Raw genomic sequence first — 72,089 nt, 5'->3', positions numbered from 1 at the left:
GCCTAGTGTCACCTAGTCACCTGCCTTCATAGTGTGAATAGAAATAATACAATAATTGTTTTCTGTAATACTCTCTAGTTATGATTTCTTGAATAAAACCTGCCTGTTGTCAAGCACAGGGTGCATTAGAAGACTCAAAATAAAAGGCTGCTATGCATCCTTGGAAAGGAGGAGGTTAAGGAGGGAATGGGCATATTAGCAGGCCCAAAATAGCTGACTGTTGTGCACCTTTGAAGAGGTAAGTAGATCATGGAAGCCAATAATCCAATCCAGGCTCTCTCTGCCCATTTTCCATTTGAAGGATGATTTGGGGAATAACGGTCAGTTACCTGTCCTTCCCTCTGGCCGCATAATTTCCCACCTTATCGTTATGCAGCCTGCCCTTACCCCTGTGCTGTGGAAGAGTAGTCAGCCTTTTTTGTTTTTGCTACTCTCCTCCTCCTCAGTGCCAGAACCACAACCCTCCTGCTCACTGCCAGCACCCTCCTCCTATGGCAGGATTAGGAGAAGTGCAAGAGAAAAGGACGAGAAAAGGACACATTATCAGTCCTTGTAAAAAATGACTCCTATGTGCCCTTGAGGAGGAGGAAAAAGAGGGTGCAGTAGCATCATTCTAAAATAAAGTGGCTACCGAGCAGTCTTCAGGAGAAGGAGGAGAACAATGTTTCATTAGCAGCACTCTAAAATATATTTGTTGCTATGTGCCCTTGAGGAATGAGGAGGAGGAAATTGGTGCATTAATAGCACTAGAAATTGGCTACTATGTGCCCCTAAGGAACAAGGAGGAGGAAAACAATACATTGGCAGTTTTCTAAAATAAAGTGGCTGCTATGCAGCCTTCAGGAGATGGAGGAGACTCTAAAAGTGGCTGTCATGTGCCTTTGAGGAATGAGAAGGGTGAGTATTTTGCTGCTGATTTATCTCAATGAGGTGCTGCTTCCACCAAGCTCTGTGGTGCAGAGTCATGTGTTTCCTCATGTATTTATCCAAATAGCTGGTACTTTTACACCCACTGATTTGCTGAAGGTATAGGCAGAGGATGCAGACCACAATGGTGCTGTTAGCAGCAGATACGTTAAAAAAGACTCACACTTCAGAGCTCTTTCTATTTGGATTTATTTTCAAGTGCATGCGTACTGTCCTCACACTTTTCAATTCATCCCAAACGTATAACTGAAGTGTATTGAAGTATTTAAAAAAATAATTGGGGATACAGGGATGGAGGTTGTGGTTTTGAAGTGTCTTAGTGGACTTTGTTTTGACATTTTATTAAACTTTTAAGACAATGCAGTGAGGTACTGGGATAAAGAAGCTCACAAACTACGCTATGAAATTGTTTTGCCACTGGCCGTTTGTATGAAGTGAAGATATTTAACTTTATTATTTTTTGGGGAAGAGCAAACTTTCCTACAGTTTTTAGATATGTTGTGGCTGCTTCTTTCACCAGTCAATTCAGGCCTATCATCATAAAAAATTAGGTGTTGCAGCCAAAGTTACCTAAATTTTTATTTTTTTAAGTTGAATTAGATTGGGATGCTGTTGTATTTAATTCAGTTAAAAAATAAATTACACATGCAAAATGTGTGATGTCAGAATATGGTGTCCCTGATGCTGTCTTAAAGAATCATATTATTGTATAACACAACATACAGCCTAAAGGTATCTCCCAAGCATGGAAGGAATGGTATTTTACCTATGCGGCCCACTGAACAGTAATTTAAATGTTCTTTTTTGCACTGAAATATGTCTACCGTGGTGGTGACCAGCTACCTACGCCCTCTATTTCTCAATCCCTTGTTCTATTGACTTCACAGATGGACAGAATTGATTTTCAAAATTGTCCCCCCTTCCCCGTCCCCAACTGAGTAAGCAGATAGGTAAGAATAACAAAGGCTACTGTCTGCAGGGGCATAACAAAACTGCACAATAGGTACCAAAGGGTCACATGCGGTCCCTGGGCTTCAGGTTGGGCACCAGGGATGTAGACAGTCAATGATGTTTTAATTTCAAAGCTTAAGTCAAGGGTAACAATGGCTAGAAGCTAAATTGGCTGCATTTATTTCAATACCTTTTGAATAGATATATTGATTGTGGACCAAATAACTACAGGCAAGGCAAACTATAGTGGAAATTCTACTACTAGGTCAAATAAAGCACGAACGGTACATCTAGCCTGGTGGATGTGCTCACACTGGGTCAGTAAATTTCCCTGACCTCCCCTGAAGGCTTTTATTGATTTGCTTGTAAATTATCCGAAACCATTCACTCAATACGTCTTCATCTCAGTGAAAAGAAAAATGCATTTGGGATGCATCAGCATTTTTACACGGAAAGCAATGAGACAGTTTTTCTATCGAGAACAGAAAGCTACTGTGTACTTTGTAAAAATCAAGGTTATGTACTTAAAGAAATATGCCATCTGATCTCCACATGACATGCCAGGTAGGAATGGTAGCGCAAATAATGAGTTTGGAATTGGTCAGTTCTGTTATTACTAGAAGTGACTTTTTAGACTGGAATTCAGTTAATGTGATCAAAAATGTAAAGTATCAGTTAAAGAAGATAAGTCATTCTACAGTCACATTTGCAGCTGCAGACGTGTTCATTATTATCATATATGGTAAGGATCCAATTGTATGCCCTCTGGGCCATGCAGCCAGACCAATTTCAAGCTGACCATACAGCAAAGGATACAAAAAGCTGGCTTATTCTGAAGCAGATAATTTAGATGCATTAACTCACAGAAACAATAAGATCTGATTGGTTAAGCTATGGGTTACTGCACTGTGCAGTTTTCTTATTTCAGTTGTAAAAATTATACCAGATAACGTCACATACATTGTAATTCAAAGTATGGATCCGCTCGACTGGAAAATAAAGCTTTTTTTTTAATTTTGCTTTGGTATGAGTGAGGAGAAGTTGGAACTTTCCTCACGTGTTCGCTGCTATCTATAACACAATTTGGGAGTGATCTCACAACTTCCTGTCTTTTTGATAAACATCATACAGGGTAGGAAATAAATCTCTTTTAAGAGGGCAGAGACAGCATGTAAAATGAGACAGAAATATCTCTTTATTGTGAACATAGACAGATATTAACGTGATTCTGGGCATTTCCCATTCAAGACAAAGCTAAAAGTTCACTTTATTCTCACCCTTTCATCCTCATAGTCCCACCTATATTTCCTATGCTTCCCTGTGGCTCCATCCAGGTGCCATGATCGAAAAATGACAGTCTTGAGTAAGCTCTGAGTTGTAAAGTCAGAGCTTACTCAGAGCTGAGGACTCTACCCACCTTCATATGGTTGTTATGGGTCAATCACCAAGCGCCAAACCTGTCTACCTGCTCCTTCATACCTGGAAAAATTGGGCAGCTGCAAGCAGCTGTGGGGGAGCAAAGAAAAACTGTATGCTACAGGATTAGGGAGACATTATTATTATTATACAGGACTTATATAGCGCTGACAGTTTGCTCAGCGCTTTACATTAAAACTAATATGTTGCTTCTGTGCATAACTGGACCTGAAGTTGCAAACCCCACCCACTTTTGTCCTGAACTACACAAAATACAAATGTCTGGAGTTGGCCTTTGAATTCCCATTAATACTCTGAAAATCAGTTAGTATGATGGTATATTGAAACATCAAAGGGTATGCTATTTGTAGTTATAAGCCTAAAAATGTAAAAACCCAACATTTCATATTCCTGATATGCGTCTCTTTTTATAGCTTCCTTTGTGTGAAATCGCTGCTGTTCCCTCCAGTGCCTCTGCTTTCCTATTAAAATTGACCACACTAGGCATGTGAGCACAGCATGGTCAGTTTTCTTGCTGTGCTGAGAGCTAGTGTAATGATCAAGCTTGTGCTTACATGCCCCCCCCCCCCCTGCATAGCTGTTCACTGGGAAGATCAGTGTATTGCTATTTCTCCTCCCTGAGCCCTTATGCAACTTAGAACAGAGGGTATGTGATCACTTACAAAACAGAGAAAAAGGCATTTACAATTTTTTTTATATGTATACACAATTGTTTTGCCTTTTATTTCTGTTTTAAACTGAATGGATTATTTTACAAGGTGAGGGTTTACATATCCTTTAATGTACCTGTATACAGTATGTGAATGTGCTGCAAATAAAGGGCATTTTAATAAAGGAAATATTATTTGTGCCCTATAACTGCCCTTATTTATGTAAGAATTTAATGTTTATTAACTTTTACTGCTATTTTAATTTGGTGGTCATTTGACTGCACAGCCTTCCATAAGGTTTCATCACCATAGCAGGAGACTTTCATTGTAGTAAGTTGATGGCCTGCTTGTGACCTAACACAGAGGAGAATTACTTTTCCCTGCAATCCATAAGCATGCCCCTTCTATCGTCCATGCTTCTAATGGCTCCTACTAGTTGTGATTGGGGAGGGGTGTGTTGGAAAAGCAGTCTGTGACTTGCAGGGGTGTATTGGAATGGCAAGATGTGATTGGCAGTGCCATATTGGTAAAGGTAGACTGTGGTTGGTGAAGGGTATGGGAGGAAAGCAGACTACAGAGATGGGTTGGGGTGGCATCCTGTAAATATATGCACACTGATATACAAACTGACAACACCAGCAGGGATCTGCTCCCATGCTTGGTGATGTCAGGTTGCAAACACAAAGAAAAGAGACTAGCAGGGTCACCAGGTATTTCTAAATATATAACAGTTCCCAGGGGCAGACTGACAACTCATGGGGCCCCCGGGCAATAGGGGATCATGGGGCACCTGTGTCCTTGCCCAAACTCAAAAAAGCCTATGAAAAAGTTACCAGGGGCATCTCATGGGGCCCCTTACTGACCCCGGGCCCTCGGGCAGTGCCCGAGTTTCCAAATGGTCAGTCCACCCCTGATAGTTCCACACACCTACATAGAAAGAAAGTACATATCTGCAATAAATTTGGAGGTCATTTTTATCATAAAACTTTTTTTTTTGCTTGTAGAATCCAATCAAAATTCTTGTATTACTTTATTGCTCCAAAAACTGAATAATGATAATACTGGTTTTCCTGTTACTTTTACACGTACAGTCTGTTTTTCTGAGTTTCCCTGTTGCCTAAAAATTGACACCATTACCATCATACAATATTCTGATGGCTCAACATTTTTTGACCTTTTCTAAAAAGTATTTTATTGTTTAGTAGGGTTGTGATGACAGAAATAAAAGTAGATACTAGAATGAACCATATCATAATTAATGACAATGAAACCACAACCTGTTTAGCATTTAATGCTGGAACACAGCATGAAAATAGGGTAATGGACTGATATTTCCTTCTGTTCCACAATTTATCTCAACAAACTCATTTTAACCTTTCTAGGGAGTTTTCCAAGCTTAAAGTATAAGAGGAAATGGATTCACATTTCATTCATGGAGCCAATGAAATGTGAAATAGTTTCCCTGTTTTACAAGAATCATTCTAATTACTCATGAAAGGTTTACTCTGCATCTGTCTCCATGACCCACAACAGCTGTAATACTTTTAATAATACATACTTACAAACTGTCAAGTGACTACTTGCTAGAAAAATGGGGGTAATTTGATTCAGTAAAGTCATTTGCAGAGTTTGGGGTTATTCTCATCTGTTGCCTATGACAAGAATATGTCTGTTGACATATATTGCCTCTGATAAAGTTACATCCTCTGCTTTTTAAGCTTTGGACGATGTTAGACAGTATTGTTCAACAATAGAGAATCTGGCATACATTTATTAAAGAGCATTACCGAGCTCGCTTTATCTCATGGGTTAGATGTAAGGAATTGTAAATAAGCCAGTGTGATGATTTAACAAGCTTTGATCAGGTCCACAAAATACCCTCCAACCCAAAGTAGAAAAGATTAAACAATTAAAATGCTTCCAATTCTCAAATTAATCTGGTGATTTACTAATTTTTGAAGGCTCAGTTATGATTGAAGATACCTGTTTTAACATGCTCATAGGCTTGCTGTAGGGATTGGAAGATCTGACCACCAAATAATCAATGCATAAACTTATATCAACCAATTTTCATTTATATTTTCTAGAGTGTATTAACTTTCTGCATTGTTTAGCCCTGGTATTTTTTTTAGCGCAGAACTTGCAGTTCTGCAAGTGATGATGTACCCTGTGTCCCCTCATTCCAACCCTCCCTGAAACACTAATACTAACCACTTGCAATTTAAATGTAACCCCTTGTTTACATACACATTTGTGCTGCACCTGGACCTCTGGACTAAACACCAACTCTTCCTGCAGCAAAAGATATTCTGGTATCAATGTTTGATATATGCCATGCAGACACTACTGATGCTGGCCTAAGAAAAGAATTGTGGGCTACAAGGTGGCATCAGTGCAAAGCTGATAAAGGTGAGGGTTCTCAGCAGTGGAGGCCATTTTCCCTTGGGATGCTGGTGCATGGCTATACGGATAGGCCACTTGGAGCAAAAAAATGGTGCTGTTAGGAAGCTGAGTGGGTGGTGTTCTGGGGGAGAGGGGAGGAAGTGTGGACCTAAAGATGGACAATGAATGGAGGGCAGAAAAAGGTTGGTACTCAATTGGAAGGGCTGGAAAACACGAGAGAATAAATGGGTGGGTCTAAAAAACAGGAGCAGCAGGGACAATATATAATTCAGAACTGAGGAAGAGGCTTTCCTAATCACACACTTTTTTTTTTGTTCCTTCACAGTTTGGTTCATTGTGATGTTGAAGCTTGTTGGCAGATCAGGGCACTTTGCAAGGTACATTTGGTACCCTTTCATGACTGCAAGCTGGAATGAGATCTGACTATGCAAGGTTCTAGTACTTCAGATAAGACAGCTTCCATATATGTGTTAAAATTGTAATCTAATTTTTTACCTGGAGCTCAGTTTTAAAAGCCCAACTCCATGAAAAAAAATCCACTCTTGCTGTGGAACCCCCCTGCATTGCAGTAATTAATTGCTTGTTTAGTCTTGTGGCAGAGGATTAAGGAGAAAATACCTTATTCCTTGCTCCAGCAGAGTCCCTCCAGCACTGTGACTGGTCCTCTGAAGCTGCTCTGTAAGGTAAGAACAGCTCCAGTCAGGGTTAATGCCCCTGTGCTGTATGAAGTGACACCAAGGCTCCACCCACAGACCAGTGCTTTGGGCAGAGAAGGAGAGCATTGGAGCCAGCAGGAGCGGAGTATAAGTTAAGAGATACAGACACTGTAAGGGTAGACTTTTTTTCATAGAGTTGGACTTTAAGAAGTAGCTTCTATTTTCCAGTGTTGGTGGCCTCAAATTCTTGGGATGTATAATAGAGACATCGCTCACAGTGAATTTATTTCTTTTGTTTTATTTGATAAAGCTCCTTCTTTCTCCTTTGTGCCCTGCTTCTCTATACTTCTGGTCCCAATGAAGGGAGCTGAGATTTCCTAAAATACATTTTGTAAAGTCATCATGTTTCCCAGTTATAAGATTACAGCTGTTTGTTTAAACAGTTAATTACACATAATCTATTGGGTGACTGGCAAAGCTTTGTGTTCAACCTGGTTATCATACTGGCACATTACAAACATTGGCTGTTTAATTTACCTTGCTATTAAAATTGGACACAATAAGATGGTTATCCATATTACTTATTTTTTTGGAATATACACTGCTCAAAAAATTAAAGGAACACTTTTTAATCCAAGTATCGCATCAAGCCAATGAAACTCCTGGGATATTGATCTGGTCAGTTACATAGCTGAGGGGGTTGGTAATCAGTTTCAGCTGCTTTGGTGTTAATGAAATTAATAACAGGTGCACTAGATGGGCAACAATGAGATGACTCCCAAACAGGGGCGGACTGACAACTCATGGGGCCCCCGGGCAATAGGGGATCATGGGGCCCCTGTGTCCTTGTCCAAACTCAAAAAAGCCTATGAAAAATGTACCAGGGGCATCTCATGGAGCCCCCTACTGACCCCGGGCCCTCGGACAGTGCCCGAGTTTCCAAATGGTCAGTGCGCCCCTGCCCCCAAAACAGGAATGGTTTTACAGGTGGACGCCACTGACATTTTTTTCCCTACTCATCTTTTCTGACCGTTTTTCACTAGTTTTGCATTTGGCTAGGGTCAGAGTCACTACTGGTAGATTGAGGCAATACCTGGACCCCACAGAGGTTGCACAGGCAGTCCAACTCCTCCAGGATGGCACATCGATATGTGCCATTGCTGTGTCTCCCAGTACAGTCTAAAGAGCATGGAGGAGATTCCAGCAGACTGGCAGTTACTTTAGGAGAGCTGAACAGGGCCGTAGAAGGTCTTTAACCCATCAGCAAGACTGGTATCTTCTCCTTTGTGCAAGGAGGAACAGGATGTGCACTGACTGTGCCCTACAAAATGACCTCCAGCAGGCCACTGGTGTGAATGTCTCTGACCAAACAGTCAGAAACAGATTTCATGAGGGTGGCCTGAGGGCCCAAGGTCCTCTAGTGTGCCTTGTGCTCACTGCCTGGCACCATAGAGTTCAATTGGCATTTGGTGCCCTATGCTTTCCACAGATGAGAGCAGGTTTACCCTGAGCACATGTGACAGACATGAAAGGCTCTAGAGAAGCCATTCAGAACATTATGCTGCCTGTAACATCATTCAGCATGACCATTTTGGTGGTGAGTCAGTGATGGTCTGGGGAAGCATATCCATGGAGGGACACACAGACCTCTACAGGCTAGACAATGGCACCCTGACTGCCATTAGGTATTGGGATGACATCCTTGGACCCATTGTCAGACCCTACGATGGCGCAGTGCTTCCTGGGTTCCTCCTGGGCCAATGCCCAGCCTCATGTTGCATGCCACCATTGAATGGCCCCCATGCTCACCTGACTTAAATTTAATAGAGCACCTATGGGATATCATATTTCGGTCAATCCGATGCCATCATGTTGCACCTCAGACTGTCCAGGAGCTCAGTGATGCCCTTGTCCAGATTTGGGAGGAAATACCCCAGGACACCATGTGTTGTCTCATTAGGAGCATGCCCGACATTGTCAGGCATGCACACAAGCACGTGGGGGCCATACAAACTACTGAGTACCATTTTGAGTTGCTGCAATGAAATTTCAGTAAAATGGACTAGCCTGCTGCATAATTTTTTCACTTTGGTTTTCAGGGTGTCTTTGAATTCAGTCGTTTGTCAGTTGATAATTTTCATTTCCATCAAACGATGGGCCATCCTTACATTCCTAACACAATACCCAGTCCATATCAGTATGGATATCCAGCATTATATTTTCCCCATTGAGATTTGATGTGTTTTCAAAGTGTTCCTTTAATTTTTTTGAGCAGTGTACATACATTCATGGCTACTTTACTAGGTATGTTTGTTTGTTAGAACACATGGCCAAATTCTAAGTCACATGATGGCAACCCAGTAAAAAAAAAAAAACATGTGGATATGGAGTAGGGATGAGCTTGTATTCAGTTTGAACCCCGGAAGTTTGTTGTCATTGCTGGGTGAGTGAGCTGCAGATGGGAGATTCCCTGTTCTGCAGCTGCATGTATACAAAAAGGCGAGGATGCTAGTGAAATCATTGGCCTAGTACGGCCACACAGACTGAACTCAAACATGTTGATTGGTCTCGTGAATCACAATTTATGTGGCCAAATGCAGATAAAATGATCAGAATTAGACATGGATCCATGTTGTCTTGTGTCCCTGACTTAGGTTGGCATTGGTGGCTTTGGTGTAATATTGTGTTGACAATTTAGTTGCTACACATTAGGCTGTTTAACACCAAATTAGCATCATTTAAACACCACTGTGTACCTGAGGTTTGTTGTCTACAATTTTTATCTCTTATACAGACAGTGTGGGTAGTAAAAACATGCACTTATTTAAGTGGCTAAAAAATATATACTGTATACAGGCATACCTCGGTTTATGAATTTAATTCGTTCTGCGGAACTTTTCGTATTGTGAAAAATTTGTAAACTGAAATGCTGTTTCCCATAGGAATGCACTGAAAACCAATTAATCTGTTCCGGAGGTCAGAAAATAAGTTAAAAAAAAGTCTTTTATCTGTTCAAAACTCTTTATAGAGTGCACTTTAAAGGCATAAAGACTGTACAGGGACATGATTAAAAATTAATTTGTAAACGCATTGAAAACCAATTAATCCGTTCCTCAGGTCAGAAAAAAGTAAAAAAAAAGTTTTATTTGTTCAAAGCTCTTTATAAAGTGCACTTTAAAGGCATAAAGGTACATGATTAAAAAACAATTCGTAAATGCATTGAAAACCAATTAATCCATTCCAGAGGTCAGAAAAAAAGTAAAAAAAGTCTTATCTGTTCAAAACTCTTTATAAAGTGCACTTTAAAGGCATAGTACTGTACAGGGACATGATTAAAAAAAATGTGTAAATGCATTGAAAACCAATTAACCTCCTTGGCGGTATGATTCTTTCCGATTTTTTGTGCTGAAAGCGGTACCATTTTTTTGCATGGAAATATGTAGTTTTTTATTGTAGGCTGTAATTTTTAGGAATAACTCACTGAAATCTGTCCTAACAAGAGTCTAGTAAACATTCCGGATATGATAAAATTTGAAACACGAAATCATAAATTATAATTTAATAAATAATCATAAAAAATAATAATATAATAATAATAAATTTAATTCAATGATATAATCAAACCAAAAACACTGAAATTTGAAATACAGAGGCAAATTTGCACAACGCTGAGCAAAATCGTTTTCAGTGTCTGATGACGAATTTCCCCACGAATCATTATCACTCAATTCTGCAAGCGGTTCTGATTTACTATCGCTGTTCTAAAACCACTTTTGACGTAAAGGGACGCTTTTTGGACTCCATGGACTTTTCTAAGTTTCCAGGCAGAAAGAACAGTAAAAATGCAGGCAGGGCACAGGACAAAGCAGTAGGGACAAAATGTATGTGAAATGCATTGAAATAGCAATGACAGCAAAAATGACATTTTTTAAAAAATTCAAATCTCCCGCCTGTTCCGGCGCCCGTACGTCCCGACGTCACAGGGACCGGAACACAGGAGTCGGATGCCGGCATCGGCCGGAGGAGATGGCTGGGGATGCTGGAGGGGACACGTCGCGGGAGCGAAGGACAAGGTAAGTGCTGCAGGGACCCCCAGAACAGCGCCGCATGGTAAGCCCAAGTGTAGCTCGGGGTTACCGCTTTTGGTATAGAAATTTTACCCCGAGCTACACTCGGGAACACCGCTAAGGAGGTTAATCTGTTCGTATTGCAAAAAAATTTGTAAACTGAGCCATTATTTTCAATGGATTTTCATTCGTAAACCAAAAATTACATTAACTGAGGCATTCGTAAACCGAGTTACGCCTGTACTAAAAAGGAAACCTATAATCTGTATATATATATATTTATTTATTTATGTATTACACTGTGTATCACAGAAGGTAAAATTTTGCACAGCAAGTGCATGAACATGTGAAAGCTACATCAAGCTGTAATTTAATTTAAACATTGCAATAGTATCTGAAACTATGTGCTTATGAAAAAAAAAGGTTCCCTATAAATACCATTTTATCAGAGCGCTTTAAAAGATAGATACAAAATTGGTTTCCTTACAAATAAAGGACTTGCTTGTTGGTTGTATCTTCTTGGTTTTATTTTAAGCTTACCAAATCTTACCTTATGCATCAGTAATGAATACAGTACGAAGGATTCTCACAGGTATCATTATGTGCAGAGTCATGTCTGCCAGATACTGGTAAATCTATACCACGGATCTGAGATGGTTGGCAATGCTATGACCTACCAAGCGAAAAGGAACCTGTGCTAATGTGAATTTCAGAATTTCATTGACCTGAATCTGGTAAACTGAACCTAGAATGATCACAGGGAAAGCCTAATTAATTTTCTCCTCTAATCTTTTTTTTACATGTATTTTCCATGTGGCTACGGGTTTGATTGACACTTGACTGTTGGTACAAAGAGTATAATAAGTCTAAAAATAAATGGTTAAAACACATAAAGGGGCAATAAACAAGAAAATGAAACAATTGTTGCATTCTGGCTCAAGGTTCTATTGGAATAACAGCTGGCTTTGCTTCAGTGTGTACACTTTCACATAGCTGTGTTCCAAAAGCTTTTCCTGCTGCTCTTGCGAGCCGCTATTCAGTAACATGAAAGCAGAGGTTGTATTGATTTCAGGCAACTTAAAGAAGCAGATGCTGCAATTACTTTCTAAAGAAAACTGGCTAGATGTAACACCCTGGATGGTGACCGGTTTTATCATTGCTGTCTATCCACTGAGTACTTTTATTGCTTGCAATCAGCGTTAGATCTTTATTGGCAGTTGATCATTTTTACATCAGGGCTTTGTAAGCACATATGGCTTCACCTGTCAGACAGAAAATTACAAGTTGTATTGGCAGCCATGCAGTTTCCTGGTAATGTTCATTTTGACATTATAGACTCTCACAGGAATACCATCAAACTGGAAATAATTAAATTGCAAATGCTGCCGTAGGAGGAATGTGTTCTGCTTTACAAAAAGGTCCAGTCTTCTAGCATTATGGGTGCAGCAAGGCAATTTCCGTACAAGAACAGTTTTATAGAGAGGAAGCTTGTTTTATGAAACACTCACATATTTAATTCAGATTCATGTTATAAACACAACTTATCTAACTCCAACACATTGGATTCTACATGTAGTACATCACAGGCAGTCATTATCCTAACTGCTCCTACTAAAGTACAACTTGCCCCACGTAACAGAATTAGTGTTAATACTGACACACACTAACACACAAACACATTCAGCGGCCACCAGACCTTAGCTAAGCAGGAAATATTGAGAGTGATTTATTATAGGGTTTAATTTTACAGTGGTAAACTGTGCTAAGTACTTCTGAAGCGAATGCGATAGAGATGCAAGGGCTGCCATTAGCATTATTAAAGTAACATTAAACCCCTAGACATTATAGGTGCTAGCAGCACAATACAATAAACATTCCCCAATAAACTATATGTTAAAATTCTTTTGCTCTCTCAGTGCTGCTTCCTTGAACTTCTGGTCTTCACAACAAAGTGTTAACAGTGAACGGTGCAGTTTGAAAAAGAAAGGGGGAGGAGAAGGGAGTAGCAGATGGGGCTGTCTGTTTCTATTGATGCACACAATATAGGGAGACACAACTCTAGCACTTGCAAGCAAGGGTGGCTCTATAGGATGCTGCAAGAGAAAGGAGTCACCCTGAAACATGAAACCTGGGGCAGTGGTCATGGCACCTACTTAAATTGGAAAATAAACAAAAATTTAAATAGGGGGAAGCTGCATGATCAGTAAGTTATTAGTGATTGTATGACTGTAAATCCATTTTTTTAATAACACACTTGTCAACTTTAGCTGTTCTGTGGTTTTGCACAAAGTAGCAAAGCAGCCCTGGTCCTCCTCTTCTGGAGTCCCCCACTTGTGACCCTGGCTTCAACTCTTCAGCGAGTGCCCCCATAGGAAGCAGCTTGCTATGGTGGCACTTGTGCAGGTTTGGTTCAGAGCCACGCTGCCTGAATCTATAGACACAGACAGTGTGGCTCAATCCTACTCCCGGCTCCCTCGGCAAAGGATTTGATCGACAGAAACAGGAGTCAATTGCTACTGTTGGTAGCAATCTGCTCTGTGAGGAGGGAAAGAGCAGAGAAAGCTGCTGTCAGGCACAGTGATGGATAAAGGGGAGCTGGCAGGGATCCTATGGCATGTAACATGTATAACAAATATGTTATACTTACATATAACCAATCCTGCTTTGCTGGTGCCCCCCACCTTTGCTCCTGGCTCCTCTACTGAGTGCCCCCATAGCAAACCACTTGTTATGAGGAAATTTGTGCATGCTCAAACTCGAGCCCAGCTCTGTGTGTCCATAGACACCCAGGGGTTTATTTACTAAAGCTGGAGAGTCCAAAATCAGACTCCCTTCTGCATAGAAACCAATCAGCTTCCAGGTTTCATTGCCAAAGCTTCATTGAACAAGCTGAGGTTAGAAGCTGATTGGTTTCTATGCAGAAGGGAGTCTGATTTTGGACTCTCCAGCTTTAGTAAATAAACCCCACAGAGTACGGCTCCCACTTCTGTATCTGAGCCAATAAAGAGGGAGAGAGCCAGGAGAGCATCTGTTCTCCTGCACATCACTGGATCAAGATCAGGCTCAGGTTAGTATTGGGGGGCTTGGGGGGGACAGAAGGTTTTTTACCTTCATAAATAGGGTAAAAAACATTAAGCCTTTAGAACCCCTTGAAAGCTAGGAGTGCTTGAAAAAATCAGAGTTTATTATCACTTCAAGATTTTCTCTGTCCTAACATTATTACCAATTTTCAGCTGTTGAAAACTGCAGTGAGACATGTTTGACTTTTTGTAGAAAAAAACATGACCCCATTGCTACTATCTTCAGGCTTTTATAGTAAGATCCTGCAGTGATTATCTACCTCATTATATCAGATTTCACCTTTCATACATTCATGAAAGATGTTTAATGCCAATTTTTTAATTACTAAAAGATGTGTCTTTGTGACTAATGTCGCTAATACAAGAATGCTTAGACATGCTTGAATTTACAAATAGTGATTGAGCAAACAAGGTAACTTGTCTCTACTGAGACTGTCAGAGCCTATATTAATATTAAAATATTATACCAAATTTGTGCTGGGAGCAGCTATGTTTAATAATTACCTGCATTGTTGAAAGCTCCTGGCTCTTCAAGTACTGCTCAGCTTTTTTTCTTACAAAAGCTCCAAAGCTTATTTTCTGCTGATGACTGCTCAGCAATAGTAGGATGGAGGAAAGTGATTTTAGCCTGTCTCAGCCAGCTCTACACTACTGTATTGTGTTATTGCCTTACATGTAACAAATACACTTTACATATGCCAGTAAGTCTTTGTCCTCAGTCAATGAAACAGTTATTATTTATTACAAAACAGTCTTTTAATTTAGCTTTAATTATCCCGTAAGGCCTTTGGCAGTTAACCAGAAAATCATCATAATGCTGTTGTCAATTCACACATTCAGTAGGATCTGAAACATAATAAACAGATAACAAGCACCCTAACAGTGTACAAGGTGGGAATTTAATTGAAAGAAACAGCATGTATTGCAGGCACATGTAAAGGAAAAGTTAAAAACCTGTAGATAAGGGAGAATCAACAGGAACTAGCAGAAGCAGTCTTCCATGACCTGTGGTGGAGAGTCCTGACACCAGGCAAATGATCTATAATTTCCAGTATAATGGCTGTATAGCCACACAGTCGGTGGTGCCACTAGCATCCTCAGCATTTCCTTCCAGGTCCAGGTACCTGTTGAACTGTTGAACTGTGTAAGCAGTTTATAATTTCTCTTTAACACATTCACTGGAAACTATTATGTTTATATTTATTTATTTATTACAGGTATTTACAGCGGATATAGAAAGTCTACACACCCCTGTTAAAATGACAGGTTTCTGTAATGTAAAAAAATGAGACAAAGATAAATAATGTCAGAACTTTTTCCACTTTTAATGTGACCTATAAACTGAAAAACAAACTGAAATCTTTTAGGGGGGAAAGTAAACATATAGAACTAAAATAACGTGGTTGCATAAGTGTACACACCCTCTTATAACTGGGGATGTAGCTGTGTTCAGAATTAAGCAATCACATTCAAAATCATGTTAAATAGGAGTCAGTACACACCTGCCATCATTTAAAGTGCCCCTGATTAACCCCAAATAAAGTTAAACTGTTCTAGTAGGTCTTTCCTGACATTTTCTTAGTCGCATCCTACAGCAAAAGCCATGGTCCGCAGAGAGCTTCCAAAGCATCAGAGGGATCTCATTGTTAATAGGTATCAGTCAAGAGAAGGATACAAAAGAATTGCCAAGATATTAGATATACCATAGAACACAGTGAAGTCAGTCATCATCAAGTGGAGAAAATATGGTGCCATTAACAGTGGAGAAAATATGGTGCAATAACAGTGACATTATCAAGAACTGGACGTTCCTCCAAAATTGGTGAAAAGACAAGAAGAAAACTGGTCTGGGAGGCTGCCAAGAGGCCTACAGCAACATTAAAGGAGCTGCAGGAATATCTGACAAGTACTGGCTGTGTGGTACATGTGACAACACTCTCCCGTATTCTTCATATGTCTGGGTAAAGTGGCAAGACGGAAGACTTTTCTTATGAAGAAAAGCATCCAAGCCCAGCTAAATTTTGCAAAAACACATCTGAAGTCTCCCAAAAGCATATGGAAAATGTGGTATGGTCTGATGAAACCAAGGTTGAACTTTTTGTCCATAATTCCAAAAGATATGTTTGGTGAAAAAACAACACTGCACATCACCAAAAGAACACCAGACCCACAGTGAAGCATGGTGGTGGCAGCATTATGCTTTGGGGCTGTTTTTCTTCAGCTGGAACTGGGGCCTTAGTCAAAATAGAGGGAATTATGAACAGTTCCAAATACCAGTCGATATTGGCACAAAACCTTCAGGCTTCTGCTAGAAAGCTGAACATGAAGAGGAACTTTATCTTTCAGCAATGTATAAAAGCATACATTTATTAATATTATTATTATAGGTACTTATATAGCGCCATCAATTTATGCAGAGCTTTACATATATATATTTTACATTAACCCTCAAGGAGCATACAATCTAAAGCAGGGTTATTGAGTTCAAATTCAAGGAGGTCCTGTCACTAAAATTTTCTTTTGGCCGAGGTCCGAATAGGGTGTGCCCGTCAGTGTGTCGCCATCAGAGTGCAACTTTACATTATGTACTCCCATCACATCAGGTGTGCCAATCAGAGTGCTCCTTTACATCAGTTTTCCCCATCAGAGTGCCCCTTTACATCAGATATCCCCATCGCATTACCACCTTGCATCAGGTATTCCCATCAGAGTGCCCCCTTACACTCAAAGTACCCCATTCTATCATATTTCCCCATCAGAGTGCCCCTTTACATCATATTCCCCATCAGAGTGCCCTTTTCATTGTGCCCATCAGAGTGCCACTTTCCACAGTATGTGCCCATTTGTGCCCCCTTAACATAAAATGGGCCCGTCAGAGTTCCCCTTAACATATGCTCATCAGAGTGCCCATTAGCATAAAATGTGCCCATCAGTGTGCCCCTTAACATAAAATAAGGGGCATGCTGATAGACACATTTTATGTTAAGGGGCACTTTGATGGGCCATTTATATTAAGGAGCACTCTGATAGATACATTTTATGTTAAGGGGCACTCTGATAGATACATTTCATGTTAAGGGGCAATCTGATGTGCACATTCTATGTTGTGCCCAACAGAGTGCCCCTTAACATAAAATGTGCCCATCAGAGTACCCCTTAACATAAAACAAGGGGCATGCTGATGGGCACATTTATGTCAAGGGGCACTCTGATGGGCACGTTATGTTAAGGGGCACTCTGATGGGCACATTCTGTGCTCATCAGAGTGCCCCTTAACATTCAATGTGCCCATCAGAGTGCCTCTGTAAGACCACACCCTACCTTGAGGGCAGACAGGAGGTGTGCCGAGATCCTTTCTGGATGCTTGTGTACAGGCAGGGAGCAGGAGCCGGAGAGACAGTGAGCTGAAAGGGGTGGGGCACACATGTGATGTCATGTTGCCATGACGACCACCCTGCTCAGCGGCAGATCTGTCATTGCTGGCTGGCGGTTTGGGTGGTAGCGCTACTGGGGCAGTTCGCTGACCATGGTCCGCCTTTTAGTGACCTCTGATCTAAAGCATACATCCAAATCAACAAAGGAATGGCTTCACCAGAAGAAGATTAAAGTTTTGGAATGGCCCAGCCAGAGCCCAGACCTGAATCTGATCAAAAATCTGTGGGGTGATCTGAAGAGACCTGTGCACATTTATGCAACCATATTATTTTAGTTTTTTATTTTTACTTCCCTCCACCTAAAAAATTTCAGTTTGTTGTTCAACGGAGCTGTACAGTTTATAGGTTACATTAAAGGTGGAAAAAGTTCTGAAATGATTTATCTTTGTCATATTTTTTTTACATCACAGAAACCTGACATTTTAACAGGGGTGTGTAGACTTTTTATATCCACTGTATATAGCACTGACAATTTATGCAGTGTTTTACATATAGAGGTTGATTTACTAAAACTGGAGAGTGAAAATCTGGTGCAGCTCTGCATAGAAACCAATCAGCATCCAGTTTTTTTTTGTCAAAGCTTAACTGAACAAACTGAAGTTAGAAGATTTTTCACACTCCAGTTTTAGTAAATCAACCCCACTATGTACATTCACATTAGTCCCTGCCATCAAGGAGCTTACAATCTAAGGTCCCCAACACACATTGAGGCTAGTTTCACATATGTGCGGGTAGTGCCGCTGCGGATCCGCACAAAAATCCATGCAGCCGCACCACCCGCACAGAAGAATGCGGACTTGCAGGCGGGTGCCATTAATTCTAATGGCATGCCGCCCGCACTGGAAATCGGTTCCCGTGTGGGCTGAGTTTTCAGAAGAAGTGCAGGGACTTCTTCCCTGCGTGTCCCGGGGCACAGGAGTCCATTCAAATGAATGAGCTCTCGTGCCCGTGCAAAACACAGACCGCAGGAACGCACATATGTGAACCAGGGCTTATACATAAATTCATACTAGGGCCAATTTAGTCAGGAGCCAATTAACCTACAAGCCTGTCTTTGGAGAGTGGGAAGAAACCAGCTTACAATGAAAATTAACCAATCAGAGCATGGGAACTGGGCTGCTGTATTGTAATTGAATCTCATGACCCAGTTAGGTTTTGAGTCTCTACAATGTGTTTTTATAGAGGACATGCATGAAAATAAATTTTTTGAATAATTTGGTAGACTTACTAAAACTGGAGCGTGCAAAACCTGGTGCAGCTCTGAACAGAAACCATTCATCTTCCAGATTTTATTGTCAGAGTTTAATTGAACAAGCTGAAATTAGAAGCTTATTGGCTACCATGATATACCAGATTCCGAGTGCACCAGTTTTAGAAATTTCCTCCAGTATGTCTTTGTGTTTTCTTGTAAGATTTTCTTTTAGTAAATTTCCCTTTAGTATTTCACCAGGAAAAGTGACTACATCCATAAGTGAAGGGGAGTTGAACGTAATCCTTTGTCTTGAATGTGATGGTGTTTTGAGTGTTGTCAATGTTTATGGCCCATTTCTTAATATACTAGCCTGTTTACAGGGTTTACAGGCTTATATAATACCATGGCAGTTGCTTGGTCCTCCATATTTGGGGATACAAGCTAATATGCCTCATGTATCAAGCTATTATCACATTACAGTGACCACGTTATAGTAAAAAAAGAAAATGAGAAAAGTGAGGTCACTGACCTGGTTATGGTATTTGGTAGGGGCATCACTATACTGGCTGAACACTTTCAAATCTCTTGGCAGATCAAACAGTTCATGTTTATGTACTTCATCTGTATATGTGTTTAAGTAAAATATTGTCCCAAGTGCCATGATAAATCTGTCTCGGATGTTTACAAAACCATCCCAGTTAAGGGTAGCAGGCGCAGGGGTTGAAAACTATAACTGTTGCAAAGTAAAAACCTGAGCTGTACTAGATAGGAGCCTGTTTATGTTGGTAACTTGATTGATAAACCACTCTCATAGTTCAAAAATGAGAAAATGAGCAGGCGTTTGTTTGAAGGTAAACAGCCCTTAAGACTGTCCTGCTGCTTACAGGTCTTCACCATGCCACATAATAGTTGCTTCACTGACACCCTGCAGAGCTTTGTAAACCTCCTGTTATTAGCATCACTTTCTCTTCCTGTACCATGTGGACAAAGATAAAAGAGCATCATAACTTCAGTAGGTTTATTTCTTCTTGTTTTCTCCTTCAGTTTAAGGCTGCATGCACACTGAGTTAAAAAAAAAGCCAGTTCTTGGCTTGTTCTTGGCAGAAAAAAAAAACTCATTTTGAAAGTTTAGTGTTTTGGTAGCTTTTTACCATTTTTTTCTGCCAGAAATATGCTCTCAAAAATACAAAACAGAAGGGTTCTTTTTCTGTCTCTAAATGCTGAGCTTAAAGAAATACCCCTAGACTACCTAATGTGCATATGTAACATTAGTTGCTTCTACAGGCAAAACTCTAAACTCCTCTAGGAGCAGCGTTTTTTTTTAAACCAGTGTGCATGGAGTAGTGTGACTTATTTTATATTGTGTTTCTTTTTTTATGAATTACCTTTTACATACAAAATAGGGCAAAATCAGCAATATAACATCCAGGTGGTAATACTGTATTTAATGATCTTTGAGATAAAACCTTTTGTAACCTGAAAATAACAGCCCTAAATACTGTATGCTTTATCCTTGTTCTTGATATCATGACAAGCATGATAACTTCCATGTCTAGTTGTGGCAGAATGGAATTAATAAGTAGCTTTGTTTTATTTTATTTTCCAGATATAAAAACCCACAATGTTTTTTGTTCTTGCTGTTACCTGGGAGCCCTGTGTGTGCGGTGGGATTGCACGTTTTTGTTGAACTCATGTTGATCTTATTTCTGACATATTAGCGTACAGGTAGTATGGTTTAAGTCATTCTCTAAGGTTTTGTTTCGCACCATCTTGTATAAGCATAGGACAAGTGTACTGAGATTGTAGCTCAAGGGGCACAGTTCAAAGATCAGTATAGGGTGAGTCTCTGAAGATCTGACACAGCTTGGAACATCCCTAAGTAGCAGAGACAGGAGCTCAGAGATCTGCTTGTTGTAACTGTCAGACCCACCACAACATTTTCACTGAACTCTGGTGACTCTGAACTCCACTGGTGCAGCAGAAGGATCCTTCCACTCTCTATGAAGAAAATAAAGAACATTCCTTCTCAAAGATTTTACAGGATATTGGACAGAAACAATTGAGTACTGTCCGTGATACTTTTTTTATTTGCACAAACATACAATTTTGAAGACAAGCTTTCGAGGTATGTCCCCTTCTTCAAAGTCCAAGTTGGACTTTGAAGGGGACATACCCCAAAAGCTTGTCCTCAAAATTGTATGTTAGTGCAATAAAAAAAAGTATCACGGACAGTACTCAATTGTTTCTGTCGCAAATGCACTAATACGGCTACAATCACCTCAAGCAAACAGGATATTGGAAAAACTGTGGGCAATAGATATATGCAGACAAAAAAAGCATTTTGGAAATAATGCTTAAAGAGCCCTCGAAAAAAAATCAGCAGGTACAAATACTGTAGCTGCTGACTTTTTATAAAAAGAAAATTACCTATCCAGGAATCAAGTGCTGTCCTCACCTGGGCCTGTTCTTCACTGGTCTTCAGGTCCCCTGTGCCACCATGTTTACTGTGGGAAGCCAGCTGTAAATCCCTGTGGCTTTACAGCCAGGTCCCCACTGCGCATACATGAGCCTCTCTGCGCTTTGAACGGTCCCGCAGCCTCCTGAGGCCTGTGACTTGTCCCTGGAGGTTGAGGATGGGGACCTTCCACTGGGATCACCTTTGGAGGCTTTTTCTCTCATTTTGACTATAGAACAGAAAGTGCCATATAAACATCCCCATTCCTGTGCGATTTGAGAGCCGTGCATTTTCAGCCCATTCATTTGAATGGGCTGAAATCTCATTGCTGTGCACCAAAAGTAGTGCGTGCACTACAACCAGATTGCATGGTACTTCTGTACTGATGCAGGCAAAAGCACTGCATTTGCGATCTGCATTTGAAGTGCCACCCGCATCGCAATAACACCCATTGCAGATCACAAGTGCAGTGCGCTTGAACGCGTTACAGGAAATGTGTATGGAACGTGGGTTTCCTGCACTGTGTTCTGGTGTGAAGGGGCTCTCTCCAAAATGAAAAAACAAAGTTTTGTATTTAGTTCTTTAAATAAACAGAACTTCACTCATAATGCCAATGGATTTTTAGTCATTCCCCAGTGTTTTCCAGTTTCATTTAGAGATAAGTATTGCCCATCTCATTTCTCAGATGGAAATACCTAGTACATAATGAAACTCAATTCAATTGCTAAAAAAGAGACACTTTTTTTTACAGGTTAGTGCGCAAACAATGTTGGATAGATCTGCAAATCTAACTCTCAGCAAGCATCCCTGGCCCAAGTGCATCTAGCATAATAACCATCAGCAGGAAAATCGAGTCAAGCCAACTACAAGATTGATTGGAGGACATGTTTGCCATGGTGTGGCAGAAATCATCAGGAGCTGGAGACAGTCATTCAATATCGACTAAGGACTGTAAAAGTGGACCTATAGACACATTTCAACACAACTTGAAAGCTTGCTCTATGACAATGAATATGACAGTGTTAAAAACGGTTGTATTAACAGGACATCTAATCAATGTCAAGTGATCAGATAGAGGAGGATAGAAAGGAAGGGTGGGCAAGGGGTGAAATTTATCTCAAAGAGCATTTAAAGATAGGCCCACTTTAAAGGACAGTGTGATCAAAATTGCAATGTGGCAAGGAAGAGGACAGCAGTATTATGTCCTTTAAGCCAGATTCACATGTCTGCATTGCAGAAGTATTAGGGCAACACACAGTACTATACATAACGTGTTACTGCATTGTGGTTCCACTCATTTTAAATGTGGCAGAACAAAACGCTTATGGAAATGCTACTGTGTTGTCGCTTGCCACAATGCACTGCTACACATGGTAGTGGGTTGAGGTGGCTTGCATTAAAAAGAAGGATCTTGTTTGATTTTAAGTACAATATGGTGTGTTAGTAGCCCATTAATTTTGATTTATTTGACCCATTAATGTGTGATTTAATGGGGTTGATTTCTTTCATCCAATCATGTGCAAGCAACAATGCTGTTTTTTTTAATTATCTTTGCATGCTCATTTTGTAAATTGTTGGCGCTTTATAAATCCTGTATAATAATATAACAATAATGTTCCCCTCAAATCTTGAGCAACTGCACTTTCAGTGCACTTACAATTGTGCTTGGAGTGCACCTGGAGTGCACAGCCTATTTATCTTCAGTAAATCAACCCCAATGTGTTAATTCAGCACAAAGATGAAAATGGATCTCAATGATGTGCTGTGTCTAATGTTACTGCCTAGAAACAGATATTTAAAGTTCTTTTAATAGTATGCTGATGAAAATGAACAGTCAAAAATAGTCTAGTTTCTGGTGTTGTTTTCTCTGCTTCTTACACTTTGTTTAATGTTCCACCTTCTTACTTGCAATTTAATAAAGGTTCCTTGCTGCATTTCTCTGCTTCAGAAAGCTGCTTTCAGCTTTTGACTTGCATAAACATACATAATAACTCTTAAACTCATGTAAATGCAATTTGAATGCATTAGGCAAAACACGACCACAAACATCTAGAAAAAAAGGAAAACATTTTGTAACAATTGCCAGTGTCTGCTTTGCTGGATTATTACAATATATTAACTCCTTGCAACATTAACCAAAAGTGTTTTGAAAACCCAAACTTTTTGTTTTGGATAGGGTGCAAAAAGGTTGGAACACCTGTCAGGTCTTTATCGATGTCATTGTTCCTACTAGGACAGTGGTCTAAACTGTGGCCTGGGGGCCAAATGTGGCCCTTTGCTTGCCTCTATCCAGCCCTTGGGGCACTATTCCACCTACTGGCACCAATAATCGGGCAAATATTACTGCATTGACACCAACAATGAGGCAATATTCCTTCCACTGATACCAATGATGGGGGACTACCTTCCACTGATGCCAGCGATGGGGCAGTATTCCTCCCACTGATACCAATGATTGGGCATTATTCCTCCCACTAACACCAGCAATGGGGCATTATTCTTTCCACTAACACCAACGATGGACTACTATTCTTCCAACTGACACCAAAGATGGGTTACTATTCCTCCCACTGACACCAAAAATAGGGCACATTTTCTTCCACTGATACCAATCATGGTGTACTATTCCTTCCACTGACACCAGTGATAAGGCACTAATAATTCCCCTAATACCATAGATGGGACGATGTTTATGCTCACTGATGCCAGGATAATTCCTACTCCCACTGGCCATGATCCGGTCCCTCTAAAGTCTGAAGAACAGTAAACTGGTCCTTTGTATAGAACGTTTGGAGACCCCTGTGCTAGGAGATTCATTGTATTTATTTATTCACTGACCATTATCAGTGGAGCTGAAAATGAGGGAAAGTTCAAAATATGAGCTGTTACCAGGACAAAAATAGAGGAGAAATCTTCCAACAGGGACACTTGTCTTAGAAGGGACTTTCTATATTTTGAAGAAATTTCTCTCACTCAGTGTTGCATTTCCATTGTAGGAAGAGAAGGGAAAATTCCCCAACGGGATAAAGGGATCCAAAAAAAAACCCCAAAAAACATACAAAAAAACATATTCCCTAGTGTATTCAAAATGCAAAAAAAGAGTTTGGGCTTTAGATATTCTTTGAAAATTGTCTGCAAAATTGTAGTAATTACAGATAGAATATTCACAGTTTTTTTCAAGACTGCCTTTCCACAATCAATTTTTTTAATGGTTTTATTATTTTAACGCTTTATGTACGCGGTAGGAAGATCTCTAAGCTGTATGTAAAAAAGTACTTCCTTGCATACTATTTTTGTGCTATATCCCAATTTACAAACTAAATGCAGAACTTTTTGTTCTTTCTACCTTGTTGGGAAAGTATTATTAGAGTTCCTACTTATGGCAATAAAAGTAAGTAATGTGCATGACATGTATTTTGCTATGCCAAAATGTTTTGCTTCACAGCTGTTTAAAATTAAATATCGTACATGTTTAATACATCTTATTTCTACCTTAATGGTAACACATGGCCCTGCTCCAGTTTATGTATGGATAAATAAATGAAAATCCTATCTATAACACAGGCTAGGGGTGGATTACAAAATAAACTGGAGCTTAATTGGGATAGTTGCCCACTCAAACCAATCAGACGTCATCTTTCAAATGCTGCATCTTTCATTTCTTCGTTCAGTTTACTGGTTGTTATGAGTATGAAATAGTCCCAGAGGGCGAGGTTAACAAGAAGGCACCAACTTTAAGCCAGAACATAGCATCGATTGTAATGGTGTGGTGTAACAATCATATCTTTTAGTTTCATGCCCTTAATATCCACCTGTGAGGATAGAAATAATGGACCCGCCATCACTGACTTGTTTTTAAAGTTGCAGGCCCTAGGGCTGTCATATTGAATTGAACAAGCAAGCAATACAGGCATTCAGACTTTTCTGACTTTGCTGGTTGCATACTATTTCCAAGTCTGTAACTCACAAGAGGTAATAAGGTAGTAACATAGGAGCTGCCCCTCCATAAAGATCAGAGCATACTCTACCCCTAAACCCCCATATAAATATAAATATATATATATATATATATATATATATATTTTAATTCTGTATTTATATTTGGGATGCAACATTGCCATGTCTCCAAGAGGTTACAGAATCAGAAATATTTGCATACAGCAGTATTCAACTGTGCAAGAGGCCGAAAGATGAGAACATATTCGCAAGGCTGGTTTGGTCTACTGTATTAACTAGTAGTCTATTCTACAGTTATTTCTAACCCATCGACAGTCGTATAGGCTGCCTCAAGAGACTCCCTTCTTCTCACTACTAGTACTTACAGATTTTCTTGAAGAATTCTTGGAGCAAAGTTGATAATGACATCTATTTATGCTTACATCTAGGTAAGGGCACTCCACAGATCCTTGCAAGCCATGATGGAGATGGGCTAATAACAGCTAATACAGTGGATGGATTTGGGTAATATATACGGTAAATGAAAGTGTTACTAAACCCCGGGCCCTGCATTCTCTTTGTCTGGTCTCCCACAGTACAAAAAACATGGAATATTTTTGTAAATATAAACTGCTAAATACCTTTTCTCATCAGCCGTTGGAGCAGTCTTGTGACTTCTATCAGTGTTCAGCAGAGCACTGGTTAAAGCTTGTAGGAGGAGTTTTCATTTTGCTCTAGGATAATGCAGAACCCCTGACTTCTGTCTGGACAGGGCTAATTGGCCCTGTGCTGATCACATGCACTCACCTAAGAAAAAAAAACCTCCCTAGCAATACACATCAAACTGAGCATGTGCAGAGTGTCTCCACACTATATGTCTTATCAGGAGATAAGTGGGGGACACTGGAAGAAGAGGAGGATCAGAGAAGTCAGGATAAAACAGCGTTGTTACACAATGAAGAGGATTAACCCCTTAGGCTCCACAGTGAGTATAACAAGCATGCTTTATTTCATATACAGACTGATTTTACTGTTGTGGGTTTAGTAACACTTTAAGCCTTTAAAAAATGTAATCCTCATGTATCTACAGTCAGGTCCATAAATATTGGGACATCGACACAATTCTAACATTTTTGGCTCTATACACCACCACAATGGATTTGAAATGAAACAAACAAGATGTACTTTAACTGCAGACTGTCAGCTTTAATTTGAGGGTATTTACATCCAAATCAGGTGAACGGTGTAGGAATTACAACAGTTTGCATATGTGACTCCCACTTGTTAAGGGACCAAAAGTAATGGGACAGAATAATAATCATAAATCAAACTTTCACTTTTTAATACTTGGTTGCAAATCCTTTGCAGTCAATTACAGCCTGAAGTCTGGAACGCATAGACATCACCAGACGCTGGGTTTGATCCCTGGTGATGCTCTGCCAGGCCTCTACAGCAACTGTCTTCAGTTCCTGCTTGTTCTTGGGGCATTTTCCCTTCAGTTTTGTCTTCAGCAAGTGAAATGCATGCTCAATCGGATTCAGGTCAGGTGATTGACTTGGCCATTGCATAACATTCCACTTCTTTCCCTTAAAAAAACTCTTTGGTTGCTTTTGCAGTATGCTTTGGGTCATTGTCCATCTGCACTGTGAAGCGGCGTCCAATGAGTTCTGAAGCATTTGGCTGAATATGAGCAGATAATATTGCCCGAAACACTTCAGAATTCATCCTGCTGCTTTTGTCAGCAGTCACATCATCAATAAATACAAGAGAACCAGTTCCATTAGCAGCCATACATGCCCACGCCATTACACTGCCACCACCATGCTTCACTGATGAGGTGGTATGCTTAGGATCATGAGCAGTTCCTTTTCTTCTCCATACTCTTCTCTTCCCATCACTCTGGTACAAGTTGATCTTGGTCTCATCTGTCCATAGGATGTTGTTCCAGAACTGTGAAGGCTTTTTTAGATGTCGTTTGGCAAACTCTAATCTGGCCTTCCTGTTTTTGAGGCTCACCAATGGTTTACATCTTGTGGTGAACCCTCTGTATTCACTCTGGTGAAGTCTTCTCTTGATTGTTGACTTTGACACACATACACCTACCTTCTGGAGAGTGTTCTTGATCTGGCCAACTGTTGTGAAGGGTGTTTTCTTCACCAGGGAAAGAATTCTTCGGTCATCCACCACAGTTGTTTTCCGTGGTCTTCTGAGTCTTTTGGTGTTGCTGAGCTCACTGGTGCGTTCCTTCTTTTTAAGAATGTTCCAAACAGTTGTTTTGGCCACGCCTAATGTTTTTGCTATCTCTCTGATGGGTTTGTTTTGGTTTTTCAACCTAATGATGGCTTGCTTCACTGATAGTGACAGCTCTTTGGATCTCATCTTGAGAGTTGACAGCAACAGATTCCAAATGAAAATAGCACACTTGAAATGAACTCTGGACCTTTTATCTGCTCATTGTAATTGGGATAATGAGGCAATAACACACACCTGGCCATGGAACAGCTGAGAAGCCAATTGTCCCATTATTTTTGGTCCCTTAACAAGTGGGAGGCACATATGCAAACTGTTGTAATTCCTTCACCGTTCACCTGATTTGGATGTAAATACCATCAAATTAAAGCTGACAGTCTGCAGTTAAAGCACATCTTGTTCGTTTCATTTCAAATCCATTGTGGTGGTGTATAGAGCCAAAAATGTTAGAATTGTGTCGATGTCCCAATATTTATGGACCTGACTGTAGTTCCATTAGTTGACTGAGACTTGATAAATGATAACTTATTAACTGAATATTGTATGGATATTCAGTTACTGGGATGGAAAATATATGGTGACCATCATATAACCACTTCTGTTGTGTTGATTTTCTAGAAACCTTTAAGTCTGACATGAATACAATGATTTTAAAGTGTATATAAACCCCCCAAAATATAATATATTGCAGCTTAGCAGTCCAGATGTTGTGACTATCAGATTTCTTTTTTCAGGCCTGGTGATCTTGACAGTAACACACTTCCTATTTAAGGGTGACAATGCTGACTCATTATACTGTATCTGTGGAGGAGCAGCATTGTTGCTGTGGCACAGGAAATGTATTAGGAATTCAAACCCCCCCCCATGTTATGGAGAGGGGGAGGTGTTCTGTAGTCCACATAAATAGCTGGCAACAAAACTAACTGACAACAGGCAGTTTAGCATAGGAAATTATCAAGTCACTACATTTATGTCAGGATCAACAGGTATTTTGTTGCATTGATCAAACGGATATAAAAAATGCTTTCAATGGCCGTATATTTAATAGACCAAAAGGTACCAAATAACATACTTTACTGGTAGTTTATACATATAAAAGTGTGTATGTAAGTTATAGTATCCTGGTTCTTTTAATATATGAATAAGATGTCAAAAAGATTGGCTAATTACACATGAGTGTTTCTGGCCATGAATGCAGTTTGGATAAAGTCATCCAGGAAATCATCTATATATAGCATCAAAATGCACAGCCATGTCTGATAAACATTTACCTATTCAATGTGAAACGTGCCAATGGATGTATCAAACCTACTGATTGTTCTTAGATCAGGATATAACACATAGGAATTTGTGCCTATAGATCCTCAAACTGCTGTAGGGATCCCTTGTCTACTTCCCAGCCTAGAAGAATCATCTGGCCAAAGCAAATTTTCCCAGCCATCCTTCCCATTCCATTCAGGTTCGAAACAGACGGAAACAAGAATGGTTGATAAATAGATGTGTGTATGTATATGCCACTGTTGTTCACTGATTGGATCTTTTGTTCTCATATCTGTGTGTACTGTAAAGGTTGAACAGATGGGCCTGATGTTTGGTCAAGTTCACTTTTTAAACTGTACTGATTGGTGCCTTGATAACCCTTTCAGGTAAGTTCTCATTTGTTAAATGTAACACCCTTTAGAAAATTCTACCACTCTTAAGATATTGTTTGTACAAATTTTTTTGTAGAAAAACTGAATAATAATTATCGTAAATGTAGTTTAAGATCATAAATTCAGTGTGCTCCTTACTACACACCTATATTATTATTATTATACAGGATTTATATAGCGCCAACAGTTTGCTCAGCGCTTTACAATATAACGGGAGACAATACAGCAACAATACAGTTCAATACAAGAGGGTTAGGAGTGCCCTGTTCCTTGGAGCTTACAATCTATATGCTCTTTTACATGCTGTTACTTGCTTTTAGCTTCTTTCTATCTCTTTATTAATGTTAATTCAAAAGCCAAAGCCTAATAGAAATATCACCCTGGAGCACATTTTAATGTGATTAATTTAAAAAGGGCTCTATTTTCCCATTTATGTAACTGATCTCAGCTAGCTTGTATTGTTGGAATGAATAGATACTTATATTAAAATTCTTTCAGCTGATAGTCTTGCTTTTCTTGTGGTGATATGCCAATTAGCTCAAAGGTCAACTTATGAGATCATTTTCAGCTACTGAGAAAATGCCTGTTCTTGTGTCCTTGTGTTTTTTTTTCTGTGGGAAAAGTGTGCTGGTTGCTTTCTTACAGAGGCTAATAGCAGGTGGCCCAGCACTTTTAAGTTTGTGACTCCAACAGCAGGTCACCACAGGACTTAAATGCCACAACTTGGTTTTAAGTTTTCTTGAAAGGAGCAACAGCTGAACACCATGACCATATAACACATGTGGGCATCACGGGGAGCATGAATGTCCTTCAGTGCCTTGGTTTACGAAATGTCAAACTGAAACAATTATTGACCAAAATATTTCAAGACACACTTCCTGCCTTGTACTTACTTCATCATTTACCTTTGATTATATACTTCAACTAGGAATTCATGTTCACTCCTCCTTAGCTCGTGTGCAGTCTGGAAAAACATAGTTTGTTATGATTTCATTTCAGCAGATAGAGTCATCGGCAATGCCTTCTAAAATGTTTTACACATTGAGATCCTGAAAAATTCTGCAACAAATTAAAAGAACAAAATTCCTCATCAGCATTGAAGCGACTACAACAGTAAAGTGTTCACAGAGATGTAATAAAGGCACATTACCAGCTTCTGTCTGAAATTATATATAAGGGTGTTACATATCAAAAAGAAACTCTTGTGAAGAAAATGAATGATAATAGCTTTTTCAAGATAAGAAATGTTAAAGGCTTATTATTTGTCCAAATATATTAAATATTGCTTTATTGATGTACAAAAGCTATTGGATATTTATTGGTGATATATAAGTCAATACTGCAATGTTTAACTTAACGTAATTTTATAATGGTGTTGGGTTTTTGTCATTGTTGTTTTGTAGACTGGCCACTAGAGGGAGCTCTCAGTAGTTCAGAGCAATTACTCTGTTTCTCCCTTAACAACTGTCATATCAGTTATGTGAAGAGTACAATGTATTTAACCACTTGCCTTCCTGAGGATTTTCCCCCCTTAATGACCAGGCCTCTTTTTGCTACTCGGCGCTGCACTAATTCAACTGATAATTGCGCGGTCATGCAAATTTACGTCCTTTTTTTCACACAAATAGAGCTTTCTTTTGGTGGTATTTGATCACCTGTGCACTTTTTATTTTTCACGCTATAAACAAAAAAAGACCAAAAATTTTGAAGAAAAACAATATTTTTTAATTTCAGCTATAAAATATATATAGTAAACTCAAAGTTAGTTATAAATTTAGGCCAAAATGTATTCTGCTACATGTTTTTGGTAAAACAAATCCCAATAAGTGTATATTGATTGCTTTGTGTGAAAGTTATAGCGTCTACAAACTATGGTATGGATACTGCAATTTACGCCATTTTTTTGCTATACAGTGCTGCGCTAGTTTAACAGACAATTGCGCGGTCATGAAATACGGTACATAAATGAAATTTACATCCTTTTTTTCCCACAAATTGAGCTTTCTTTTGGTGGTATTTGATCGCCTGTGCGTTTTTTATTTTTTGCGCTATAAAAAAAAAGGCTGACAATTTTGAGGAAAAAAAACAATATTTTGGACTTTTTGCTATAAAACATGTCCAGTAAAAAAAAAATGTAAAAATCAAATTAGTCATAAATTTCTGCCAAAATGCATTCTGCGACATGTCTTTGCTAAAAAAAAACCCCAATGCGTGTAAATTAATTGTTTTACGTGAAACTTATAGCGTTTACAAATGGCGGGAAAGATACTGGGATTTTTATTTATACTAATAATGGCGGCGATCAGCGACGTATGGCGGCGATCAGTGACTTATGGCGACGATCAGCGACTTATGGCGGCGATCAGCGACTTATGGCAGGACTGCGGGACTGCGGCGGACATTCTGACACTGGGGAGGAACTGACTTGGGGTCACTGACATCCCCAGTGACACCCATACAGTGATCAGTGCAAAAAAAAAACACTGACACTGTACTAATGGCACTGGGGAGGAAGGGGTTAACTTTATTATTCAGTAAAAGGGTTAACTGTGTGAGGGGAGTGTTTTACAAGGGGGCGGGGGTGTGTACTGCAGGGAACACCGCTGATCTGGAGAGATAAACTCTTCTCTCCTAATCAGCCTGTCAGGAGCTGTCAGGGAACTGACAGAGAGCACAGCTACTGCAGCCCTGCTCTCTGTCAGTGATTGCCGCTAATCGCCGGGACACAGCCGGTAACGATCGGCTGTGATCCGGTGACTGACATCCGCGGCCGCAATCGGCGGGACAGGTAGGGCGGTGGCGCGCCTCGCGTGCGCCCCTACCTGTTTTGAAAAGACAAGTTTTAAAACGTGGTTTTGCCCAGCCGTGCCGCCCTGCCAATGTGTTTCTACAGTGGCTGGGCGGCATGTGGTTAAGAGTCGACTCTATAAAAGACTTGCATTGTTAGAAGCAGTAAAGCACAAGCATTATGTTGCACTGAAAAAAGAGGAAGCAGAGGCTAAATAAAATATCAGCAAATGACACTGCCTCAAGTACATGTATTAATAATTATATAGGGAAATTAGGCAGCACACGCTGTTAGCCTTATTTGCATCAAGCTGGTCTCTTTTATATGTTTATCTAAATATATATTCAATAAGCTAATGCAATGAATATGCTATATTTAACATTCCTCTTACTATTTACGACTGACACAGCAGAATACTCTAAAACAAAAGACCATAATTTCCCTTTAATTTCAACTGTGTACAGTTGTCAGTGTATCAAAAACATGGAGCAATCTGTGAACTGAAAGACTCTTCGGGTGGTGTATGTGCATATACTGGACACTGGAATTAGTTTTATACTTGAGCAGACAGAAAGAATCCGGTTGGATTCAATGTGGGTGTTTTCTGGCACACCTAGACCTAAGAGTGTTTTTTTCTGGATACCTTATCTGATTTTATGATATTTCAGGTATTCTTTGAAAATATATTCCAATTCAAATATTTTTTGTCAATATATATGACCAGTGGACAATCACTTTCTCGCAAACCAGAAGATCATCTCAGGAGCTGAACTACCAAATGTGTCAGGTTTGGTTAAATGTATTAGACAAATTTACCCAGATATATTTGGATGTGTCATCTGAAAGAGTGTTCACCTACCACCTCCTCATTACATTGAATGCCATATTGCTTGCTCACTGAGGATACCTAGTACAATATTAATTCTGATGGGTTGTTGGTCTGGTCACTACATGTAAGGACAAATATACTGTATCACCAATATGTATTTCATTTTGAAATTATGTTGAGGGTGTTGTATAATTGCTGAAGCAATTCAGACCCTACAGAATTGCTCAATTTCCCCATAAATACAGTCAGTGTTCTTGGGGGAGTCCCTCCCACAGCGTTATCGTGTGCTGCCTTCCCAGACGGCAGAACACGATTACTGAAATTAAATTCAACAGGCCGGTTGTACTCAAGTCATTCAACGGGTCAACTTGGGTACAACCAGCCTGCCCATAGATGGATCGAATCTCGGTCCCTACCGAACTATCTGAGATTCGATACATCTATAGCTGGATTATAGCAAGCATGCTGCAGTATCTGTATTGTTCACTGTCCAGATCTTCCCCCAACAAGACCTATGAAAAACTTGGGTGACGAGGCATACTCTCTCACCATCCCACAATTAAATTTTCAGTGCTTGGCAGGGCTAGAGCCTGAGCATTGTCGCATGAGGGACGCCTAAGCTATATGCACTTTTTAGAAAGGTTGTAATGAGTGGTGGGTAAGAGCCCTAAAGATACTGTGTACTAACAGAGGATGTCTCCTATACAGATGCAAGAGACCTTTGGAACTCCATGAGATGCTTACTTTAGTCCTCATGCACACTGGATGTTTTTACAGTGGCTGTTTTTGGCTTTTGACGTTTTTTTCTACAGCAAGTAAACTCCCCAGCATGTTATCCTATGTGTCCATGCACACAGAGACTGTAATTAGCGTTTTTTGGTAGTGGCGTTCTTTGGCTGAAAAAACCCCCCAAACTAGTGAGTTTCTAGAGGAGTTTTTTTAGCTGTAAAGACTCTCTAACGCTGAAAAACATGCCAAAATGCGGTAAAACACAGTAAATCGCGGCAAACTTGCGTTTTTAGACTTTTTTTAGCCAGACATTTTTTTTTGTAAAAAACCCCGCTAAAAAACGCAAACGTGAAAAAACGCAAAAATTTAGCGTTTCGGCGTATATTTATTTTAATGGCAAGTACTCTGGCCAATGAAATGAATAAATGTTCAAGTGCTACACATGTCTAAATGCGGTACCTTGTTTACATGTGTTTTTGCCGCATTTAGCATTTTTCTGCTGTCAGTAGAGTTAACGTCTTACCAGGGGCACACTGACAACTCATGGGACCCCCAGGCAATAGGGGATCATGGGGCCCCTATGTCCTTGCCCAAACTCAAAAAGCCTATGAAAAAGGTACCAGGGGCATCTCATGGGGCCCCCTACTGACCCCGGGCCCTCGGGCAGTGCCCGAGTTTCCAAATGGTTAGTCCGCCCCTGTGTCTTACATGTGTAGCCTTACATTTACTGATAGGCACATGTTGGGATCTCCCCTAATATGGGCGCTTGTTACAGTTTTTTTCCTATGCTGTTATTTGGGGTTGGTAAAACTGGAAAGTGCAAAATCTGATGTAGCTCTGCATAGCAATCAATCAGCTTCCGGGGTTTTTTTGTCAGAGCTTTTTGTCAAAGCTTAATTGAACAAGTTGAAGTTAGAAGCTGATTGGCTACCATGCAGAGCTGCACCAGATTTTGCACTCTCCAGTTTTAGCTTTAGTAAACCAAACACTTTGTACTGCTGTTGAGAACAATTTAAGCCTTTAGTTCCCACTTAATTTATTGTTTTCCTGAAAGCTGATTAAAGTTATGGTCATTTAGCCAGTGTTCCTATCTGGTCTATAGCAGAATGATGGTTGAGCTGGACTCTCGTCGATCCGGGTGGGCATCATATAACATCCTCCTGGATTGCTGTCTTGCACTTGCCTGCGGAGCTATGCTGCAATGAGATTTGTCACCGATCTGTATACCGGCCCGTTGTTGGTACCATGTGACCACTGCAACCAATCACAGCAGGTCACATAACAGTTGTAAACAATGGATGGATTTCTTTCATGCCAATCATTGTAGATAATTGAGTTGTTAGCTGTGATTGTATGTACAGACTAGGCCAATAACAGCCCATCTGTGTCATGTGATTAGCTGTGGCCAATCACAGCTAATAACAATAAAAACTCTGAATGAATCAATTTCATTCAGTTAAATGCTTGCCTATAGCAGTGAAAACCACTGCTATAAGCAATTATAATGTGTAAAAAAAAATACTGATCACTTCCCCAAAGTAGTACAATGTTACTATAGTGACATTATATTACTCTAGTCACATTGTTTTATTTAAAAAAAATCATTGAAAAAAGAAACAAAAAATTTTTTTTTTTGGAAGGTCACCAGTGTCCCCAATCATTGCCACACCAGTTATATGACAACGCTGTACTGCATGGTGACAGTATGTGAACAAAAAATTGTGAATTTTGTTTTTTAATTTCTTCATTTCCCAAATAAATAACAAAACATTTTGTTACAACTTCAAAAAACTCGCCATGCCACTTATAACATACTGCAGACTGTCTAATTTTAAAAAAGGGGTAATTTGGGGGATATTTATACTGTCCTCACATTTTTGGGCCTCAAGAAATGAGATCAGTGCCATTAGTACATCAGGATTGATCGATTTTCAGATATATACCATAGTTTATGGACTCTAACTTTCCTACAGACTAAATAATATACACTAATTTGGGTTATTTTCACCAAAGAAATGTAGCAGAATTCATTTTGGTCTAAATTTATGAAGAAAATTTTATTCTCAAAATTTTATAACAGAAACAAAGAAACACTTGTTTTTTTTATTGTAAATTTATGGTCTTTTTCATTTATTTAGCAAAAAATAAAAATAAACCAGTGGTGTGTAAATGCCACCAAAAGAAATCTCCGTGTGAAAATTATAAAAATTTAGTTTGGGTACAGTGTTGCATGACCACGCAATTGTAATTCAAACTGTGAGAGCGCTGAAAGCTGAAAATTGGCCTGGGCAGGAAGGGGATAAAAATGTCCTTCATTGAAGTGGTTAAGATACAAAGAGTACTTAGCAAATTTTTTTAAATTCAATTAAATCAACATAGTGTGAATCAAAAAACGAATGCACTACTGTTTCAAGAAAAAGAAAACAATACCTAATACCTCAGATCACTTGCAGGCACCTAATTACTAAATAAAGAACAAACTGATTTTCCCATCATTTGGTTGTCATATGAAAGACTTTTTAGACATTGCTGCCTTTCCAATCACCAGCAATTTGAGTGACAAAACCTTTCTAAGAAGAGAAAGTACATTTCAGAGTCAGACTACTGACAAATTTCTCTTCTGCTGGCTGGACGTTTGTTGCTTCAGGTGTTGCAGGAAAAACAAATCTTTCATCTGTTCTGATTCCTAATAGCAGCAATATTTGGACCCATAAGCACAGCTGATACTGGCTTTATACACACCAAGGAAAAAAAAAACTCCATTCATTTATTGATGCACTCTCTGCAAAAGGATTATGTTTCACTGTGTTTGAAGGACCTGAGAGCCCTTATTATTTTTGTTTGTAGAAACACTGTGGTGCAGATGAAAGCAGTCCGGGCTCTGGTCTGTAGGAACTGATCACTGATTGCCTTTTTGTTAAGTTGAAAAAGCTTCCTGCTTGATTGATTTGTGATCTGAATCACTATTTTCCCCTTTCTAGTCTGTGTTTACTGAATATCTGTTACCATAATGTCCAAGTGCCATTCATGGTATAGATAAACTCAGCACTGAGATGAAGGAAGGGAAAGTATCAGTTTAGCAGGAGTTTTGATAACAGAAGAGCTATGCTACAAATGAAGTATTCTTTGCAAAGTACCTAAAATAGCTGCCACAAGTTTATCCAGAGATGTTTGTTCATAATTAACAAAAGTGAAGACGCCCACACATTAGTTCAATTTGTTGAGGCTCAGTTCACCTATGGAGATGGAAACATTTGGTTATAGAATTGTTTATAAAACCAACAATGGACTTCTTTAGTTGTTCACATTTGGTTTGTTGAATATGCATATAAAAAGGTTTTATTATATCTGTTCATTGCGTGTAAAAAAAAACCCTGTTGATCCTACCCGAAATCTTGCAAGCTGATAATTTCCTGTGCTGTTTGCTTGTGCTGACTGTTATCAGTTAACATTGTTCCTAGCTACAAAACTCTTGCCCCTCTGTTATGGAAAGTGTTTTGTAGTCCTGTTTTAGTGTGGCAGCACTGCTCCTCCATGGATACAGTACAGTAAGTAAATATTGTCACCCAAGATCAGATAATGTGTTACTGGCAGGATCACCAGGTTTAAGATAAGGAAAAAAAGCCTAGAAAAAGGAAAGCTAATGTTGCCATGACATCTAAGAACTGGTAGTTATTAAATTAAATTAATGCTACATTGTTGTTCTTGGTTTTAATATGCTTTAATCTTGAACAACTGAATTATATGATAATAGAACCAACCATACACTGGACCTGAGTTTTCAACACCAACAATTAAAGTGAAGCTAACCACTCCCCAAGCATGTACAGTGGTATCTTCACATACCTGTACCGACTAAACCAGTCAGGAAGGGCCACCTCCACACTCCCCGGTCTCTAGGAGAATTCTGATTGATGTCTACAATATGATAAGTATCCTCAATCCTGATTTGACCAGGCTCTGATGCTTGAATTTCACTAATTTTGGAGAAACCTCTTTACAATTATGTATTAAAGGCCACTCTTTATGGACTTGCCATGGGTTGCTATCTGGACCAAATTTCATGCATTTAGTGTATGAGGGAGGCTTCTACTTTCTATACATATCCTCCCCTAGATGGTATTTAAATTACTGGGCGTCAGAAGGAGGTGAAGATATGATATATATATATATACAGCTTTTACAATCTGTTCTCTCCTCTGGACTACATTTGGTCTGGTGTTCTGTCTGGGACTCTTGTATGGTTGCCCCCGATCGATGTATCCAAACTACAATCCAGTGTAAGAGGGAGGTCTATGCAAATTACAGCATCTACAGGATATCCTCCTCTGGACTACACATTTTTATCTCCATATGGGGCCTCCACTATGTTTCCACCTATTGCACCCTTTTTTGAGTGGCAAAAACTTATGATGCAAGGAGCATCCCTTTGAAGAGGACTCACAGTCACTTAATTTGGAACTTTAAATGCTGAGCATTTTTGAGAAAGATATTTGATGTTATTATATGCTTATCTAATTGATATCACTGGTACCCCTGTAGGGTATATAATGCAAGACCTGTGGAGTGTGGTGTTTTTTTGTTGTTTTTAGATATGTCTTTGTCTAATAAAGGAGTCATTTATGTGCATTTGACCACCAGCCCCATTATCTAATATAGGTATAACACAAAAACCCACTAATCCTGGTTGAGTCCATAACTGATCATTTCTAGTTCAGTTTACCTTCACAATCTACTCCATCTGCTGATTCAAATGCATGCCTTCATTCCCCATAAAAAAAAACAGTACTGGTTTTTGCAAGTTTTGACTTTGTTTCAAAAGTCATCCACAAAGCCCTCACCTCCATCCCTAACCATTCCCCCTTGAAACTAATGTATGCTTACTGCTCAGCAGAAATCTGTGACATATAAATGTCACAGAAAAAGCAGCCTTTGATGCGCTTGTTGTAATTGACAACTTAACTTTACATTCTTTTTTACTGTACAAGAAGCAAAATGTTAATGCCCAGGGATTAGCTGAACTTCCTTGGGTACGAGCATTGTTTGAAGAACTTTGAAGAAGTTTGGATGCTGAACCTGAAAACCCCACTGAAATCAATGGGAGCTGAATCTGTCAAGAAAAGCCCATCTTCTATTAGGCAGGGGGGTGGCAATAATAGCATAGGGGTGAGGTGGGCACTGCATTGGGGACCATATACCAATGCAAAAAATTGTGTAAAATTTAAATTTAGCCAGGAACAGTGATTTTTACACACTTAAAGTGAAATATTAAAAATGTCCATTACTTTAAATAACATGCCTGGGGCTGCTCTAATCCTGCTTGTGAAGGGGCACATAAACTCTATGATGTACAGGATGTAACGGTAAGTATTGCAACAGTAGTAGTAGACAATAACAAAGAAAAAAAAGTGTTTAAAATTGCTGGAAAATTACATTTTAATGGCAGTTTTTTTTTCAAATAAAATAGCACACAGACCCCTTCAAAATTTATTTTGGAAGACCTTCAAAGCTGATAAAGAAAGGTAATTTGCTGACAATTTAAACTGTATCATATTTTTTGTAAAAAAATTTGTCCCCAAAATACATACAGTACATCATAAAAAAAAACTGACGTCCCCCTAATAATCCATGCCCCTTAGTATGAACATGCAGCCTAGCTGGTGGCTGGGAAAGGGGGGTGTGCCCCCCTCCTAATCTATAACCTGGGGGGTTGGGGGGGTAATTTATCCCCATGTTGATAAGAACAAAAGCCTCTTACCCACAACCTTGACTGGTGGTTGTGGTGGCCTGCAGATGGAGGGCTCATCAGAATCTGGAAGCCCCCTTTAATAATAAAGTGTCCTTCAAATGCATGACCCCCTACATAAAAGAGTATGGGATACATATCACCACAATAAAACAAAACAAAGACACAAATGCTTGGCAAGTCCTTTATTTGAAAAAAATCTCCAGAATATGTCCCTCTTTGTAAATCCAGACACACAACCAATTCCAACAGTACCACTAGTCAATGAAAAGCTCTCCAAGCTGTCATCAGCTATATAGGGGAAGGGGCAGGGTTAGTGGTGACATCTTTGCCCAAATATGGCCAGTTGTTTACTAATTTTGCACATTTGATTAGCTGAATGGTTCATATTTGTCATTAACTATGGAAAAAACCCCCCCGCGCTCAATATGTACCTAAATACCACACGAAGTAGCTGACACCTAATCCTATACCTATAGGTAGATATCCCAAAAATGCACACACATTTAGTTGAGTCGACAACGTGGTGACGTACATGCGGCGGAACGCCATCTTGGTACACCTTTTCATGCAATACACCCAATACATGTGGTGTTAAGGCCTGTTTGTTTCCAACTAAATGTGAGTGCATTTTTGGCATATCTATTATATAGAATAAAGTGGTTTTACACTATGGAGAATGTCTTTCTCTTGTTTCATGGGCTTATGAGAGGTAATTGGTGTTTGTGAGGGTGCCTACCTACCTACCTACCTACCTATCCAGAGGAAGTAATACCAGTGGTGCTGCATGATATCAGTGTGGTTAAAACTCCCAGGAGATCGGGCAGTAAAGAGTGCACATACAGGAAGGATCCAGGGGTGATCCAAAAGGCTCTGTGGCCCCTTGTTGCAATTTTCACTCATTTTATATAATAAGTTTTTGTATTAGTGTGTTTGTACACTTTTTGCACAGAGTGTATATATATCCCTCAATAGGGACTCACAATATACATGTGTTATTATATATTATTTAGGTTTTGTGTCCCAATATTGGGAATCATTGGTCACATTTTTGTGGTTGTATCCCAGAATAGGGACCGGGTCTGTATTTTTTTGTATTTTATCACTTTTTTATAGGTCACTGTTTTGGTCCAAATATAGGACCTACTGTATTGTTTTTCACTTTTATTCACTATTATATGATGTATATGTAGTTTGTATTTAGTTATGTAGCGCTACACCATCTCTTTTTGTTTAATACATAGTTGTCATTCGTTTCTATGAATATTAGGAAAGGAAAGTGTTAAGTGTAAACAGGATGCCCCAATAACTGACATGTATAATAACTATTAGCAAGGCAACCATTACTATAAAGAAATAATGTGAAGTCCCAATTTAGCTCTTTTTAATATCTGGTTTATAAACAGGGATGTTTAAATGCATAGCCCACCAGATGTCTTCATGAGATTGTTTTACCCTCCATTTATAGGGATGCAGTTCAGGTATGAGGTGCATTCTACAGGTTCGTGAAAAACTGTATCTGTGAATTTATGTGATAATTTGCCCAAAATAATTTTTTTAAACCATAATGTGCTGCATGACCTTTTTTATTATGGCCAGCAGGCTTAAAAGAACCAATAAATAGTTTTATTTATTAATCTACACTTTAAAAGTCGCTGCATTGTTTGAAAGGGAAAAAAAAGAACAAGAACATTGTGCACCTAAACCATCTCACATTTTATTATTAATACATTCACTGCACTCCCTATCAGCATTAATAAAATAAAATTAGGCATACACCAGTTAGGCCTTTTATCCCTAAACAAAAATCTCTTGCTGAAGTACAATTGTACAATTTTCCTCTAGTAAATTTAGACTAAAATTGTTTAGAAGCTGGCCAATTTTACAGATTTTGGCCTTTTATCCCAGAAATAAAACTGTCCTGCTTCTGGCTAATTTTACAGTATGCATCCTCTGCAGTATCTTAATTCATATAGTAAAACCCAAGACTGTGCTTTTTTCCTCTAATAAATGTGGGCCTTGCCTGGATATTTAAAAATATATTCCTGTGTCATCTGCATTCTCTTAATTCTTGCAGTAAAACACCTGCTTGTAATTTTTTCTCTAGTACATTTCAGCCAATTCTCCCTCATTAAAAATGCAAACTGCCACTGGCCAGTTTTACAATGATGTATAATCTGCTGTCTCTTAATTTTTTTATGACTTCACAAGCTGTGGGACATTGTGCAACAGGGGCAGCTCCAGCAACTATTGGCCAATTTATATCTGCTGGTCAAAGAGGGCATCTTACTGTTTGATGAAAAAAAGCTACCTGAAAAAAAAAATTTCAAAATGAAGTGACTCAAGTTGAGTTGATGATGCTGTTGCAAGCTAAATGTAGAAGCAATAAAACAATTTGTAAATACAGGCAAATATGTGTTTCCAGTATATACTGGGAAGCCCAGTGGTTTAGCATTTAGTACTTCTGCTAGGCAGCACTTGGATTGTCATTTCAAATCCCAGCCTTAACACTACCCTATGGAGGTTGTATGTTCTCCCTGTGCTTGTGTGGGTTTCCTCCCACATATCAATGACATGTTTGTAGGTTCATCGGCTCCTATCTGCATTGGCCCTAGTGTGAATGTGAGTTAGAGAACTTAGAATGTAAGCTCCTTGAGGGCAGGGACTGACTTGAATGTGCAATGTTTATAAATATATGTGAATCTCTTGGTTCTGCTGTAAGAATTTAAGTCCTGGCCTGGAGAGGAGGGGGGGGGGGGTTAGGATACTCTTTGGGGCTATGCTGACACTGACTATTGACTATTCATAAAAATGAAATATCAGACCTTAGATATCTAAATTCTAGATGGGTGAGATTCAGTTTGTTAAATCACTGCATATTATAAACAACTGACATTTTTTATTTGAATAAAATACTGTTCTGTTCTTTTTTTCAAAAAATTTTGCATCTTAGTGTCACTGATCCAGCCTATTTCAGCCACTTCCTTTTTATATTCACTTGCTTCAGCATCATCTGCACATCCTTGCTTTGCACTGGCTTCCATATAGGGACAACAGTGGATCACGCCCGCACAATTTGTGTTGGCATGGCTGTTTGTAATCACCACCAGAGTAACAACTTACAGTAGGAGCACATTTTAGAGAAAGTTGTCACCCTATAACAGGAAGTGCTTGAACAAGGACCTTCATGGGACAATCATCAATTATTTTAATAAAAGCTGAATATGTTACAATTCTGAAAACAACCTCTGGAATTACATTAACATGTTAAGGCCTGTATGCAATTTGAGCAATTGATTTAGATCTACTTTAACTTACCCAGTCCATATTAAGATTTTTAAAGGTCTCTGATCTCTATTTATTGATTATAAAGGGTAGGTGAGTAAGAGGATGCAAATAGACAGCATTATACTCCAGTTTTCAAAAAAACAAACAAAAAATTAATTGATAATAATAATAATAGTAATACTTTTTACACTTAATAGATTATTCCAAATCTTTGAAACCTTAAATCAGGGTATAACTTAAACCTAGGGTGGCCATAGATAGTTAGAAGCCTCACTAAGAAGGTTGTGACATCCCAATTTGTCACAACTGTTCCCTAAATAGGTTCCCTTATTTGCTTCTATTACCAGGTATGACCAGCCTTGTAATTCCTTTGACATAACATGTGGAAAAAATCTTTAACACTGACCAAGTTCCTGCAACAACGAAATGTCTCAATTTGAAATTCCTTCTGCAGAATGAAACATGGAACATGAGGTGACATCATGGCAGATCAGCGCATGGACATGTTTACATGGCTGCTGTCCAAACTGCCTAAATGGCCCTCTTTGAAATCTCATTTTAAAAAACAATTGCGTCACATACAAATTAACAGTGACACTTCCCTGCTCTCAGATTTAATAAGAAATTATCTTAGTTTCAAATAAAAACATTCAGTTAAAAAGCTCCAAGAATTTCCACATATATTTAGTTTATACTCAATTAAAATATATAATTTCCTGAAATTCCTTCTCAGGGTGGATGTGAATACAAAATTGTGAAAGAGTCTAATTCAAAATAAATAATGTGATGTTAAATATAGAAGGTGTATTTATGAGTGAGGAAGTGGGCCGTATAAATGGCACATATTACCTTTTTTATTGCCATCTTAAACTTGTAGTTCTTTGTTCTACAATGTACATTAATATTTAATGTGCATAAATATTTGTAGACATTAAATCTGTGTAAATTTACCACGTGTAAAGAGTGATAGATGTTTTTTTGATGGTACAGGATATTATAGACCTGGTAAACACTTTCCTTCCTTTTGTGGCTGCAATTTTAATGTTTTCTTTTTGATCATTGAAGTGGAACTCCAGGGAAATAGTTTAATATTATATATTCAAGAAAAACTTCTTGTTTTTATTACTGTGATTTTACTTAACTTTCTATGCTGGAAACATAAAAGTGAGAAAATAACATTGTCACTGTGACAGTAAGTGAGAACATTTTTCTACATGAGGGTAACAGAAAGCACTTAAAATTTCCACCCTTTTTTACTATTTTAAACTTTAAAAAGTTCCACACAGCCTATGGTTTGGATTATTTGAGGAAACGAACAGTGGCATCAAAGTTCATGCCTCACTGATGTGACCCAAATGTTTTCAAATGTGTCCATAGAGCAAAACTGGCTGGGTCAGGTGGTCATCTCCATGAGTGTTGGCACTTGCAAATGGAATCAGATTTCAATAAACCTAGGGAAATCGTGATCAACGTGATAAGTACTTTTAGCCAACCACTACTGTATTCTCTAGAGATAAGTCAGAGCTATAGATGCCCGATAGTGTTCCCTAATCCAATTTTTCTTCTAATATTAAATCAAAGAATTTGGTGTTCAATAGAATCCAAATGTTCTCCCATCTCAATATCAGACAATCATGCTTATCAGTATGAGGTTTACAAAATTATCTCCTCTGGATAGGCTTTTTACTGTTTTAGAGAAATCCCTTTCAAGGGTTCCACCATATACCTGCTCCTGCTTGAAAGTGCAGTTTGAAAATTCCAGTTAAAGTGTTACTAAACTCACAACAGTAAAATCAGTTTGTATATTATTATTATACAGGACTTATATAGTGCCGACAGTTTGCTCAGCGCTTTACATTATGGAGGGAGACAGTACAGTAACAATACAGTTCAATACACGAGGGATTAGAGGGCCCTGCTCCTTGGAGCTTACAATCTAGAAGGGAGGGGATAGTGGTACAAAAGGTAATTAGCTGTGGGGGATGGAGTGGTAGGGAGAGTAGAGGATTCCAGTATTAGCTGGGGTCGGGGTAGGCTTCCCTGAAGAGATGGGTTTTCAGAGTGCGCCTAAAAGGGAGCAGAGTAGGTGATAGCCTGATAGATTGGGGTAGGGAGTTCCAGAGTATATATGTATATGTAGTAAAGCATGCTTGTTATACTCACTGTGGAACCTAAGGGGTTAATAATCTGCATTTTTAAAAACCTCTCTGATTCTCCCCTTCTTCCAATGTCTCCCTCTTATCTCCTGATAAGACATATTGTGTGGAGATATTCTGCACATGCTCAATTTGGTGTGTATTGCTAGAGAGGTTTTTTTTTTCAGGAGAGTGCATGTGATCAGCACAGGGCCAATCAGCTCTGTCCAGATAGAGGTCAGGGTTCTGCATCCTCCTAGAGCAGAATGAAAACTCCTCTTGCAAGCTTTAACCAGTGCTCAGTTGGACACTGATAGAAGTCATAAGACTGCTCCAACTGCTGATGAGAAAAGGTATTTAGCAGTTTATATTTACTAAAATAATTGCATTCCCATGTTTTGTGTACTGTGTGAGACCAGATAGAGAGAATGCAGGGTCCTGGGTTTAGTAACACTTTAATGTCTTGCATGTTGCAATAATGTTTTGCTCATAAATAAACCCACTCCCTTTATTGTCATTGAGTTATCTTGACAATCAACAGGTTGTCATATCTTCAGACTGTCCCGGGGGTCTTGATACTACAGCAATTCCTGGCTGGCCATATGCTAGTACAATTTCATATGAATATTTGAATGAAAATTCATGTCAAAGCAATCTTAGAATGTTTTTTCTTGTCATCGAGTCAACTAATTTCATTTGAAAGCCTTTAAAATTTTGTCCAGACCTGCTACTCGAATATGTATGATTTTTCAAATGATCTTTCCCAAACGAAAACCACATTCAGAGTTAGAATTGTGTTTGTTAACCACTTGCCCTCCAGAGGATTTACCCTCTTTTCTGACCAGGCCATTTTTCGTGATACAGCGCTGCGTTACTTTAACTGACAATTGTGCAGTCATGCAACACTGCACCCAAATTAAATTTATGTCCTTTTTTCACAGAAATGGAGCTTTCTTTTGGTGGTAATTTGTCGCCTGTGTGATTTTAATTTTTTGCACTATAAACAAAAAAGGCCTTCAATTTTGAGAAAAAAACAAGTCCAGTAAAAATTACGTGTAAATTAATTGGTTTACATGAAAATTATAGCGTGTACAAATGGTGGTATATATTCTGGCATTTAAAAAAAAAAAACTAGAAATGGCATCGATCAGCAATTTATTGCTGGATTGCGGCGGGCATTCTGACACTGGGGGGGAACTGACTAACTGCCAAAGACATACCAATGACACTTATACAGTGATCAGTGCTAATAAAAGCACTGACACTGTACTAATGGAACTGGGCAGGGGTACTGATCGTGGGTGAATTCTTTTTCTTCTTCTAACCTGTATTTTTCTTCTCTTTCCCCCACTTCTCTTCCATTTCTTTTTTTTCTGTTTCTTTCTGAGCTGGTGGGATCTATATTTTTCCATTTCCCTCCGCTTTAGTCTTTACTCACTTCTACTCTCTCTTTTTTTTTTATACTGGTTTAATTATTGAGTCTCTCAAGGCCTTTGGTTGATGTCATTGCTCATTACTCTCAAATTGTTTTACAAGTATTACAAAATTGATCCTCACCCCCCCCTCCTCTCTCCCCCCTCCCCCCCTTTTTTTTCTTTCTCCTTCCTTTGTGGTGAGTCATTGATGGGATATTAATGGGAGACATCTCAACATTCAAGTTCTATGACTCTACAGTAATTATTTATTGTGGACTATCAGGTTTTGCCATACTTCTGGCTATGTGCTGGACGTATCACCAGGTTGCTTTTACTTTAGATGAATGCACATCAAGCTTTTTCTGTTGCTTAGACCCCTGCACAGGTCATATTTGTTCTTATGTAACTGTGCATAGTTCCCTTTTTCTTTTGAACCATGGTTCTATTATTTATCACTTATGTTTCTATGACCTGTATAATCTGTTGATTTATTTAAAAAAAATTCTTTGGTACCAGAAAATATAGTACTGTGTGATAAGAAAACACCAATATCAATCTGGTACTTTTTAAAATATATTTTGTAATAAAAGTTATTTTTTATAAAAATGCTCTGGATAGAGATGTTGTTTTGGATCTATACAGACTAACCTTGAAGTCCCAAATTCTAATAAAAGTTATGTGGCAAAGCTGCTAATGACAAACTGAGAAACAAAGAAAGAAGCCTAGGGCACAACATGCTGGTCGGAATTGTAAACATAAAAATACTAAATGTGCAATATTGTATGTTTACCTAACTTAAAAATATAAAACATTTCAAAGATTTTAATTTATCATTGATAATAATATAGGGAACATGTGGCATGCTAAAAGACTATACATTTTCATTTATAAAGTTCATGTTTTACCAATCAGCTTGTTCGATATACACCTGACCAGGGGCGGACTGACAATTCATGGGGCCCCCGGGCAATAGGGGATCATGGGGCCCCTGTGTCCTTGCCCAAACTCAAAAAAGCCTATGAAAAAGGTACCAGGGGCATCTCATGGGGCCCCCTACTGACCCCGGGCCCTCGGGCAGTGCCCGAGTTTCCAAATGGTCAGTCTGCCCCTGCACCTGACAACAACTTAGCACATAAACATGTTATTGTCTTCTTCAAATAAATTGTAGTTAATAAATTGTAGTTAAGCACCTTATTTTTCTACGTTCATTTAAAGGATAAGTTCACCTTTAGTAACATATTACATTATACCTATATTTAGGGGTAACGTGTATTATGTTACTAAATCACCTGCCACCACTTCGACTCGATCCCCCATTGTTGCGTGGGAGAGGACCTTCTCCTTGCACCTGCTGTCACAATTAAAAAATGGTGCAGCCATGCAGGGGTCCACTGACATGGCCGTGTCATTCATTCACAGAGTTCTGTGAAAGAATGAACTACAACTACCATCATCCATAGAGGCAGACAACTTATAGTTTTTAATAAACTATGAGGGCACTGGTGAGCATTCTTGTAGTTCATTGAACTTCCTGGACTTCAGTAAATGCCTGCCCATATTGAAGGTACAAGGCAGACATCTCCACTGACAGCCTGCAGGAGCCCGACATTGTGTCCACAAGCTGCTGATTGTGGGTGTAATGCTTTACCTGCAAAAAAGATGCATTTATTATTTTTTTTAAAGGTGAACTAAGCCTTTAAAGATTTCTAGTTTTTAGTTGCATCTATACTGTATGAGTGGCACTCATACTGTATATTCTCATAATGTGTTCACACCCTGCATACCACAATGATTGATCTTCACTCTTCTTTTCTTTGTACAATTCTATAAAGAAAGTGCTGTGAAAAGACATTCTCTGAGAATACTGTATATATTGGGGCTCTGTAATTCTAAAGAGACAACACTGTGAACAGATGCTGTGGAAATAGGCTTTTTTTTCCCACAGTAGTCATTAAGCAGAGATGGTGATTATTTTGTTTGACACACACAGAGCCATTGGACAAAGCTAAAAATGATTAAGAAAACATGACACAGCAAGATTTAAAAAAAATGTCAAAATTACTTTTATGTTTACAATAGAAAAAACTCCTAAATACTTATGAAAAACATATGATATTTTTCTTAATATTAATTGTAGTTAATCACCTTAATGCTAAGATAATAATTCACGTTTCAAATGTGTTAATAATACAGAAGCGGAAGAAAGCAGAACGGATTCCTCAATATGACTATAATTTATGCCCCACAAAGTTATGAAAACCAGTAATAGGAAATATGATTCCTCTAGCTCATCTTATCTAGTGTCACTAATAATTCCTTCTGAAAAAGGCCATGCAATTAGATATAGTCTCATTCTAGCCCTGTGCTAATGAGGTTTGCTCACTTTTATTAGCAGCAGTGTATTGTGTTTTAATAAGAGCTCTTGCTTCGTAATAATAATAAAGATAAGAAGGAGGGTGAAGCCGAAGGAAATCTAAAAGAAGCTGGGACAGCAGGGAGCCTCTTCTAGATCGTACTCCCTGCAGGATGCCCCTTACTAAACTTTGTATCTGAGCTGTCATATGTATTAACTTCTAGCCCATTAAACCCCCAATAGGCTAGCCTAGCTTAACTAATGAAGCGACATATCACCTCTGCTTGGCCTCTTCTATCTCCCCTTTTCAAATACATGAATAGAACACAAAAGTTCACAGGAAAATCATATGGTGAGGTTTGTTTCCTTTAGGTCTCTTTTAACTTGTTTGACAGATATTTTTTTACTTTAACTTAAGTCTTGTACATTAACACGTGCAATCCTTCGCTCATCAGAATGAACTCAGCTGACACAGATTTTTACCGTCTCTTAATTATGCAATTATGCGTGTTAACATGAACCATTTACTTCTGATTCTGTCATTCACCAGCATAAATGAAGTTTATTTAAACACTAGGTTTAGTTCATTTTTGTAAATCAGTACAAGTGATGGTACTCACATTTAATAAGGTGTGCCCAGTCATTTAACCCCCATACCCCTGCAGTGGTAACCTTCCAGTACTGTGGGGGTTAATGCAAACAGCTGCACCTGTCTAAAGCTGGCCATAGACGTGTAGATTTTCAGTTGAGAATATTCCTACGAAAAGTAGTACGAAAATTCTTCGAACATTCGGTGAATAGACGGATGTCGTTCGAAAATTGTCTTTTGCTTTTAACATTCGAATTTAAGATTAATGTAATTTCTGAACGATATATCTATGTAGTCCTCACATGCTTTAGGTACCTAATCTGTATATACAGCTGCTAACACATTACCATATACCAAATGGAACAATGCTAAGTGAGGAGTAATTGGTGCTGTGCTAATATTAAATATATAAAATTGTCAAGAAAAAATAATCGTCACAATATAAACATATAAAATCAAATCACAAAGAATAAATATTGAATAGAATACACATGAGGACATCCAAAATAGTGGATAACAGTGAAATACACCCAAAATATATAAAAAGGTGTAACCTAGGTACACCAGTAATAATAAATAGGTGACTATGGGTGAAAATCCTTAATAACCATAAAATGGTGCCAACATAAACAGTGATAAGATCGGTACATGGGATCCCAACAAGATAGTGCTAAATACGCACTAAAATAGTGCTGTGATGTGAAAAAAAAAATGCCGCCAGATTTACCGTGTGCCAACTAAACCATGGCTATAGAAAATTAAAGAATATATACACATTCATAGTGCACATAGTGTAAATCAATAGAGTGAACAATAAAAATCAGTAAAAAACCGTAAATAGTGAAAAAAAGCCACAAGACTTATATAACGCAACACAGTTGCTAGAAAAAAAAGATTAAACAGGATATACAAATAGGAATATAAATAAATAAAATAATTTGAATAATTAGAAGTGAACCATATAACAGTGACCCCTAAATAGGGGATAATTCAGTGCTGATAGGTGGAATGCCACCCATAGCACTATTGTTCTGGGGAGCCTTCCTGGCTGGCAGAACACAATGATTACTGCTATCAGCTGTAGCCGCAGGCAGTAATTGCATGCCAAAAATCCAACAGGCTGGTTGTACCTAAGTCAATCGATGGATCAACCTGGGTACAATCAGTTTGCCCATAGATGGATCGAATCTTGGCCGATCCTTCCTGAACTGGCCAAGATTTGATCCACCTATGGCCGGCTTTAGTCATAGACCATGGACCAGAGACTAATTCTTTTGCGCTCTAGGACCCAGGTGGGTGGCGGATGGATGGAAACAGAACTGGAAAATCGACCACCAGTGGATATAGAGTTGTGCAGCTCCAAACAAGGCTGGGGAAGCCCAACCAATACTGCAAAGCGAAACAAAAACGAGAAGCGCACCAACCTTGCGCATTACCTCAGTAACCAAAATGTATTAATTACAAAATGATGCTCACAAACAGCGAATAAAATCAGGCATGTAAGTCCTCAGAGGGACTTGAAAGATAAGGAGCCAGCGCGAGTCCCATCATGCAGCTCTGATGAAGAAGGGATTCCCTTCAAAACGCGTCAGCTGTACTGAATGTCTACCCCCATGATGGGACTCGCACTGGCTCCTTATCTTTCAAGTCCCTCTGAGGACTTACATGCCTGATTTTATTCGCTGTTTGTGAGTATCATTTTGTAATTAATAAATTTTGGTTACTGAGGTAATGCGCAAGGTTGGTGCGCTTCTCGTTTTTGTTTCGCTTTGCAGTTTTAGTCATAGACCTGCAGACACAATCTAACCACTCTTGGTCATCTGTATCCTCCATTCCTAAACACAAGAGGTCTCATAAGATAAGTGTAGTGCTATAAAATAGGGGTGGAGGAAGCACAGCAGACACCTCTGATGTCAGCTTATAGCAATTACACATCATTTTCTAATCTGGGCATTTACTGTTCTCTTAAAAAAAAAACTCAGCCAGTGGTGACTCTGTGTGTTTTATACACATTATATTGCTTTTAACCTGATTGGGAGATTGTCATCAAATATCTAAGGGCTTCATAAGACTTTAAAAGGTACTATTCTATTATCCGGGAGCCATTATTATTACCCAACTGAGATGGCCAATTTACATTGGTCTTGTAATGGGCTTCCACTCTCCTTCTGATCAGGCTGCAAGAAATCTGCCAATGGTAAGCCCCCCGCTTTTAGAACCACGAGGGACATGGCTGATGTCTGAGTCTTCCCCACCCTTCTTTGAGGATACTTTTATGTTCCCCAGAGTACTCAGCACTATTCTAAAATATTGGCCTCCTGAAATACATAATTTTCATTCTGAAAATAAAATAAATAATCTAATATACAAGAAAAGAAATGTGTAGCGAGCGCTACCTAAAAAGGAGAAAGGGGAGCCGCTAGAACATCAAAAAGGCAACCAAAGAAACCTTCCAAGATCAAATATATAAACAATTTCTCCGTACAGAATGCTGAGGCTGTTGCTACCAGATAATGAAAAAGTCTCTTTTAAAGGTTGCAAAGGTGGATTAATTTCTTTGATCATTTAAAGATAATCTCACTTTATTGTTCCTCTGAGATGTTGGGTCTTATTAGGATATAATTTGTTGGCCAGCCTGTCCCTAGAGTTATACTGCTAGGAATTTTGCCATGGACACTTACTGTAGCAATATATCCCACAAAAATTCACATGTTCACTGGGTTTGAGAATTGACCCTGCATGGATAAAATAAATAATAAATGTATAATAAATAAACAATGCATTTAAGCAATTAAATTCTTATCACGGTGGCATGTTTAATTGTGTGTGCTTTATGTTGTACTCTATATGATTAGCTTAGTGACCTATTTTCAGAAGTGTACAGACGGTTTAGCATATGTTGTTAAATCAATGAACCACAGGATATGATTCCCACGGTAAATTATTTCATGTCAGCTGTAAAAATACAAATCGCTTTTAATACACAGGCATTTTTCACATTTATTGAACTCTCATGAACTTTGTAATTAAAATCTTATTTCACTGTAACTTTTTAACGGTTTTCTATGACATTTAACAAGTGGTGATATTTCAGAAAAAAAAGATCAAATGGACAAAAATCAAATACATGTGCTGAAAAAAGAACAATTACATAATTCATACAGCCTTTACTTCTTTTTTTTTTTTTAGAAAATCTATTTATATGTCCTGTGAGACCACCAATGTGTTACTTGTATAAAGTTTCCTAAAACCATTAATTATTGTTATCTGTAATTTATAACTCTGCAGCTTATTCTGTAGCACTGCAAGGTAAGTAAGGCCACATTCATATCTGGGTATTTGCGATCTCAGGCAGAAACGCAGCGATTCCACCCACGATCCCAAAATGCTCTGCAAAAATGACAAATCTCACCATGCCTGTGTGGGTGCCATTCATTTTCAATAGCTCCAAAATGCGGTTTGGTGCTGCCATAACTTTTGCGCAGCAAATCAAGCTGCAATCATGGCAAACTGCATTGCGCAAAGCTTGTCGCTCCAAAAAAGCTACTTTTTTAGCAACAAGCTTCGTGTAATGCAATTTGCTGCAATTGCAGCACGATTTATCATCCAACAATCATGGCAGAACTGCACCGCATTTTGGTGTCATTGAAATTGAATGGCACCCAAACAGGCATAATATAATTTGTTATTTCTGCAAAGTGTTTTGGAATTGCAAAACACCCAGATGTGAATGTGGCCCTATAGAAAAGCCTTAGATGAAGAAGGGAAAAAAAAAACAGACATACCGTATATGCCGGCGTATAAGACGACTTTTTTGCCTCCCGATGCCCGCCCACCTCATTCTACATACCAGCCGCGGCGGGTCATCAGCGTGGCTGCGGCGAGCATCAGCAGCGATACAGGGGTGCCAGCCTTTTCGGCGTGACTGGCCCGTTCTGCTCGGCGGGAAGCAGCGGCACTCCGGCCCGCCCCTTGTCTACTCAGAGCTCGCACATGCGGACTTGCGCACTAGTGCCAATTACAGGGAGATGCAGGGACATGGAGACAGGGAGGGCAGACAGGGAGCAGGGACCAATCCAATCAGGCTTTGTATACAGCCAACCACAGTACTGCACCATTGTACAGTACAATACAGCATAGAAAATGTCCAGCAGTCAAAGCCCTATCAACCCTATCATGGCACCAGCAAAAAGAAAGAGGGGGTAGTCTTATACGGCGAGTATATAACAAACTCTATATTTTGAGTGGAAATGTTGGGGGTCGTCTTATACGCCCAGTCGTCTTATACGCCGGCAAATACGATATTTCTAATGACATACAGGATACAACAAAAAAACAGTATTTCAGCCTGGATTCACACTTGTACGGTGCGACATATCGCATGTGATTTCCACAGGAACCGCACCGCATTCTTGTGTAAATCACATGCGATTTCTGTGTGGTGCAATTTGAACCGTATATTTTATATGGCTCAAATCGCACTGCATCCGCATCAAGAAAGTGCAGGACTCTTTTTTATTCCGCACTTGAATCGGATCTGATTCTGCACATCGCACTGCGTTTTATGAACTGATCTTGGGGTGTCGTTAACTTAAAATACACACCCGCAGTGGTTCGTATGAATGGGGTGCGATTATGATGCGGCGCTGAAATCGCACAGAAACCTGTGCGAATTCTGCACCGCATCAGTGTGAACCCAGGATGAAACATGACACACAGCCATTCTATTAAGTGTCTACAGTTATTTCTCCTGGCTATTGCATTCTCCATCTGTTTTTTTTACTATGGATCCAATTGCTCCCTCAGTAGCCACACCTAACTATCTCAGAGCTTGAATCTGCCATACATGGATTGAAATTTGGCCAGTTCAGCATGGTCTAACCAAGATTGATCCATGTATGGGCAGGCTGACAGTACCCAAGTCGATCCATCGATCAACGTGGGTACAACCAGTCTGTCGGATTTTCTGATATTGCCTTGCGAGCAAACACTGAACACTGAATGACATTACATTTGCATATCACATAATTGGGTGAAAGGAGGCTACAACCTTGTTGAAAAACAAAAGTCAATAACTCAATAATTGGTTTTGAAAGGTTTATCTAAAGCTAATATTAAATATGAATTAAATGAGCTTCCTAACTGTAGTATTAGCAATATTTCTGGGATATTATTAGCAAAGTGCTTTTTTTAATCTGTTATAGAAGACAGAAAATTTTAGTAAATGTAATTGAAATTTTATTTAATGTTTATTTTTAATTGTAATTTTTTGGTAAAAAAAAAAATACTGAAACAAATGCTTACAATGAGCCAGCCAATGCATACAATGTGTTAATACTGTAAATTATTTGCATACAAGGATATAAATGCTAACAAATCTTTCAGTAACCAATTGCAAACATCTAAATTAAAGAGAATTTCCAGGTAGTTAATGGAAGCAATCAGTAAACTGCAAATGTAATCCAGCAAACATTGCAACTGTGGTAAAGCCCAAGTCTATCTCTGAACTGCAGCCAGATTCTAGAAAGCTTTTCACTTTTGAGGTGTGTTAAGTGGTGTCCTAAAGCATGTTCTTCCTTTCTCAATTTGCTTGAAGCACACCTTCAAGGCTGGGTTGATTTTGATTGGTAACAATGAATTACTTCTAAATACTGACACTCTTATACAACAGTCTCCTGTGTGAGAGACATCAAGGGAGTGTGGGTATTTGTTGGGAATATCTTTGCTGCATTACAAACAAATAGTCAAAAGGTCTTGTATTGAACTGTATTGTTACTGTACTCCTCCTCCCATGCCCGTATCCAGGGCTTCTCCAGGGCTTCCCCCCTCCTCTGGAACTCCCTACCCCAATCCTTCAGACTACCACCTACTCTCCTCACCTTTAGGCGTACTCTGAAAACCCATCTCTTCAGGGAAGCCTATCCCGCCCTCAGCTAATTGCCGATCTCCTCCACTCTTCCTACCACTCCACCCCCCACAGCTATTTCCTCCTGTACCAATATCCCCTCCCTCCTAGATTGTAAGCTCCAAGGAGCAGGGCCCTCAAACCCCTCGTGTATTGTATGTATTGTTACTGTACTGTCTCGTATACTGTCTCCCATTATAATGTACAGTGCTGAGCAAACTGTTGGCGCTATATAAATCCTGTATAATAATAATAATATCAATGTACTGTCTCCCTCCATAATGTAAAGCGCTGAGCAAACTGTTGGCGCTATAAAAGTCCTGTATAATAAGAAAAATAATAAAAGGGGTTCCCAGATAAGCAGATTACTAAAAAGGGGGCGGTATAGATCTGTGTACTACAACTATGCCTTCATAAAAGATGTAGTCTCTCAAATTTTCTGTGAGTGTATTTGAAGGCTGTAGTTAATTTAAAAAATTGAATACACTGATCAGTGGGTGCAGCTGAGTGGCTGCAGCCGAAGATTGTCTGAAAATATTTTGACCGAGTAAATAATCGACTTTTGTCAAGGTGGAGGCCATACACTGATCAAAATTCAGCTTGTCCCTGCTGGGTCACTCTTCTTCACTGGCAAAATCCTACTCAATTGCTCATTGTTGTTTCAATATTACAACTTAAAGAATGTTGTTAAAAAAATATATTTAAAACAGTTGTAGAATATGATTTAAAATGTAAAAAATATATATATTTTACTCATAAGTAGGAAATGAATTTCCTAATTATCAATAAAATATGCAAATGCGATTTGTTAACTTGTGTCTACACCATTTTTTGGTTCTCGTTCCGCAGCCATAATGTATATTTGCCACTCTGCAGCATCTTTCAATATTTTGTGAAGGAGAGAACCGTGTATCCCATGCATTGATCTCTTAAGGGAACTTCCATCATTGTTTTCAGCAAGCCATGAACACAAACACAGATTAACCTATTGATGTCACTATACAAAGAAGTGTGAACATTCACATGGTAGTGCTCTTGTACATGAAGCACTTGTGTTGATTGGACCATTTTCCTTAGGCTGTGAACTTTCTCAGAAATTTTGATCAATGACAGGGCTGACCAAATGTCACATACAACATTCTGGTCAGCATGCTGTGAAGCTATACCTGACACAAAAGATGTGTATATTGGGCCATTCAAATCTTTTTAGCCCCTTTTTAAGGACTTCAAAAGGGAATGAAATGGCACACAAATCACCCCCCTTTAAAAAGAAAATACTCTAAAACTTGATGAATAGATTGAAAATTCACATTGTATTTTGCAGTACTGTCAGTAGTATGAGCTGTGTTTGCTGCGGTTGGACAGACTAAAACTGAGAGTATTCCCATAGCAAGATTGGTGTCTACGACACTAGTCTTGGGGAAGCATATTTGTCAGTTTATAATGCTAAGTAGTAAACATACGGTAGTTTACAAATAAAAATATAGTCAAAACAAAGTCAAGTGGAACTGAAGTCAAACAGCTAAGTACACAGTTAAATACACATATGAAATTGCTATGTCAGGCAAAGAATTATATAAGACAAGGCTTGGGATTCAGGTGTCTCTATTATACTGCATATTCAATGGTTACACATACATTCAAAATTACATTCAAAATTACAACTTTGCAGCTTCCTGTGCTGCCAGCCCTCTTACTGAGTTAGGAATGAGCATCATCGCTGTGTTCATTTTAGCTAATCTCCTGTGCTCTTGGAATCCTTTGTCACGTCGTTAATGCTTATTTATAAAACAAATATAGTTAAAACATATAAGAATCAATTATTTAATTATGTGCTGTATAAGCTTAAAATAATGAAGCTGACCTTTTATAGTTCTCTTTAATATCTGAGCTCCAGGCAAACATCTAAATATACAGATGAACTGCATATATGGGAGTTGTTTTATTCGGCAAAGGAGTAGCATTTCTGCTAATTTGATCATGAAATTTATACAGCTCTGCCACATAGAACAGACCTGTCTGGAAGGACATTTTTCTATGCTGTAGTTAAGTAACACTTATTAGTCTTGTTCCTTCCCCACTGTATGACTGAACAGAGAAAAGAGAAGTCAGGAAAGGTGTATGCATGTGCGCATGTGAATGAATATGAGGAACTCCTTCCATGGCCGAATTGCGGGTGCACGCTCGTGAGTGAGTGGGTGTGCATGAGCATGCATGAGTTCACATTGGCACCAGGCAGGCTATTTAAGCTGCACTAGTCCACTGTGTCATTGCCATTTAGTCTACCTCGGAAACTACTAAGCAACTTATTCACTCCCTTGTTATATTTCTGCCTTGACTATTGTAACTCCCTCCACATTGGCCTACAGCATTGAAGGCTATCCCCTCTTCAGTCTATCATGAATGCTGCTGCCAGACTCATCCACCTTACTAACCATTCTGTATCTGCCACCCCTCTCTGCCAATCCTTCTACTGGCTTCCCATTGCCCAACAGATAAAATTCAAAACATTAACAATAACATAATGGAAAAAAGATAGTAAACGAGCGCTAGAAATAAATAAATATAAACAGTCTAAAAAGCAGCTAGCATAAAAGGTAAAACCTCCAACCCTCATATACCAATAATATCCAAGAAATGAAGCGCTCAGATCTCTGGATCAAATAGAAAAATTCCACTTCAGGATTTGGACCATAGGAATGCAGCTATAGTATACAGGAATGTACACAGTATCCAAGATGGCCACTGGCCTCCCTCATGGCTCAGGCAATCAGATAACACTGGCTAGGCTCCTCCTAGAGTGACAGTGGAGGAGAGGCTGTGTTGCAGACGTATTGCCAGACGTTCCCCGGGGTTACTCTAGGATGATGATGACCAGGCGTGGTCTTGATCACTCAAAAGCGCTTTACATTGAGCTATCTGGTTAGTGCAACTTACTCTCATTTCCACATGCACTTGATGCACGGATCTGCACTGGTTTTGGAGATATAACTGTCACTAATACACCAATTTACAGCATTATTAGACGCCAACTGCACCCTTATATGACACTCCTCAGAGTCTTACCATTGTTATCTCTATATTGATTTCCACATTGGACTGAGCAAGATTAGCTGTTTTTACATGCGTTTATCTATAATATCATTATGTGATATTTTATATATGTATTTATATTTCACGAGGTATATGAGGTGTACTTCATCTGAGCTCTGCATTTCTTGTATATTATTATTAACAATAACATATAGAGCAATTTAAAACTTTGCCCCAAATTATATCACCAATCTTGTCTCCAAATATCACCCAAACCATACTCTCCACTCCTTGCATGACCTCCTACTCTCTAGATCCCTTGTTTCCTCCTCCCATGCTCATCTCCAGTACTTCTCCAGAGCTTCCCCCATCCTCTGGAACTCCCTACCCCAATTTATCAGACTATCGCCTACTCTGCTCATTTTTAGGCGATCTCTGAAAACCTATCTCTTCAGGGAAGCCTATACTGCCCGCAGCTAATAATGGAATCTTCTACTCTTCCAACCAGTCCATCCCCCACAGTTACTACCTTTTGTACCACTAGCCCCTCCCTCTTAAATTGTAAGCTCCAAGGAGCAGGGCACTCCTAACCCTCTTGTATTGAACTGTATTGTTGCTGTATTGTCTCCCCTTATATTGTAAAGCGCTGAGCAAACTGCTGGCGCTATATAAATCCTGTATAATAATAATACTATGTTTCCATGCATCTGTGATCTCCTTCCTATATTAACCCTCTGTTGCTGACACAATCTGCTCCTGACCTGAATGCTGCCTGCATCTACCCCTGGCTTGTCTCTGGATTCTGCTTCTGCCTGCTCCTTCTGCTCATCTGTCTTGCTGTTACTGACCCAGCCTGATTGCTGACTACTCTTTTGACTGCTGTATGAAACCTGAGGTACCCACTAGTTGCTGACCTGAACTGTTTGACCTTGCTTATGGCTTCTGCCAGTGTGCTTCCAGCTGTTCATCTCTGCATATCTTGATTCATGTTAGCATCTCTCTGTGTATCCTGATGCACATCAGCATCTGTCAGCAGAAGACCTATTTATTTATTTATTTCAGGTACTTATATAGCGCTGTCAATTTGCACAGCGCTTTACATATATATTGAACATTCACATCAGTCCCTAACACTCAAGGGGTATACAATCTAAGGTCCCTAACTCACATTCATACATACACATACTAGGGCCAATTTACACAGGAACCAATTCACCTACCAGCATGCCTTTGGAGTGTGGGAGGAAACCGGAGTACCTGGAGAAACCCACACAGGCACAGGGAGAACATGCAAACTCCAGGCAGGTGGTGCTGTGGTTTGGATTCGAACTAACGATCCTAGTACTGCCAGGCGGAAGTGCTAACCATTTAGCCACTGTGACTTATCAGGCATTTGTCCCACTAGGTTACTTTACCAGGGCATAAAGAAACAAAAAGCAGCTGCAGGAAGCAGACTACCAAAGTAGGTAATAACACACCCAGGCAGAGTAGCTTCACATGAAAAAACATTATTTTATTAATTTCTTGATAAAAATAGGTGATATCTTCCAACAATGAAAACCTTACACAACCACCTAAAACACCATTAAAGCAAAGACAATCCAGATTGTGAGGCGTCAATGATATCTTTTAAGACAATAGTGAGATATGGTAGTTGATGCTAAGTATTCCTAATTAGGAACTGTATTGGGCAATAACAACAAATAATCCCCTAAATGGGTAATAAACAACATATGGTCTAGAATATTATCAATGATTAGTATTCTCTATATTGTTCAAAGCACAGTATAAGTCCATCAGTCATTAATGAACCAAAGTGAGGGTTCAAAATATAGATGTAGCAGCTGTAGAGGTTTTGAATAGTAGCTGGTTATAATATAAAATGAAAACCCATCAAAGTTATTGCATAGAGGCAAAGTTCTGTGGACAAAGTTGGGTTTTGTATCGAGGTAAATGCCTTAAATGGTAATGGTTCCAATCCATTCAACTGTGCATACATTGGATATTGTGTCAAAAGCTGGTGTTAGCAGATAGGAAGACCATATAAGTAATAAGAGAGGAATTGTATTGGTTGAGTGTTGATAGAGATGGCATGTAGATTGTATATACAGGTGAAACTCAAAAAATTTGAATATCGTGCGAAAGTTCATTTATTTCAGTAATGCAACTTAAAAGGTGAAACTAGTATATGAGATAGACTCATTACATGCAAAGCAAGACAGTTCAAGCCGTGCTTTGTCATAATTGTGATGATTATGGCTTAAAGCTCATGAAAACCCCAAATCCACAATCTCAGAAAATTAGAATATTGTAAAAAGGTGCAATATTCTAGGCTCAAAGTGTCCCACTCTAATCAGCTAATTAAGCCATAACACCTGCAAAGGGTTCCTGAGCCTTTAAATGGTCTCTCAGTCTAGTTCAGTAGGAATCACAATCATGGGAAAGACTGCTGACCTGACAGTTGTGCAGAAAACCATCATTGACATCCTCCATAAGGAGGGAAAGCCTCAAAAGGTAATTGCAAAAGAAGTTGGATGTTCCCAAGTGCTGTATCAAAGCACATTAATAGAAAGTTATGTGGAAGGGAAAAGTGTGGAAGAAAAAGGTGCACAAGCAGTAGGGATGACCGCAGCCTGGAGAGGATTGTCAGGAAAAGGCCATTCAAAATTGTTGGGGACTTCCACAAGGAGTGGACTGAGGCTGGAGTCAGTGCATCAAGAGCCACCACACACAGACGGATCCTGGACATGGGCTTCAAATGTCGCATTCCTCTTGTCAAGCCACTCCTGAACAACAAACGTCAGAAGTGTCTTACCTGGGCTAAAGAAAAACAGACCTGGTCTGTTGCTCAGTGGTCCAAAGTCCTCTTTTCTGATGAGAGCAACTTTTGCATCTCATTTGGAAACCAAGGACCCAGAGTATGGAGAAAGAATGGAGAGGCACACACTGCAAGATGCTTGAAGTCCAGTGTGAAGTTTCCACAGTCTGTGTTGATTTCGGGAGCCATGTCATCTGCCGGTGTTGGTCCACTGTGCTTCATTAAGTCTAGGTTCAATGCAGCCGTCTACCAGGAGATTTTGGAGCACTTCATGCTTCCTTCCGCAGAAGAGCTTTATGGGGAAGAAGAATGCAGAACAGCTGAAGGCCGCTATTGAAGCATCCTGGTCTTCCATAACACCTCAGCAGTGCCAAGGCTGATAGCTTCCATGCCACACTGCATTGAAGCAGTAATTGCTGCAAAAGGGGCCCAAACCAAGTACTGAGTACATATGAATGCTTATACTTTTCAGAGGTCCGATATTTTCTGAGATTGTGGATTTGGGGTTTTCATGAGCTGTAAGCCATAATCATCACAATTATGACAAATCACTGCTTGAACTGTCTTGCTTTGCATGTAATGAGTCTATCTCATATATTAGTTTCACCTTTTAAGTTGCATTACTGAAATAAATGAACTTTTGTTTGATATTCTAATTTTTCGAGTTTCACCTGTAGATATTTCTCACACTTACTGCTACCGTATGACAGGAATTGCCAGAAGTTCAGCCTCTCTTGGGTTATTGCTTGTGCAATGGCTCCGTAAGCCTTATGGTTGGCATCTCATCCATTCCAGTACTTATGCACTGTCCAGGCCTCAAAACACGATAAGATATCATATGACCAGCTGATAGGTATCTCTTTCAGACCTTTGGGAGTGATGGAACTGCCTTAGTATCCTTAGACTGTCCTCACATGTCTAGTACAAAGTCCTTGTGGAGCACTATTTCCAAGTGTGATGACATCATTGCGTCTCCACCCTCATCTTTTCTTGTCTGGCATCATCCGGCTCAGTGCTCAGCCTGCCAGAGTCTTGTGATCACCCAATTGGGGGCAGTCATCTTTAATCCCCTGGAGATCCAGGAGAACCTGTTGCTGGTCATCATTATTTCTGATAACAAAGCGATATTTGACCACTTTAACCGGGGTCAACTTTTTCTGGTGAGTGAGAAATTCACTTATTGTCTGCACATGGTGAAAGAGCATATTTTTGGTCTACGGGACTACATCTTCATGAGACTGTCCCTATTATATGTTCACCATTCATCATATTTTGTCCAGGAATACCATTTGTTTGATGTTATTGATAGTTCTCTCTATTTTTTTTATCTTTGTCATCTAATTATTGCAGCACCTACCATTTCATGTGTTCATTTGTTTAAGTGCATTTCACTTTTTATTTTGCCAGCTTAGTGTGGGCAATATTCAATCATTCACTCATCTAGGCGCCAAAATATTGCTTTTTCAAATAATCATATATTCCTTGGTCCATACTGAAGGCCTTATGATTCTTTGAATATGTCCAGGTGGCTTGGGTTCCTGGTAATCAATTAGTTACTAGTTTGGTTGTTATCAATATGAATAGGAAAATGTTCTTTGTCAAATGTAAAATTCTGAAAAGTCTGCCTATCAGGTGAAAGGTGACTGGCATTCCATATTTGTCCATCAGACAGTTTATAAGTACAAGATCCTCATTGACTTGGCACTTTAAGTGCTTTTGAAAATATGGACTATCTCTGTTTCAGCAAGCCAGGTTTCTTAATTCTAACTAGAGATCTAGGTTTCTGATTCAGGTTTTCAATCAGTAGTTGCCTTGCTCTTATCGTGTTGATTGTTACAGTATTTACAAATGATAATTTCAAAGGCACTGGACTTTGTTGGAGTTTTATGTCTGCTATTTATACTTTAGTGTGCATTTGTCTGACATGTAGTAGTTAAGCTGGTGATTCTTGTGTAGATGCACATCTAATCACTCTGTAGACATGAATGAACTCTGTAGAAAACATTTACAAGACTTCCCTGTAAGATCTGCAGTATGCAGAGTTTTTTTAAAGCCTCATACACACTGTAAACTGGGATGGATGAAAAAAAAAGCTGACAAATCACGGAACTAACACAAAAGGTGTTCTCTGAGAGTGCTGATTGGAAGCTGATTAGCAGACCTTTTTCAGTCATGCTCCTTTGACAGAAGCCGGACCAGCTGCTGTACACATGGGCCGAATGTTGTGTGTGCTTAGTTTAAGGCTTCCGTTAATCTCTCAATCTCTTAATTTTCTTGGGGATATTAAACTGAGGATTTCACCTACACAATAGTTCCCTACCTCAAGAAGGATTCAAACTCAGATGAAACAGATTGTGGTCCACAGTTAAGCATTATCTCCATTGAGTTAGTTTCCCTGATGAAAACTGTGGAGGGCAAGGTAATTATAACAGCTGATATTATGTTGGAGACAAATGCAAATGTTGGCCATTTGCTATAAAAATTCATTAATATTATATTAAATTGGCAATCCACAAGGGCCTCTGTGAAATGGCCTACAATATCTTCCAGGAAGAATCAAGGAAGAATCAGATATTGGCACTGGCTGAAGTGGTGGAGAGTGTGTGACAGTAAATTTATCATGACTTTGACATGTAACGCAAGATTGAATGGCAGTTAGTACTTGGACAGTAGTTCATGTAGTCTTTCCTATGTCCTTACAATCCCTTGGTGACTTTCATATTCGAGTTGTACAAGTTGCTCTCTCAAGGTCTCTAGTACTAGTATATGATGAGATCCATGGACAATATAACTATCAACTAAGGACAGTTCATGCCTAATCCTGTAGTAAGCTCAGAGAATATGACTCAATTTGTTTTCTGAGTTTGACCATTTATTATGTAGAATATCCCATAATTGTATTTCTACTGGGCATGCAAAACAAGCTTTATAATTGCATCTATATCCATTAATGCAACAACTCAATCACATCCTAATCCTCAGAGCTGCAGATAAGAGTATCCATGACAAACAATCAGCAGTAACATTTTTCAGACCCATTTTGTATTATATTGTGCAGGTAAAAATTGAATAGCCTTATTGAACATCTGGAGTGGTAAATAGTATAGGTAAAGGACTATGGTTGGTCTCCAAGGCAAACTGTTGACTCCACAAGAATGTTCTCTATTTTTCTGTTTCCCAAACTCATGCTAGGGCTTGTTTTTCTAAAGCTGAATACTTCCGATCTGCTTCTGTAAAAGTTCTGGATGCCAAAGCAATATTTTGCTCTACCTGGTCTGCATGGTAATATGTAAGGACCACACCAAGGCAATAGTCTTAAGCATCTCCAGTAACAGCAGCAGGTAGAGAAGAATTAAAATGCTAGTGCTGAGTGTATTTTCAGCATTAATCCGGCACCACTTCTAACCGAACACACAAAATCACTACCTCTTTCCCTTCCAACCATGGAGTCATCTCCGTCACCCCTCTCTCACCCCCCCCCCCCCCTCGGTCCCCCTCTGTTTACCCCTAACTCCCCACGCAGCTCTGGAGAGTCATCATCCCTATCGTTTCATGTCAGTGTGACACTACCTTTCTGATATTAATTTTTACTTATTTGGCATCACAAGTTGTACTGCTTTGTTTTCTTGACTCTCCCCTGCTATATAATGACATTGACACTGTATATACTTTCCCCTGCACTTTACTGTCAATATAATGTCTATTGCCTACTGTTAATGTCTTACTTCCTATGTTATAATACCAATAAAAAGTTTGAACAAGAAAATGCTAGTGCTGAGCATCTCAGGATGAGCTGTTTAACTTTTCAAAACTGTGCTGGGTGCCTGAAATGCTTGCATTTCTATGTAGTAAGGTTCTCCTTGGCTCCACAACTAAGCAAAAGTTGCAATCACCATTAAGTAAGACCTAAGAAAACACACAAGGCCTGTAAGTCAGAAGGAGCTGGTGCATGTATCACAGTTTCCATATGCTCAGGATCAGACAACAGTTCCTCTTTTAATATAACATTACCCAGAAACGACAGCTGATTTTGAGCATTTAGTCAGTTTCACTCCTGCAGATTCATTTGCTTTAGAACAATTTTAAAATATTTGTTGTGAAGATCCAAAGCTGGGCTGTATACAATTATATCATCTAGATAGCACTGTACACCAGGTGTGCTGCCAAGGATTGCAAGAATTTGGGTGCTGAAGCCAATTCATGAGTTACACGCATGAAATGGAATAGGCCTCATAGGTAATAAATGCAGTGATGTTTCTAGTACTTTCCTTATCCAGAAAAACCTGATAGGAAAAATTCTCATGATCCAGAGTAGAAAAGAATGTGGCTACTCTGAGTTCTGAAAATATTTCCTCAATACGTGGCAAGAGGAACTATCAGTAACAGTTTTATTGGGTTCATTAAGGCCAATACACAATCTAATATCATTGACATCACAATAAGAGATACCCATTTAGGTCAATGTTTTGCATCTTTTTTTCAATCTCATCTTGTTTTAATAATTTCTTAAAGAATATGTAAACCCAATATTTCATATTCCTGATATTTGCCTGCTGTACCATGCACTTGCATGAAAAAGTATCCTGTTCTCTTTGTATTGCTTCCTGTGTGTGAAATCCCCAGTGCTCCTGCCAGTCCCTTTGCTTTCCTATTAAAAACTGACCACACTAGGCATGAGAGTGCAGCATGGTAAGTTTTCTGGCTGTGCTGGGAGCTATGATCAGTCTTATCTTGACATGCCCCTCCAGCCCAGCTGTTCATTGGGAAGATCAGTGTACTGCTGTTTCTCCTCCCTGAGCTCCTTGGCCGCTGAGAACAGAAATGATTTGATCACTTATAAAAAAGGAGAAAAAGGATATTTATCTTTTTTTTTTATAAGTATACATAAGTGTGTTGCCTTTTATTTCAATTAAACTGAATGGGTTGTTTTACAAGAAGAGGGTTCACATATACTTTACATTTTTGATAAATATCTTCTTTTACAGAAAAGGGTAAGCATTTCAGCTCCTGTCACATTAGTTTCATATCTGATCACACTTTAATTTTTGTATAAAGTTCTTTGCACAGCCCAGTGAGGTGTCACTGTGGTGAAACTTTGGACATCAGCAATATAGTAGCAACTGGAGCTGTTATGAAAAAGACCATCCACTAATTGTAGATTTATTGCAGCAATAAGATCCCTGATAGATATAGTGGTGCCTTCTTTACAATGTAGAAAACAGTTTGCACAGTAGTTGACTGAGACTGGTAGTTGATTGAACTGGCAGGCAAACTGCGGCCCAGGGGCCAGAAGTGGCCCTTTGCTTGCCTATATTTGGCCCTTGGGGCATTTTCCTCCCACTGACATCAATGATGGGGCATAATTCCTGCTGCTGACATCAACCATAGGGCACTATCATTCCTATTAACAGCAACAATCAGACAAAAGTGATTGTATTTCATAGTAAAGTGTCAGCTTTACTGGATTTCTGATGAGTAAATTTGAAGTTTAGAAATAGGCATTTACACTTTTAATGTATACAGTGAGGAACAGAAGTATTTGAACACCCTGCGATTTTGCAAGTTCTCCCACTTAGAAATCATGGAGGGGTCTGAAATTCACATTGTAGGTGCATTCCCACTCTGAGAGACAGAATTAAAAAAAAATTTTTTAGGAAATCACATTGTATGATTTTTAAAGAATTTATTTGTCTTGCACTGCTGAACATAAGTATTTGAACACGTGAGAAAATCAGTGTTAATTTTTGGTACAGAAGCCTTTGTTTGCAATTACAGAGGTCAAACGTTTCCTGTAGTTCTTGACCAGGTTTGCACACACTGCAACAGGGATTTTGGCCCACTCCTCCACACAGATCTCCTCTAGATCTGTCAGGTTTCGGGGCTGTCACTGAGCAACACAGAGTTTCAGCTCCCTCCAAAGATGTTCTATTGGATTTAGGTCTGGAGACTGGCTAGGCCACTCCAGAACCTTGATATGCTTCTTACGGAGCCACTCCTTGGTTATCCTGGCTGTGTGCTTCGGGTCGTTGTCATGTTGGAAGACCCAGCCACGACCCATCTTCAATGCTCTGACTGAGGGAAGGAGGTTGTTCAAAATCTCACAATAAATGGCCCCATTCATCCTCTTTTTAATACAGTGTAGTCATCCTGTCCCCTTTGCAGAAAAGCACCCCCAAAGCATGATGTTACCACCCCCATGCTTCACAGTAGGGATAATGTTCTTGGGATGCAACTCATCCTTCTTTTTCCTCCAAACACGACGAGTGAAGTTTGGACCAAAAAGTTCTACTTTGGTCTCATCTGACCACATGACTTTCTCCCATGCCTCCTCTGGATCATCCAGATGGTCATTGGCAAACTTCAGACGGGCCTGGACATGTGATGACTTGAGCAGGGGAACCTTCCGTGCAATGCATGATTTGAAACCATGACGGCGTAGTGTTCTACTGACAGTGACCTTTGAAACTGTGGTCCCAGCTCTCTTCATGTCATTGACCAGCTCCTCCCTTGTAGTTCTGGGCTGATTCCTCACCTTTCTTATCATCAGTGATACCCCACGAGATGAGATCTTGCATGGAGCCCCAGTCCGAGGGAGACTGACAGTCGTCTTTAGCCTCTTCCATTTTCTAACAATTGCTCCAACAGTTGATCTATTTTCACCAAGCGGCTTGGCAATTGCCCCGTAGCCCTTTCCAGCCTTGTGGAGGTCCACAATTTTGTCTCTGGTGTCTTTTGACAGCTCTTTGGTCTTGCCCATGGTAGTAGTTGGCTTCTGACTGACTGTGGGGTGGACAGGTGTCTTTAAAGAGCTCAGACAGGTGCTATTAAGTTAGATTAATGAGTGGAGTAGAGGTGGACTTTTTAAGCACAGTAACAGGTCTTTGAGAGCCAGAATTCTTGCTGTTTCTTAGGTGTTCAAATACTTATGTTCAGCAGTGCAAGACAAATAAATTCTTTAAAAATCATACAATGTGATTTCCTGAATTTTTTTTTTAATTTTGTCTCTGAGAGTAGGAATGCACCTACAATGTGAATTTCAGACCCCTCCATGATTTCTAAGTGGGAGAACTTGCAAAATCACAGGGTGTTCAAATACTTCTGTTCCTCACTGTATATTCCCCTTTTAGGGATACCTGTGTATGGCTTGTACAGATGTGTATGCATCACACTTGCCTTAACTGCATTTGCACAGAGCACCCTAGAGCAATCTGAGATGGACAGCCCAACCAGTGAACCTATAACTTTAATAAATGAAGCCCTATGTGTATTTGATGCTTGCAGCAGTGACAACTTTGTCAGATAAGTTACTGAACCCAATCATTAAGATCAGTATGCAAGAAATACTTTTTGTGCTTGCCCATTACAAAATGCACATGACTAATGTCTGTAGCACATTTTAAGCTTATAATAGACTAAATCTGTGTAGTGTTGTGTGAAAAAGCCTTAACGGTATCATTTTATTTCATGCTTTTCCTTTATTGCTAGTTACCATGCAAAGATCTTTGTGATACTGGAAGACAAACTATTAAGCACTTCCTTCAGTTTTCTTTTTATGTTACTCTAACTCTTGTCAAAACTTTTTTCAGTTTTACGTAAAATAGGGAAGGGAGAGAACACCTACATTTTTCCTTGCAATCTATGTACACTCTAGCGACATTTCCCATCACTTCCTGTTCTGATGACCACATAGAACGTGAGAAAAATTATTGATATAAAAAAAAACAAAATAAAATAAAATAATAGTAATAAATAAAAAAACTAACTGCAATTCTAAATTTTCTACACTCATACAGGAAGTAAAGGAAAATCTCATTAGCTGGCACACAGACACCAATGTAAGTTTAATAGAGTGTCTATCCCTTTCCTCCTCTGTCCAAAATGAAAATATGTTTGGCTGGAGATGAAATTTAAAGTGAAACTTCCCCTCTTTCTCTAGCAGTACATACTCACCTTAAGGCTTCATTTACATGGGCACACATGGACAGCCAGGGGTGGCTTTCAAAGAGAATCAGTAGTGCCTTGCTGGCAGTTAGAAACACGGTGTTCACACAATGAATGTGTTACCTCTGAGAATGACCCAGGTCTCCCTTAACTGTTCAGATGCTGCCTTGCCCAAACACCAGTTCCAAGCACACCAACATACACAGGTAGATTTAATACAGAGCTTCAAACAGGAGAGAGGAATGAGGGTGCAAGATACCCCAAAACTCAAGACAGATACAGGAGAACAGATTTTTTAGCAAAAATCCTTTTACGACAGGCTTTGTTGGAGGTTAAGGGGGTAGCCAGCTAATCTGTGACTCTATACAAACAGTCCCAGTCCATGTTGCAACTGCTGGCAATCACTCTCCCAAAGCACAAGCACACCTGGGATCCTAGATCAGGTCCTATGCACAGATTCCATGCAACACTCTCTATTGAGGAGGAAAAGGATCCTTCTGTAGACCAGCCTCAGCAGGTGATACCCTCCACCTATATACTTTAGGCAAACTTCTTTTGGGCCTCCAAGCACAGGATCAACAGCAACTCTTCTCAGTAGTACACACTGGCTGTCTCTCAGGGGCAGCAGCCACAGGAGATTAACCCTACTGAACAGGCCTTACACACATGTATCCTCTCCCCAACCACCTTCTGGGTGTCCCCCTCCCAGGGATTGGCTGAGGTCAGATAAATACTCATAACTTCAGTGGCTGACCTTCTATTTCCAGAAGCTTCTTCCAGAGTCAGACAGGAGCAATCAACCCCCAAGCTTAGGGAAACCTGGCCTACCCAGAAAATAGATTACCAGCCCACCGAGTACATCAGAGTCAAAACTAAATTTAGATTGACTGGAGCAGGGTGCTACACATGCGACTGACACTGGACACAGACAGCAAGTAGACTATCCACCCCTCATCACCTTTGTGGACATAGCCTTCCCTTGATGTTCCAACTACTGTAACTGCCTGCAGTAATAGAAGCCATACGTAAAAACGTACAAGTTGCTCAAATTGTAGCTTACAAATGGCTATAGACTCTACCCATATGAAATGTTGGTGTTTGCTGATTGGAACAGTGCTCTCACATGAAGCAATTCCACGCTCCTTCATTCCCAGAAGTACCAAGTATTTATCATCTACCAAGGAATGGGCATGGCCAGAGAACAGGTTTGATTTTAATTCTCTTGCTGCATATATACATTTATTTTTATGTTAGAACATTGTTAACATTTCTTTTGATGTAATAAATAAATAAATAAATATAATGAGATTTTCATGTGCTCAAAGTTGTTGCAGTCAAAGACAGAACATTTTATTCGAAAAACAGGAAGATACGAACACACATTAAAGCTAATAGCCCAGGAAAGGGGAATTTTGTTTTTGTCTGATAAATGATCACAAACTGTCACACTATAGTTAGGGAAATACCAGGAAAGGGAAATTAGCATTTAACAGTTCTTGTTATTTTGTAAAGAGAATAACCAATCATTTAAAAGAGACACATTCACAGTAAACTGTGTAGGATTACATTCAAAATCTTTTTTTGATTTATGCAGGCAGTAAGACAAGTTTCCATAAATAAAATGAGATACCTAATAAGCTAAAAGTACCCCTTTTTTGCAGGACAAATTAGATGTATTCAGTTATTCCTAACTCAGAATTTTAGAACTTGAGAAATAGAGACACTTCTAGGAGACAGCGACCTGTGATGCATGTATCTCACTGCAACAAACAGTAGGTGTGGTTAAATTACAGCAGGTCGGAGGAGACAATATTCTTTAGTGCCAGGGACATTGCATGGATTGTAAAAAAAACTGAGACACCTTTGGTCATCCCAAGGAGAATGTGACCAAACTTTTAACAGTGAGAGCAGTTTAAGGGGTATGTTTATATCAAATTCAGGCCTCTTGCACCTATAAAATATGTTTTCCTATAGACACATATAAACCTCAGCACAATTATTTGTGGCTCTGATCTGTGGGACACTGGGATTTTCTTAGTTTTCACAGAATAAAGTACCATAATAAAACATGAAACCATAGATTAGCATGGTTTTGTTATGGTCATATGTATTATCAGGAAGTAGGGATGCACCAATACCATTTATTTATATTTCCCCTTATCTAACTACATTTAGACATCTGGGCTTGTTGACAACAGGAGGAGGTTCAGGGGTTCTTCACATGAGTTTTAAGCAAGGACAGGTTCTCCACAATGCCAGGGGCATAGGGCCCAGCAGGATTCTAGGGGGCCCAGCTACAATCTTCATGCCACTGCAGTGAAACGGGGTTGCATAATTGGTCACAGCTGCACTTTACAAGGGAAGATGCAAATATGGTGACTTTTCTGTGCCAACAGCAACAGCTGCCAATGTCAGTCGAAGAGGGTGGCAAAGCAGCTAGCTTGCCTGGAGCCCCATTCTTTTCAAATATTTCTCTGGTCATAAGATATTATATAAGATGTAATATTATAAAGTGCCTGTATAAAAAATGGCAGGATGCTGCTTCTAATAGCACAATTTATGTTTTAGCTTAAAAAAAAAATGTGTGACAGAAGAGCTGAAGTCTTTACAAAAGTCACTATCGTTAATGTGTGGCCAAAGGACCATGATGTCCTAATAACCCTGAAGCTTAAAGCTAAAATCGAGGTATGATTTTTATTGCATTATTACATTAGTCCAGCATCAGCACACCACCTCTGCTAATCTCTGGGCGATGTAAGCTTTTACCCTCCTGGATGATTATGTACAATTATATATAGTATACAATTGCATATAAACTGCTTTCCCTGCCAAACATTGTTTCAATTTAGCTCTGGCTGGAATACAAGATATATCAAGCAGAGGTTTTGTCTATAATAATTAGAGATGAGCGAATCGAAGTAGGCGAAGTGGAATTCGTTTCGAATATTAGGAAAATAAGCAGACTTCGGATGCGCGAATCGAAATTTTTCCTAAAATGGTGGCGACATGTGCGGCGACGGAGCGGGGATGTCTGGGAAGGCGCGCAGACAAGGCGCGCTGACCCATAATGCATTCATTCATGACATGTGATTGCATTAGCCAATCAGCAGCCAGCCAGCCAGCACAGTGTAATGGTCGAGCTATAAATGGCGGCCATTTTAGAATTCTCCATTTGCCTCCAGTCATTCAACAGAGGCAGACCTGGCTGTATGCAGGGAGAGAGTTAGGGACAGAGAAACGTTACTTAGGGACACAGAAACGTTAGTTAGGGCCACAGAATCGTTACTTAGGGCCACAGAAACGTTACTTAGGGCCACAGAAACGTTACTTAGGGCCACAGAATCGTTAGTTAGGGCCACAGAAACGTTACTTAGGGACACAGAATTGTTACTCAGGGACAGACAGAATTGTTACTGAGGGATACAGAATT

Source organism: Staurois parvus, unplaced genomic scaffold (genome assembly GCF_062004578.1).
Source record: "Staurois parvus isolate SC_StPar_1 unplaced genomic scaffold, SC_StPar_1.0 ptg000634l, whole genome shotgun sequence".
In the NCBI taxonomy this organism is placed as follows: Eukaryota; Metazoa; Chordata; class Amphibia; order Anura; family Ranidae; genus Staurois; species Staurois parvus.
The sequence above is the reverse complement of the archived record's forward strand: the minus strand, read 5'-3'. Positions refer to the sequence as shown.